At 44.4% G+C, this 72,089-nt stretch overlaps 1 protein-coding gene, 2 non-coding genes and 1 pseudogene across 3 annotated transcripts; 1 reads left to right on the forward strand and 3 right to left on the reverse strand.

The window, feature by feature from the left end:
- Positions 1-20,905: 20,905 nt before the first annotated feature.
- Positions 20,906-21,073, reverse strand: MIR166k (microRNA MIR166k). The gene has a single exon (NR_121076.1). It is a non-coding gene; the product is annotated as a microRNA MIR166k (primary transcript).
- A 103-nt stretch (positions 21,074-21,176) lies between these two features.
- MIR166m (microRNA MIR166m) lies at positions 21,177-21,332 on the reverse strand. The gene has a single exon (NR_121100.1). It is a non-coding gene; the product is annotated as a microRNA MIR166m (primary transcript).
- Positions 21,333-28,851: 7,519 nt separating this feature from the next.
- LOC103628878 (protein CPR-5-like) lies at positions 28,852-37,732 on the reverse strand (annotated as a pseudogene).
- A 28,973-nt stretch (positions 37,733-66,705) lies between these two features.
- Positions 66,706-69,831, forward strand: LOC103628879 (probable WRKY transcription factor 9). The gene is made up of 5 exons (XM_020538708.2): positions 66,706-67,522; positions 67,736-67,882; positions 68,104-68,517; positions 68,626-68,739; positions 68,923-69,831. Exons 1-5 carry the CDS (start codon positions 67,109-67,111, stop codon positions 69,571-69,573), a joined length of 1,740 nt encoding a protein of 579 aa, XP_020394297.1. The 5' UTR covers positions 66,706-67,108; the 3' UTR covers positions 69,574-69,831.
- The last annotated feature ends 2,258 nt before the right edge of the window (positions 69,832-72,089 follow it).

Consider the following 72,089-nt stretch of genomic DNA (forward strand, 5'->3'; position numbering starts at 1 on the left):
AGCTTACATAAGATTTGATAAATAAGATTTTGAATCCTATGATATAGTTTCCTCCCCCTAAATATGTGCATTTCAGAAGATACCAATTTTGTACTCAAATGCCAAAAGCACATATTTGGGTCAAAGTATGGAGACAACTTATATCATACTATTCATAGGGTGTAGTGCGTCATAAAATAAACGAGATGCTCATGACATAGTATGCACTCATCAACTTTCTACATCTTATGTTTTTCTTATGGTTCCCCCTTTTTGTTAATTATTTCTCCCCTTTTCAAAAGTCTTCTTACACTTAGTTACAGAAGACTAAAGGTAAGCTTTAATGCACAATTTCTCCCCCTTTGTCATAAATTCCAAAAAGGATACAAAGAATATAAAGGGTAGAAATTATGATTAAGCATGATGTGAACACACTATCATGAAGAGGGTCCTTAGATGGCACAAAGGTAATGGAGAAGTGTCATAAGTGATGTACCTTTGCTTTTTACCTTTTAAAAGGGGTGTTCCACACTTGTGTTGTATTTAGAGTTCATTTTGCAATCTCTTGTTGGCATAATTGTGACATAGGTCCAAGATATCAAATGAATATTGTCATACTAATTGAAAGATAAATCTTGATACCTAGAGTCTAGATGTCACCTAGCATTTTCTTATCATAACAAGAGGCATCATGAAAATTGCACAAGTATGGATTATACAACTAGTGATCATGTATGAAAAATATCAATTGAAAAACACCAATTGATACAATTTGATAGATAAGCAGATCACTAATAGCATATTACACTAAGTTCTCCTCAAGTTTTAGTGCACACATATATATGAATTCAATTGATACCTGTTGAGAGTACTTATTTGCAACTTAAAGTACCATTGGCATAAAAGGAGTATCAATTGAACATAATCATGCAACATAAGAAACATGTGCACTATTTAACCAATTAAGTTCTAGACAGGAGAATCAATAAGCTATGCTACTTCAGATATTTGTAATCCAAAAAGATGTGATACATATTTACCAATTTTAGATGACGTTGGAGTAGCATATACAAGAGAAACTCATTCTCTTATGAAATGTATATAAGATACATTTATTGGAGCAAAGAATTTTTTATACCCATCAAAATTTGCAGTGGAAGCGATTGTCTTTGCCCGAAGATTCCTTTCTAATTTGAGACTTTGTTCTACGCCACATGGTCTCCATTATAATCATGAATTTCCATCTTAGCTTTTGGTAGGCTTGACATTATTTTTTGCACAAAGCAAGATGATTTTCATTCATGCCCATCAGTCTTCATTATGACATGTATTGAGTAAATTTAGCATGCCAAGGACAAACATATCCTCTTAAAAAATCAAGAGAAACGCATCCTTTTCAAAGAACTACACAAGTTCACTAAAAGAAAATGTTAGTATTTAAGGACACATGATATAGAATGAGCTCCCCCTAAATGTGTGCATCAAGTACTCGAATTACTTGTAACATGCACTTGATTCAATTAAGATTCTTAGAGGGGTTCATCATATATCTTGGCCAGGGCATAATAAATTTGCAACAATTGAAATCATGCTAGAGAACACATATCATTCCCCAAAAAAAAACTAATCCATGGGGTGACATGTGGTAATTATTTGATCATTTCTTTGGAACCACTCATCCTCACTTGATGTTCTTCTTTCACCAAGGTGTGAGACTACACAACATGAACTTGAAAGAAATCATTAGTCTCACAAGATATAGGCTAAACTCTCCCTCAATTTGTGCATGCAAGAGTACACAAAGTACACTTATGCACATCAACAATACGAGGTTAAAGGAGATGTTTGTACTATATCTTGGTTTAACATAACATGCTTTACATAGATGATGAAAATTAAACCAATTGAAAGTTTAAGAATTGAAAGTATATCAATTGAAATTCTAAAGGGTAAAGCATGCTAATATGAACCTCAAACCTCATAATGAAGGATATCATATAAATATGTCACTACATCTTCATTATTTGGTTGACAAAAATTGTAACTCCCTTCTTGAATCACTATGATTTCTTTTCTCTTTATGATTTCATCCAACCAGGCAATCTTGAACTTCATTCATCTTGGCATGGTTCAATCATACATGATATGAGACCCATTGAAACTCAATGATTGAAATAACCAAGACTCTTATATCCGTAGATTTTGAATCCATCTTGAAAGCACTTGGAAGTACCTTGTTCAAACACTTGGCCTCTTATCAACTTCATCTTACTTTAGTTGAATAGTATCCTTTAAGCTTGTGATTTATCCAATTTAATAATAAGCACCATCTCTTAACATAGATTTTCTATTGATAAACTCAACACAAGAGATGGCATTAGTAGCACAAGCACTAGTTTCTTATTTTGCAACCCTTTATATGTGGAAGGCAAGTGTGTTGCTAAAATAAAGAAACCTCATAATATGGACTAAATTTCCCTTGAGCCCTTATGCACAATATATTTTGAATGACATGGATAATATGCATGGTTGTTCAATGAAGTCTAAAGGGCTGACTTAATCCATATTATGGTGAGTGTCTAATATGGAATAATAAAATCCAAATTAACTAGATAGAAAATACGTCACATAATTTTGGATTGTTGACCATATGATAATATTCATTCATCTTCCAATTAGACCTTTATTTCATAATCAACAACTGATGTGTATCCTCAAGTGCTTCTTCTTCCTTAGTGGCTACAAAAGTCACAAAAGATATAAGATTTGAAAATAATATGCACTTGAGATTCAGTTGTTACCACCCTTGCTACTATCTCCAAATATGATTTATACATCCATTATCGAGCACCCAACTTGATCCATTGAAGGAGTGATCCTGCAAAACAAGTTTAAGCTTCATATCTTGGTACCCAATTTGAATTGGGTCCTTTGAGATTAGTAGTAAGAGCCTTGAGTACCCACACAATCCTTATTGTGGCCTTTCTCTTTGTGTAGGCACCCACATATACTTGACAACCATCTTACATGGTTTCAAGTCAATATTTAATCACACAGATAAAAGCAAGAGTTAAGAATAGGAGCCTTTTCTCCTTTTCTTGATACATTGTTGTGTTGCCTTCTCGATGATGAACCTAGCTTGACCTTGGGTGCACCTAGCTTATCAAGGTTAGTCACACAAGCATTCATAACATGAAGACAAGTTATGCATGGAATTTACAACTTAGTGATTCAATTCAATGTGAAGCATATGGATACCGATTTAAGTAGATTTCTGAGATATGAAAATACGGGTTTCCAAATTTTAGAGAGAATGGATCACTAATTGTACCTTTTACAGTTTAAAAATCATGTCCATGTTAGTGCATATGTATGTCATGAATATCAACAAAAAGATTCTTATGCACTTTTAGATTTAACGATAAGGGAATTTTAAACTGCATCAAGAGTAGCTATTTAGAAAACAAAGATTACAATCCATATGAATGAGATACAAATTTACCATTTTGGATTGTCTTAGTATAGCTTACTCAAGGGAAACTTATTCTCTATGACACAAGATATATATAATGTGCTCCCACTAGATATGTGCATCAAGTATTTGAATGACTTATCAAATGCACTTTCAATTCAATGAAGATTCTCAAGAGGAGTACATTACATATATTGGTCAAGGCATGAAAAATTTGCAATGAATTAACTTATGCCTAAGAATACTTACCACCATATATAATGTTCCATTTGTTATATCAATTGAAAGATCTTACTATATGAGATGGTGTCATCTAAGTATTCTTCTTTTCTTCATTTGTGGAGACTTCCTTCTTTAGCTTGTTATCTCTTTTCCTTTTAAAACTAGTCGAAAAAGCACTTTGAAAGAGAGATATTAGTGGTATAAGGAAGTATTTAATGAATGATGATATCTGTATATGAATGGCAAACAAATCATCATTTATGAGGCGTAAAGGCATAAATTAAATTCCTTTTAAGTTAATGCACATGGAGCAGTGAATTCACAATATGCACTAATTTACAAATTTAAGCCAAAAGGAATTTAACCTTCATATTGGCATTCCTTTCCATAGAATATATTATTACCAATTGAAAGAATGCCACTTGGAAGGAACTACTATTGAACAACTACCAATTGAAGCAATTTGTTCCATACCTTTGCCTTGAGCATTCATAATCTTTCTTTTAGGTGAAGATTAACCTTTAAAGCTTGTGATTTTACCAATTGAAAGAGCACAATCTCTACTTATGAATTTCCATGAAATATCTTAAAAGAGATTGTATTAGTAACACAAGAAATAGTTTCCTATTTAGCAACCTCTAGTATATGAATGACAAGAAGGTTACTAAAACAAGGAAACCTCATGATATGAACTAAATTACCCTTACAAGCATCATGCATAACATCAATTGTAAAAAAAAGATGAAAGTAGCATGATTATTTAATTAAGTTTACATGGCAAGTTTAATTCATAGCATGGTGAGTGATTAATGTAGAAGACTCAAAACCAATTTAAACAAGAATGAATACATCACATAGTATTGGTTCGATCTTCTTTGAATGTTGAATGGCACACTCCATTTGGGAAACACATTCTCATGTTGTGAGACTACATAAACACTTAGATAGAAACATTAGTCTCACAACTCTAGTCATATAGAGAATTCCCCATTTGGTAAGTGCTATAAGAATTTGAATTTCTTACTTAGCACTCTATTCATTTAAGAACATGGGATAATACTCTTTATGTCTAGGTCATGGCAATAATATGATGATTAACTTGAAATATGCCATAAGATACATAAAATCAATTTAAAGCATGTAGATTGTCATAATATAAAAATATGAACTTGCAATCTACCATATAATTAGATCCTTTCCAAAGCAAGGTAAAATCTTTTAAGTTCATTCTCAAGTGCTTTATTTTTCCTATGTGGATACAAAAGACACAAAGGAATATACCAATTAAAAGCAATGTGCACTTAAAAATTAATTGTTACCATCCTTTGGATATCACTTGGTTATAGGCCTTTTGCTTGATTCCCACAAAGGTTAATCCTTATTCCCTACAACACAAGTTCTTGCTAGAGATGAATATGAAGTTAGTGATATAACAATTCAATTCATCTTTGGGTCAATCTTAAAGGATAGACAATGTAAGATTGATAGCTTGAGATAAGAATTGAGTTAAACCGCTCAAGCACCCCAAAGCTTCATATCATCTCTAGGTACCTGCAAAACTTATTAAGTACATTTTGGTACCCATTTTTGGATGGGTCCACCAAGGTTAGCTAATAAGTACTTAGGCACCCAAATGGCCTTTGTGCTAGTTTTAGGTGAACTAATTTCCTTTCTAGCACAAGTGTCATTTTTGGGTCTCCTAAGCGAGTATGAATGAATTGACATGGTAGGCTTAGGATACTTACTCATGGGACAATCCTTGCAAAGGTGTCCCTTTCTTCGGCAAGTGTAGCAAATATGATTTTTAATTTTGCAAGACTCCTTCTTGCCTTGCTTCTTGTTTGCTACATGGTTAGTGAGCCTATTTCTTTCCAAATTTAAGCCACTATCTTTTATGTAGGGACATGACTTAATCTCATGTCCCTTCTCATGACATTGATAACACTTTCTAGTGCATCTTCTCTTATTTGAAAGAGTGGCTTGTTTGTTACCTTGTGTGGAGCATGTGGAGGCGTGGTTGAGGCACTTGTCATGAGCTTTGTCTTTCTTCTCTTGATGTTTGCTCATGCCTTTCTTGGAAAGCTTGATATTCTTTTGAAGGGGTTTTGTGCATGCTACGGTTGTCCCCTTCTCAAGCTTTTTCACCATATTATCACGGTTATCTTGAGAAGGTTGAGCATGACATTTTCCCTTCAATTGAGTCAAGCTCCTTTTTAGCCTCTCATTTTCTTCCTTGAGCTCATTGTTTTCTTTTGCATAGGAAACATTACTTGTTCCTGAAAATTCTAGCTCAATGGAAGATTGGCTTTCTTGAGAGCAACATTTGTTAGCACATGATAATATAGTTTCTATATGAGTACATGTGCATATGTGAGGTTGGTATGACTTCAAATTAGTTAACACAACCTCATGAGCCATTTCTAACATGATATGTGAATCCATAAATTTATTATGAGAGCACACAAGCTTATCATGTTTTTCTTGCAAAGCTAGATTTTCAATATTTAGCTTTTCTACCGTGTTCTTGAGCATAGCATTTTTATTTTCTAATTGAGCAATATATGATGAATGATTAATAGCTTTAATTTGCTCAATTGAAATGTCTTCATACCTTTGGACCAAATCATCATGAGAGCACTTTAGATTCTCATTCTCTTTGGTCAACTTCTCCAAGTCTTTGATTTTTTGATGAGGATATCTTCTTGCTTATGAAGCATTTCCTTTTGATCTTCCGCTCTTTTCATGAGTTTGAGCAAGCTCATCCGGTTCTTCTTGCTTAGTTGAGCGAAGAATTTTTGAAGATCTTCCTCATCTTCACTATCACTTTCTTGCTCCTCCTCATCCTCACTTTCGCTTTCACTGTCACTCCCATTAGCAATAAAGCACATATGAGAAGTGGATTTGAAAGACGAACCTTGTGAAGAGGTGGATTCGTCGTTTGGTCTCCATCGATTATTTTCTTCTTCAATTTTGTTCTTTGCCTCATCTTCCTTCATTTTGAGGAACATCCTTTCGGCGATTCTCATGGCAAGATCTATTGCCCTAGGATCAACATCTGCACCAAAAGATGAAGTCGAGACAATCTCAACTTTTTCAAGCTTAGAAGCACTTTCATTTCTTAGACCCCCCGACATGATCTTTTCCTCACGCGGTTAAGCGTTAGAACGAGGATTAGGCTCTGATACCAATTGAAAGTTGCCTAGAGGGGGGGTGAATAGGCAAGTTAAAACTTTTTCAACAAAAACTAGAAGCAAACTGGGTAAAACTGAATTGATCTCGAAATTCACCCAGTTAACTTTGGAAATGAGATGTTCTAAATGATCCACAGGGTTCAAAGTAGTAGATCGGAGAAGGGCACTTCTCAAAATCCACACACCAAATATATATAAACAAATCTTCCACGCAATGGTGAGAGAACGAAGAACACAAACAAACACAATGAGCAAGAACACAAGAGACACAAGATTTATCCCGAGGTTCGGTCACACAACCAAGGTGCCCTACTTCCTCGTTGAGGCGCCCACAAAGAGCCGGGTCTCTTTCAACCCTAATCCTCCCTTGCCGACCACAAAGGTCAAGCCCACACAATAATCTTTGCTCAAACGAGCGGGTAATACAAACTTTCTTGTGGTCTTCCACAAGATTTGGAGACTCACAAGAGACACCTAGTCGTCTAGGAGCTAGAAGCTCCAAGAGTAATGAATCCACAAAGAACTCGATGTAGTACCAAAGCTCGAATGAAGAAGAGTAAGAGAGATTTGGAGATGAAGCACAAAAACCGCAGCTCTCAAACTCACTCAAAGATTTCTCTCCAAAGATTTGAAATGGGATAGGCAAGAGGTGTGTGAGAGAGAGTGGGAGGTGTTTCTCAGGTTGGGAATGAAGTTTTGTGCGTGCTCTACTGTGGGGAGAGAGGTAGGAGTGAGTATATATAGGTGGGGCTCCAAAACTAGCCGTTTTTGACTTTTCTGCCCAAAAACCGGTTGAACCGGTCCCAAAACCGGTTGAACCGGTTTTCAAAAAGCTACGTACAGCTTTTTGGCTGACATAGCAGACTGGCAGAAAAAAGTGAACAGTGCAAAAACCGGTTGAACCGGTTTTAGAACCGGTTGAACCGGTTTCCACCAGACAAAAACCGGTTGAGTGTCCGGTTGAGTGTCCGGCTGAACCAGTATTTTGAAAAAGGGTGAACAGTGCAAAAACCGGTTGAACCTGTTTTAAAACCGGTTGAACCTGTTTTTCAAAAAGCAATTTTGGCCAAGATAGACTTTAAAAGGTTGTACTATATACTTTCACTAAGGATTAACAAGGGTAAAATGGAAGTTTTGGATCAAGGATTTTTGAGCTTTTAGTACCAACACCAACCTTCTTTTTGGATCCCCCTTGATAGTACGACGATTCCTATACTCAAGTTAAATAAAATATAATTAAGTAAACTCCTTGAGAAATTGGTGTCTCATGTGTGATTTCTCCATGGCGTTGCTTCATAAGGATCACAAACATCTTTGTCTCACCGTTTGAAGCAAACACAAATCGAGCCTATTACTTGTGCCATTTCACCATATATGAGTTCAAATCATGGCTTCAAGTCACCTTACTGATGCATCAACATGTTGTAACTCTTCATAGCTGATTAGTTCATCGACTTAGTGCAAGTACTCTCTTCTTCACCTTAGCCATGGTACCTCGGTCTACAAGCCGTCGCTTGGCCTTCACCTTCGCTTAGTTCCTCGAAGCCCTTTCCTTGCTATCTTCACCCTATCAAGCCATTCTTGAGTCACATCCTATTGAGCATCCATTGAGAGAATCATTTCTTCAATATTGTGAACCTTGCTTGAATGTCATCTAGATATAACTGCTAAGATCAATCAAGCTCTAGTTTGATTCTCATATATTCATATATGGACTAATAGTAATATGGTCAAGCCAATTCACGATTCCTCATATCTTGTTCACTTTGGCTTGACCATTCCTCTTAATCACTTCAACCTCTATTATGATCATATTTATGCATAGTGATTTCTCAGGACTTGTCCATATATTCAAACCAATATAGAGATCATATTATATCCATTTGCATTGTCTCACTGGTTATTTGACCTTGTGTTGAACTTTGTTCACTGATCATTATACACTATTCAAGTATGTTCATCATACTGAATTCCCTGTTCAACACTTAGCAAACTTGTTAGACCTTTAAATGTGTTGTTATCCAAATCACCAAAACTCACAAAAGGGATGAATGCACTTTCACTTCCTTTTTTCAAAAGCGATGTCATAGGCTTGGCAATCTTAGAGAACCCTTCAATAAATCTCCGATATTATCCTGTGAGTCCCAAGAAACTCCGAATCTCAGTAACTGTAGTGGGCACTCTCCACTCCATTACCTCCTTCACTTTAGCAGGATCCACTGATATCCCTCCATTAGAAATTATATGTCCAAGGAATGACACCTCGTCAATCCAGAACTCGCATTTGCTAAACTTAGCGTAGAGTTGGTTATCTCGCAGCTTTTGTAGCACCAACCTTAGATGTTGTTCATGATCACTTTCATTCCTAGAATAGATCAGAATATCGTCGATAAACACCACGACGAATCTGTCCAAATACTCCATAAACACCTTGTTCATCAAATTCATGAAATAAGCCGGTGCATTGGTTAATCCAAATGACATAACAGTAAACTCATATAATCCATATCGGGTTGAGAAAGCCGTCTTGGGAATATCCGATGGTCTAATCCTAATCTGGTGGTAACCGGATCGGAGATCAATCTTCGAGAATACCTTTGCACCTCTCATCTAATCAAATAAATCTTCAATGCGGGGTAACGGATACTTGTTCTTCACAGTGACATCATTAAGGGTCCTATAATCCACGTACATCCCTTGTGACCCATCTTTCTTCTGTACAACTAGAACTGGCGCTCCACAAGGTGAAGAACTCGGACGAATGTACCCAGCTTCCTATAACTCAGTTAACTGCTTCCTAAGCTCCTTTAGTTCTTCTAAAGCTATCATGTATGGTCGTTTAGAAATAGGGGCAGTTCCAGGTAAAAGATCGATGACAAACTCAACTTCTTTATCTGGTGGCATTCCTGGTAACTCCTCTGAAAAGACATTCGGAAAATCCCTAACTGCATGGATGTTGCCACCCACAAACTTCTCATCTACTAAGAATGCCACTAGTCTGATGGTGGTAGTTACTGCAACTTCACTTCAAATCTTTGTCCTTTGGAACTGGTGAATTCTATGGTTCCCTTAGCACTGTGTATATACTGCCTTTGCCTTTCTTAACCATGACATACCAAGTATCACGTCTATAGTGCTCTCCTCTAACACTATAGGGGTAGCCCATCTGGGTTAGAAACACAGGGTAAGAAAATAGTAGACAAGGCGAGTAATTACGAGGAATGTTACTGCGGAGGATTTATTAGCTAAGTAGATTAGTGTGTTATCCACTAAAGCTAATACATTACCTTATGGTGGTACATGCTAAGATGTCCATATATAATATTTCACTCAATCAAAGAAGCAAATCAGGCATTGATCATCAGAACAATCAACCAACATTTTTAAATAGAGACAATAGTTTTAATTTTCGTCTTACGTTTCCTATCTCTTAAAAAGGTCATAAATGTAAGATTTCAAGGTGTGAAATCCATCTTATCTCAGAGTAGAAAAGGTAAGAATAATCAGAGCGGAACAGTAGAAGGTGAGACAAGATCAAGATAAGTATAGAGAAAATCAGAGTAAGGTAAGTATAGAATGAATCAGAGTAAGATAAGTAGATAAGGGTTTTGTCCATTTCTATATAGGTTTCGTCCTACAGTCAACATTTCCTCTAATACCACTTCTGTCACACCCGGCTTTAAGGAACAAAGCCAGGTGCATCTCATACATGCGCCAAAGAAGACAACATATATAATAACAGAGTGTATAGAGATAAATGTCATAAAACATCAGAGTATTTATTACATAGCGGAAGACTTATTACAAAATAAAAGAATAAACATAAAACGAACTAAGGATCGTTGGCGCCAATGTCAACTGAGAAACGCCACCTAGATCAGATCATACTCCTCGCCTTGTGGCTCCTCCTGAACCACCTGCTCTCCTCCTGTGGGGGGGTGTGAGACAGCAAGAGTGAGCTCACATACGTTCATAGCTCAACAAGTCGTGGGGAATAATGTGGCATGAACTCACCAAAGGTGGGAGTTCATGAAGTGTAAGGCTGATCAATGGAATAGAGGCTGAAGCTGAGCATTGCTTTTAGAAGTTGGTCAAAGTTTTATTAGCAGTTACTAAGTGTAAGTAATTACCAAACTATAGTAATAATAAATAAAAGTAATAGTAAAATAATCCCAAATGCAATGATATGACAAATTAAGTTTAAGTTCCATAAATTAATCATGTGAGTGTCCGAGCCGCTCATGACCGTGAGCACGGCTAGTATACCAGTTTTACACTCTGCAGAGTTTGCGCATCTTTACCCACAAGTCGTGTTACCCATTTGCCACAGAGTTGATCAGACTCCATACACCTCTACCTAGGAAGCGAGGCAGGGTACCACTACGAGGCCTTTACAAAGTTCCACTAGCTTCAGACTACCCGCTACAGTTTATAGGAAGCTCCAGTGCAGGGTTCTTGTCTGACCGCCATCGCAGCAAAATCAACCCAAGGACCTCCCTACACTGACCACTCCCCTACTGCCCTTGCCCCTTTCGGGTAAGGTAGCCCTCCACTAGCTTTCCTAGTTAATCAGCCAAGGGCGTCCCATTAAACCCTTGTGGTAGCACTGTTTTCCCGGGTGGTTCTCCATGTTCCCATTAACATAATGATCTTATCATGAACATAAAATAATGAACAGATAATAACAAGTGAAAAAATGAGTGATAAATATCTCTATACCCAAATCCACATAAAGCAATAGCATGAACTACCCAAAACTTTAGTAGTAAAACCAGTGCCGAAACAAGGTATAGAGATAGTCAAATCTAGGGTATCCTATTGGGTCCCATCAAAATTAACCTATGCAGATCATTATGAATAATAAGAACATGAATAGGTAAAAGAAGTGATCAAGGGCACAACTTGCCTTCAACGAGCTCCTGCTCAGCAGTCTCTACCAGCTGAACCTCGGAATCCTGTGTAGCTTGCTCGTCTACTCGCATCAACACAATACACACATAGCATAGCATAAATTAACATCACATCAAACATGCAAATAGAATATACAGTAATAGACTAGACATTAAATTAAGATCACAGGAACTGGAATCATTAAATTTGGAGGTTTAGATTTTAAGTTATGGATTTTCTAAGGTTTTATGTGCTTAATACAAGATTAAGTGCTAGATAAATTTAAATGAGTCTTTTATGCCAAAACAGTGTCACTATTTGATAGAGGGTAATATTACAAAATTATAGGAACTGGGATGGACCAATTTGGAGTTCATATGGAGTTTCTATGAATTATACAAATTCTAGGTATTGTTTTTATTTTAAAAACTCATTTTCCAATTCATTTTTCTGATTTAATAACTCTCTGGATTGGGCCTCAATTTCAGGAAAGCGCAGGGGCAATGGTGCAAGACTCCACAGACTCAGTGAATAGCGCCCCCAGGACGGCGGGTTGGTTTCCTGAAAACTGAGGGGCCTAAATGCAAAGCGCGCGCAGCGAAGGGGTATCGAGTGTTATGAGCCGTCCGATCGAAAATCTATGTCCTAGATTAGATCCATATCATTATAAACCGGTATCCGATCTGAGCCGTAGCTATCCGGATCAACGGTCACGATTTTAAATAACCCTGATCTAATCCGACGCACACGATACGGGATCGACGGCACAGATCAACGCGGCGAAGGGGTAAGTCACGTTCTAATCTTAGCCGCTAAAATCGGGATCCACGGCCACGGTACCACCACCTTCCTTCCTCAACGCGCAGGCACAGCCGCGACCCACACAGACGGCGGCGCCATGGCCGGAGTTGCCGTCCACGGTATAAGCACCCTAAACTCCAATGCTAATCGGTTCGACGCGTTACGGGAAGGAAAGTAAACATAAAGGCGCGGTTCATACCGGAAATCGCAGGGCAGAGATATCCCCACACGACGAAGCGCGAATCCACGACGGCGGCGCGCGACGCAGAGAGTTTTCCCGGTGACCGGGCCGGTGAATCCACCCCGAAACGCCACGAATTCACACGGTGAAGCAAGAACGACTTATCACCGTTCTCCTGGATGGACGAACGTGGAGGGAGTGGTGAAACCTACGCGGCGCGACGGCGATGCCCCTAATGGAGTTCTTCTTCCCGGTGGTGGGCACGCAGAGGATCAATTAGGGCGCGGCGCAGTTGGGATTGGCGATGGGTTGCTACGGGACACCGGCGCGAGCGCATATAGGGTCCCCTCCTCCAACAGCCCGAGCGAGCTTCGCGCCGAACGCGACGGCGTCCGCGCCTGAATTCGCGTAGACGGCGGATCCGACCTCCCGGTCCCACACGCCAGATACACACACCGAGAGAGGGAGCCTGCCCAGTGGGGCAGTGAGGCAGTGACTCCGCGCGCGGGAGAGTTGCGCGATCAGGGCCCACCCGTCAGTCAACGTGTGAGCGCGTTTCAGAAGAAGAGCAGTGGGCCACTCGACAGCGAGAAAGGGAATCGCGTGCGCGCATGGAGGACACTGACAGATGGACCCCAGGTGTCGGCGCCCACCTGATGACTTGGGCCGTGCGGGTGTGTTAGGGTAAATGGGTCGAATTCAGTAGATTGAGCCCACACGACCCCCCTTCTTTATTCTTTTTATTTTTCCTTTCTCCTTTTTGAATTTCAAATTCAAATTTGAATCAAACTTTAAATGTGAACTCATATTCATTTTGAATGTACAAACTTAACCCAATGATATGGATGGTTTAACTATATTATATATATATTTTATATGTATATATATATTGTATAACCTTTTTCTTTTCTATCTTTCCAAATTCAATTTGAATTCAAATTTAAATTCAAACCTTGTGCAATTTTTTTATGCTCAAATTATATTGTAAACTTAAAAGTACTAATTTTGGAAATTTATAGATTTTCTTTATAATTTGTATACTTTCTCTTTTTCAGATTCTCAAATTAGGTATTAATCCTTAAATTTGACACTAATTTATTTCTATTAATGAGATTACTCTTTTCAATAAATGCACAAACCAACAAAAGCCAGCATGATGCACAATTTAGTAGTGTGTCATTTATTAATTGTTTTCTTTTGGATATGTTTGTTTAACATGTGCCAATAAATGGTGGTCACAAAAATAGGGAGATTACTCCATTCTCTTTATTTTAAATTTGGGTATTACATCTACACTACCATCATTTTCAAAAAAAAACAATTAAGGCATGTTTTAATATACTAGAGCTAAGATTGAGTTCAACGGTTCACTCTATTTTTCTCCCCTTATATATCACTATCGTGTCGCCCCATCAACCTCTCGCCCTCTATATCTCTATTGTCTATAGCGGTTATCTCTTAATATTCCTTTTATACCCCCACTATAACTATGAAATATAATTTTCTATACCTACTTTCCATTCATTATCAAGTTTCCACTACTAACAAATATTGGTGGGCACAAAACATGAGATATAACACAGTGCTAGAAGTTCACGGCAAGAACACAGGGAGAGACCTGCTGTCGTTTAGAGTGCCGGATAGAGCCGAGCGTTGGGTGCGTTAGTGTGGCCCTGTAGGTGGCATGTAGGCGAAGAGAGAGAGAGGATGAGTGAAGCGTTGAAGACAGTCTACTAGTTAGGTGACTAAAAAGTTACTAGTAAAATTAACTCGATAATAAATAGTTGGCTAACTATTAGTTTATTTTAGTTAGGTTTAACTAGCTAATAATTAACGTGTAATTGAGGGTATAGCTAATAGCTAGATATACTACTACCTGGGGGGGGTGTTTGAATGTCGCTGGCTAAGAGTAGATAATAGCTAAGCTATTAATTGAGTCGTTTGATTATTTTCAGCTAACTTTAACATCTAATTATCAGTTCTAGTGCATTTAAATGAGGCCTAAATCGAATTGCCGTGTTGACCCACCTAACACAGCTAGACTACAAATATGATAACTGGTAACTAGTGCATTGACTTTTTTAGGAAGTCACCAGAGTGAGGCGCCACCAGAGTAGGGGTGGATAACGAGCCAGCTCGGCTCGGCTCGTCTGAGTTCGAGCTGGCTCGTTAAGCTAACGAGCCAGCTCGGCTCGGCTCGTTAAGGTAACGAGCCACAGAGTCAGCTCGGCTCGGCTCGTTTACGAGCTCGAGCTGGCTCGTTTAGCTCGCGAGCCAGAGCAGAAAAAAATTAATATATACATAATAATTATTTTTAGTTAATTTTAAACTAATTTAACAATAGAAATTAGTAATTATACTCATAGTTTCACAAACCACGTCAATGTAACACCAAATTAGCACAATTCATCACTCATTAATTCACAATTCACATACATGTTCATCAGTTTAACCCATAATTATATTTGCATAGACCAAATTAACACATAAACATAGTTCATTAATCATTAGTTTAATTCATAGGCCATAGACACCTCACATATATATAACATGTTCATCAATTATTCTGTAAATGGTATGTATATAGTTTCGTTTTGCTCGAAGATGGTAGCTCGTTTAGCTCGCGAGCTGGCTCGTTAACGAATCGAGCTGGCTCGTTAACGAACCGAGCTAGGATGTCAGCTCAGCTCGTGAAAAAATTCAAACGAGCCGATCCGAGCCGAGCCGAGCTGACCCTGAAACGAGCGAGCCAGCGAGCCACGAGCATTTTGTCCAGCCCTACACCAGAGTGAGGTGCCCTCTTCCGCCCAATGTTGCTAGGACTGACCAACTTCTTCCTCTTGATACCCATTGCAAATGAACTCATGCCCCTCCATAAATCATTTCTGACAAATGATAGAACTATCTATAGCAGAGGTGCGGATATGAATGCACATTTTGAACGGCTACAGGATGAATGCATGCACGCAAATGAGAGGGTGTTTTCAGCGAATCACACATGCATATGCGCATATTGACCCGCGAAGGAGGGAGAAATCATGGATTTGGAGTATGCATGGAGAGGTTGAGCGCTTATTTTCTTGTGTCATCATCTACCATCTACTAAAAGGGTGAATAGTTGAATGTAAACGCGAAAATGCACAAGCCAGCCCATACGGTGTTGGCTAGAGGCTGGAGAAAATCTAAATGCAAGAGCAAAATCGATATGATGGTTGGAATTTTCTAAGAACACAACTCTTTTGCTAATTAGTTAGTTACCTGGTACCCCTTTGTCTTAAATTATAGACTGTTTTCGCTTTTTTATATAAATAAGTTTTGATGTACACTTAGATATACGAGATATCTACATATGTAATAGTTGTATACATAAAAAATACTAAAACGACCTATAATTTAGAACTAATAGAGTAGTTAAATACACACACCATACGTTAGTTTCCCCTCTCTGCCTAGCTAGTAAACCAATTGAACAACTAGACTAGAGCCCATGTCAGTATGCGTCCCGGGCAACATTACTGCTTCATGGATGGCAATTGGCAAGCCGGCAAATGTCAAAAGAGCAAAAGCGGCATCGCGGCACTATGGCACGAGTAACCCGGATTCAGTGCACTGAATCGTCCGGATTGTGGAAGGACCGCAGGACTACCTCTACACCATATATTACACCTAAACCCCAGCAAAATGGATACGAGATAGTATTAGGTCTTGTTTATTTCTGTCGGATTGCACACGGAATCGTTCCAGCTAATCAAAGTTTATATAAATTAGAGAAACAATCCGATTAGGAATCGTTTCGACCCACCAATCCGGCATAAACGAACAATGTCTTATTATTTGATAGGTAGTGTTATTATTTGATAGGTAATTAGTCCGTCCCAATTTTGAGTTTTTTCCAGAGAGGTAGTGTTATTATTTGATAGGTAATTAGGTGTGTTCTTTTTATGTTGGTCATAGTATTATTCTGGAAACTAAAGAAGAAATCGATTCGAACAATTTTGACTTTTTTTTTGTTAGCACTGGCAATAGCCATCAACAATCCCGGCTAGTTAAGTCCACGGCCTTTGTAAGGAAGCCGTAATGAGGCCGGGCCAGCTCATGGCTTCTGCTCAAGTGCTCATGACACAGAACTACAGAAGGTGTGGCCTTTAATCTCCACTAATTCATCCCACTCCTGGGCTGAGGCCTGAAGAATGTTAGGGGCGTTGTGTGGAGGTATTTCATGGGCCCTATCCGTGTCCTGGGCTGCAATGGCCCATATTCCGTTTAAAAAAACACATTCATCCAATTGCAAAAGAACCTCCCAGTCCCAGTCCCAGCTAACGCCGCCCCGGCGCCCACCTCCAGTCCTCCACGATATTTACCCCCGTCTCCCTCGTTCTAACCGGCGAGCGGTGGACACATATAATGGAACCCGATCCATTCTCTTTTCTAACTTTTCCTTGCCGTTTTATATAAAAATAAAGTAAAATTATACACAATTAGGAGTTTAAATCTTGGTTGTTGTACCGACTTAAAACTTTTATATTATATGCTCAAGTATAATAAAAATACTTTTTATGAAAATCAGAAAAAATAAAACTGGTATGTACCGGACCTTACCCGTTATACCACACCTAAGGCCAAGCACGGTATGGTGATTAGGCTAAACCGTGTCGGACCACGAGACACCTTTAAAAAGGTTTGGAATGTGTTTGGACACCTATCTTACTAAAATTAAGTCTATCTATATTACATATAAAATCCGTAGATGCACGGACATGCATGTAATCAGTGTTGATTTTAAGGATTGGTTTCTAGTGTCATTGGTAAAACAATAACGATGATGTCCATATCTTTGAGATTGGAGAAGCAGATCGTCATAGGTGGGGTAGAAATCTAGCGGTCGTTGACTAGTCGGGTACGGTGTTATGGTGGCAACGGACTTCCTATCACTTTATATATGCTCTACGTTGTTTCAATACGTGTATTATTTATTTGGATAACAAGTACGACGAACATTAATTAATTCACGTGCCAAATTTTTTCTAACTTGTGCCTGGTGAAGTCACAGTCATGTAATATCGTTTGCGTCCTCCGATAACCAAGAACAAAACTCTGTTGACCAACCAAAGTCGCGCGACATGGAACAGACACAGACATCGTCTACGGCTAGACGTACGTACGGTACGACCCTGCATGCAGCGTGCAGATGGGATCCGAGATGCGGCAGACCCCTGCGGCGAAAAGACCAGACGTGAAAAAGAAGCTGGGATACGAGGACATGACATCAAATTATAGCATTTTTTTTCCTGCGCTAGATGCACGTACTATACGCTATGGCCGCGCTCAGAATGACATCGCAGTCAGTCAGGCAGAGCAACCTGCTGCTCCAGACCAGACGGCATCGAAGAAGATGCTCCAAAGTCCAAATGACGTCCTGCACTACAGAAGTACCGTATATATATATAAAACACGAGCAAGCTAGCGTAAAAACGCCAACAGTGAGAGCGAAAGAAGGTTTCGACCGGTCCCGCCCGGTCGATGCGGTCTCCGGCGTCTTTCTCGCCGCCGCAACGTCCAATTAGCACACTGCTGCGCGGCCTGTACGTCTGGGCCGGGGGTGCAGTGCAGGCAAGGTATGGCCGGCGCGCGTCAGCGCCTGCGTCTCGTCGGAGCGGCAGCATCCCAGTCAAATCACAGTCCTTGAGCTGCGCAAGAGTGATGCGGCCGGAGATATCACTGTGCCTGATGCAACGTCAGTGTTTGGATCCCTTGCTCGTGAGTCGTGACTGCTTCTTAGTAGCTAGCAAATCAATCATATTGTCATAATCACCGATATTGTATTGTAATAAGAGGTCTATTAAGTTGCATGCACGAACCAATTCAACCTAAAATCATAATATGATAGAAGGAGGTATACAGTTCATTTATATTATATTCTAACAAGGTCTACTCCGACTTTTAAGCTCTGGTTGCAATGACCATAGATATAATGAGAGAGTACAACAAAAGTTGGTTATCTACGAAATTAAAGATTGGAACACTGCATCTGTCTAATCGTGGGTATATACATGTATGTCTGAAAACACATCACAACTTTTAACACTACATATTTGACATACCAGCTCCATGAATGTCTAGCTGACGGAGCCGTTACACCAACGTGGAACATAGACTTAGGGCATGTTTGGTTCGCTAGCTAACTTGTCATACTTTGCCTCACTTTTCTGTCTAAGGTTAGTTTTTCAATTCGGACGACTAATCTTAGGCAAAATATGACAAAGTTAGCTACGAACCAAACAGCCATTTAGTTATGAAGTCACGGTTTCCGCACCAGTCAAATTAAGACATGGAAACAATTTTTACACCAACGTGGAAGATCGATTTTCCCGTTCGTTCTAAATGTGATATGATTATTGAGATTCTCCTCTCGACTCCCAATAAACCAATTTCTAGAGCTGTCTTAAACTAGATTTTAAAATTTGATCCAAATTTACAGAAAAAATATATAGATTTTAATATCACAAAAATAATGAGCATAATACCAAAAAAAAACATTCAACGACTTAAGACACTCGTGTTTTTCCCTATAAATTTGATCGGTTTTTTAAAATAAAAATAACTTAAGACAACTTTATAAATTGATTTATTTAAGAACGAAAGAGTGTGTTCTGATGATAAAAAACTAAAGAAGATTATTTTTCTAACAAACTACAACACACTATATATAGAAGACCATCAACTTCTGAGAAAAAAAAAATAAAAGAACGCTTTTAAGCATATGACAGTTTCTTTCACCGTGTGTTACCACTACCAAAGGATCCCGATCGGAAACCTACACACCGACTGTGTGTGCTTTCATGCTTACTTTGTCTCATCTGGCGGCATGCATGATGTACACCAACCCTATTGCCCAAGTTGACCACACGATGAAGAAGATGGAACCGAAGATCAATTACTGGTGCAAAAGTGAACAGTGGCAGACACAGGGGGCCGGCCCCATGATGCGTTACATCACAGCTATGCCGGTGGCCCACATGTACATCGCTGTGCCGTGTGCCATTCCCGTTTATGCCATGCGAGAGAGACCATGCTACCGAAAGCCCCTTTCTTCTGACCTCAAATGCTCAAACGCGCGCTCGCGCACTGACACACACACACACACACATGCTAGCAGTGGACAAACACGGACTAAAAATTGATGGCATACTACTACAGATCTGCTCTCGTCTTCAAGACGTACGATCACGCACATAAACGCATGTACAATTACAAAATAATAAAGACGAGCACAAGCATAGCCATATATATAGATTTTTTGAACGAATAACATTGTAATTTCGCAATGTACAGTGGAAAAGGTACAAGCATATGGAACGATCGAGTCGGTCTAAATCATCATTTTGGACGCAGCAAGAAAATAAGAACACAAACACATGAACGAACAATCTATCGACGATGAGAGCTTCATTATTTCTAGAGCACGTTCGTTTAGTTGTATCTGCCATTTCTAGCAGCAGGAGCAATGGATCGGACGGAGGAGGAGACAGAAGCAATTCCAGGCACACCCGTACACGGCACCATCTGCATGACTCCATGCATGTTTGTACGTAGTGTGCCGGGTGCGAGCGAGCACATACGAGATCGCCGTACGGGCCGAGAGGTGAGATCGATACGCTAGCTGTGCTGCTCTGGGCCTGAGCAAGTTGTCGCACGCATTGAAAGGGGTACGGCGTAGAGGCGGGCCTCAACGACGCCTCACTGTCTGTCAGTTTGGCCTCCACTCTTTTCTCTCCTGTCACACTCAAGAAGGACCCGTACTGGATGTCCAGAGCACTGTTTGCTGGAAACGACATGGGAAAAGAAGTTTGCACCTGCCAACCGCACGGCCGCGCGACGAAGCCTTTGCTGCCCCGATGGCCGCTCTGAAATGATTGCATAATCATGCAGCAACATGCATGTAAACACCACTAACCTAGTCGCTGCTACGTCGTCACTGACCGAGCCAGCAAAACGACTTCCGCGTTGCAACTTCGGCATGCAGCCTCCACATCTCATCTTATGTATCTGCATCAGGACATAAAAATAAAGCGGAATATCTGGAGCTGTGAAAGATAGGTTACCTTACCGGCCGATATGATGTGCTTCTTCGGCATGCAGCTGACACTGCCGAGATCCAATCCAAGTGCCCCTAATGCCGCATGGTCAAAGGGATTGAAGCCTGGTCCGAAATCTCCGGTCGACGACAACGACTAGCTCCGCCGGCAAGGCTAGAAGCACGTACGTATATGTTATGAATCGATCTCGACCGGAGACCCCGAGCCAGACAACAATCCCCCTGACCTAACCCGAGCATGCATGCATGAAGCACCTACGACATGAAATAATCTGGCCTCCTTCTCCCTCCCTATGTGCCACTAGCTACCTACTAGAGTCATCATGAACAAAGAGACACCGTACGTGGGGATGCACCGGTTTGCGAGGAATGAAGCCTGGTCCGACGCCTCTCGATCTGTCCGGCCGGTAGCAGGCAAAACACGATCTGCGCTGCGACTGCGAGCCAGGACGCGGATGCCTCGAGCCAGCCAACATTCCCCACAAACCCCCAGACCAAGGAGCTGAGCAGCAAGACGATGATGGAGTGGATCTGATGAGCGTATATATTATAGAGAGGAGAAACTAGGTAGAGAGAGCAAAGCTGCAGGATGCACGGCGGAAGATATATAGGAGGAGGTGCTTATGCGTGCCATGGTGGGTGGGAGGCGTGGAGATGAGGAGGAAGAAGGGGTCAGGGTTTCTGAAGAGGGGGCCGGGAGAGGAGAAAAGGGAGGGGAGGGTGCGAGGACTGGAGGGGGCACTAATGGCAATTTACAATTTGGCGCAGTGCCAGGGGTGCCCTAACGCCCATTACGACGTTGCCCGGTCCAGGCGTCAGTGGGGGCGATCTTTGCACTCCACACACCTCTCGCTTTCCCTGGTTCAGAAGAGGCCAGGGAAGCTAGAAAGGTGTGGTAAAATAAGTGACTCCGATGCAGTGGTGATTTGAATTCCCACTCCCACAGGAATGCCTCGTGAAGTGTACCGCCTCCTCTCTTCGCTCGTCAGGTAAAAGGCTGTTCGGAATGTCTTTGACATGCTTGACTTGTGGATGAGAATCGCTAGCTGGCCATACCGTAACTGAAGCCCCAAAATATAGCATTATTACAAGCTTCTAGAACTGTTTTTTAGAGAGGAAATATTCCACTCCTTCAATAAGTGTCGAAGCATACCATAACATGTGTGCTCCGCGTGATTTGCACTAAGATTTTTTTTTGCCATTTCTATATTCTTTTGTTTCTTCTAAACTACATACCAGTAGTGTATAGCACAAAATTTAATTTTGGCAATGTTTATTTACCTCTCCATGCATGTCAGTAGATTAAAGCAAATGCAAGTTCAGATCAATGTTGGAGTATATATATGTTGTTCCGCCATGACCATTCTCTTTGGAATAGCATTGAAGAATATTCTGCAGCTTGTTTTTCTTTCAAAACTTATTCCGAGGCCAGTAGTAGGGCATGCCATGGTTTGGTTTGGTCTCGTGAGATGCGCCAATGCAATGAAGACTGCGGAATGTCTGCGAAAAGCTTGCGGCGGGGAGAAAGACCTCATTAATCGCCGTGCCAAATATAATCCGAGTGACCTTCTGTTCTGGGCAAGCTTTGCGAGCTTGGGCGAGGAAAAGCAGTGGTGGTTGCATTTCGAAAATGTCAAGGTCTTCTCCAAATCCTAAAACTGCGTTGCAAAGATCATTTTATGTTTGAATTTTATTGTCCATTTTACACCTGCTGTACAGTGTACTATTATGTGTCCTTCAGTCCATGAGAGAGAGAGAGAGAGCTCACACTTGACAGTTGGATTATATTGACAAAACAGAGTAGATGACAACCTATCGAATTGAATACTCTTTCCATCCAGAAAGAACACAATTTCTAGCCTGGTATCATGTGTTTCAGTATCTTAATTTTGATCAGTTGTAGAAAAAAAAGATTTATGCTAGCAAACAAATATCACTAGATTAATTACAAAATATATCTTTATAATAAGTTAGTTTAGAACAATAGATATGAATATTGCTCACTAAAAATTGGATAAAATGAACAATAGATATGCTTATATTTTTTTAGGACGGAAATAGGAAAGAATACATGTGATATACTAAATGATGTCCTAAACGACTTGCTTTACCAGTTTTGAGGGAGTAGTACTAATAAATCGTGGATCGGTGGTACTGTACTTGCGTTGAGAATTCAAAAATTGAAAACTTGACGTACGTACGTACGTGACTAGACTAGATAGAAGATGGGGCCCTTGTCACACGCATGCATGTATGATCTGAGTTCTGAAACAAACAACAGCAGGCTACGCATTGATCCTATGCATGCTCTGAATCAGACGGTCGGGAGGGAGGGAGGGTAGTGCACGGTTGCTGCCGGTCAACCTCGCAGGATGGACCGTCCGTACCGTAGCCGTGCGCGGGTGGCGCCGCTGCGTACATGCATATACACACAGACACACTGAACTTCGGTCCCCCACGTAGGCCGACACAGGCCGCGATGATCACGCCATCATTGCCTGTTGATTTGCTCTGGCCCCGGCCTCTCCCTGGCAGAGCGTGCCACGTGAGAAGGGCCGGGGGCGGGGAGTGGGCGTAGTACCGGGCTGACTGCCCTGTGGGCGCAGCTAGCTAGCCTACTAGTGCGCTACTGCATTGCTAGCTAGCTAGGTCAGACTCTCAGGTCGTCCAGTCCAGATGAGAGGTGAGAGCTGAGCACGCTCGCTGCCTCTCCGTCTTGCCTTTCTGCCTCCTTAAATATGAGCGAGAAACACCAACGCGCGCGCGCGACGCGCCCATGCGGTGCGCGGCCATGATTTGGGAGCTACTACCTGATGGCTGATGGAGCTGTCTGTAGAGAATAACACGGAGTACTGCTAGAGAACATATCCCATCCATAGCCTCTGAATCTTAACTCTGAAACTATATATTGCGAGCCAGGGACAGTTTAGTAAAAAAAAAAGATCCAGTAGTTAACATCCCTTCAAAATCAACACACGCTAACGCACGTGGACTTTCTCTAGTTCTGTGTATTAGGCGGGAACAGCTAACGACGACGACACCTCACAGGCTAGAACCAATGCCCATCAGTCAGCGCCACTCCACTCCACCAAACCAAACTGAATGCAGTTATACGTCGTGTTGTTGCAGAAAGTGGAGGACAAGACGACGAGCTGCGGCGATACGTGCAGCGAGCGAGCGCATGCAGCTGGCGGAACCGCAGCCTTCGCATAACTCCTTTGGCATTCGGGCAGCCGGCCGGGCAGGTAGGTGTGGCACAATAAAAACAAGCCAGCGGAAGGAGCAGCATGCAGTCAGCAGACGGACGACGACGCAGCGTAAAAGCTTGGCAGCAGCGGAGTAGCCCCCGACCGGCGCTTATGTGCCAACTGCCAGGCCCGCCGGGTGGAACACGCCACCCGTGGGAAAGCCTCTCCCCTCCCGTGGAACACGCATCCTGCTGGCGGGTCCCCAACGGTCAGACGGGTGCCGCGCTGGGCGTTGCCGCCCGCCCCTCCTCCTCCTCCTCCTCCTCCGCGCGCGCGGGAAACGGACGGGCCTGCCACTGCCCACCTGCCAGCCAGTGTCGGCGAGGCCGGAGGGGTCGGGGCCCCAGGAGCTCGCGCGAGTCGCTCCCTCCCGCGTCCCGAGGAGGCGCGCGGCGTGGGCGCCCCCCCGTTCTGTGTCACCGGCACCGGCAGGAGGCCAGGAGCGCTGCTGCGCCTGCGTGGGCGCCCGCCGTAGTCCCGTACCTGCCGATCTATCTATAGCTCTATCTACGCTGTACACCCTGTGAGCTGTGAGTGAGTGGCCTGCACAGCCGCACTCGCTGCGTGCGTGCGCGTCTGCCGGTGCCGGACTCCTTGAAAACCCATTGGCCACGGCGGTGATCGTATTCGATTAGGTTTGTGTAAAATCATAAGGAAGGAATTTGCGACCATGCCAGCCTGCCTGCCTGTCTGCTCACGGTTCATGTCTGCGTGAATTTCGCTCTTGGCTCTTTGTGACGACGCCAGCTCTATCATTGTCTATATATCCAGTGAACGAGTGGTGGTCTCTGTCAAAATGTGAGCCCGGAAGTCAAAACGCACAGGCACAGAGCCTCCTCGAGATACGCGAAGGTACGTTTCGGACTGCTGCAACGCGACCTGCCGACCTCTGCTGCTTTTCGCGGCAAGAAAGCCACGCCAGCTCTTACTCTTCTGCCTACTACATACGTGGCGGCCACATGTGTAATTCACTTTTTACACGCTGCTTGCTTTTCTTTTCTAATGTGAACCCAACGACTCCCAAACTTCTCCCAAAATGCATAACTCGGCCTGGACGTTTCCTTCTTTCTGCGTCCACTGAATGAAATAGACCATGATCTGGATCCCCCCCCCCCCCTCCTGGTGAGTCCACTGTTTGCTATTCGGGAGCTCATGCCAAGGGGCGGATCAATTTGGTAGATATTCATCGACGGCTTCCGAAGCTATTTTTCCTCTTTACATACCTCAGAACATATAGCCGGAAAAAAATCTTTAGGATATAAAGAATCTCTTTTACAGCCCCTCACATACAACAGTTGTTGGTCCATATAAATAGAAGAAAAACAAATTACTAAAAAGTTATTTTGCAAATTTTAATATATTTTTGTGGGCCTCCAAGTGGTGGATGTGAGGGAATGTAAAAGATGATGTTTACATTCGGTATCTACAAAATTTTATTTCATATAGCCGCTCCTCACGTGATTCTCTGACTCTCAGAATCATTTAGCGTTCTGTGAAAACGATAAACAACAGAAAGTAAAGGAGCATGTTTAGAAATGCGAGGATAGCGAAGAGAAATCTCATTATACTTCTTGCGCTCTAGGCGCTTTGAAGATGTTGATTCGTTGTCGGAGGTTGAGGGCACGGATAAGTCGGTCTCGTAGTAGACCACATTCTCCATCTTCTTTTATCTTCTTGCTGCCCCTCTTCTTGTGTGACTTGATGGAATCGGTGGATTCTTCCTTGTCCTCTATGTGCTTGTCGTTGAATATCTTGACCTTCTTTGATAGAGTCTTGTTGTCATGCTTCTTTCCATAGGACTCAGGATTTTCACCAGTGGGCACCTCCTTTTTGGCGTATTCACCAGACATCACTCCGAGTTGTTAGACTCTAATAAGGTGATATGCTCCGATACCAATTGAAAGTCACCTAGAGTGGGGTGAATAGGCGATAACATATGTTGTATTTTAGATGACTTGGGTGTTTGGTTTTATGGACTAATTTTTAGTTACTGCATTTTATTCCATTTTAGTCCCTAAATTACCGAATATGGAAACTAAATAGAGTTTTAGTTTCCGTAGGTGTGGGCACAATAAAAACAAGCCAGTGGAAGGAGCAGCATGCAGTCAGCAGACGGACGACGACGCAGCGTAAAAGCTTGGCAGCAGCCTAGTAGGTAGTAGCCCCCGACCGGCGAGTATGTGCCAACTGCCAGGCCCGCCGGTCTGGGGACACGCCACCCGTGGGAAAGCCAACAAGCAGGCTCTCCCCTCCCGTGGAACACGCAGCCTGCAGGCGGGTCCCCAACGGTCAGACGGGTGCCGCGCTGGGCGTTGCCGCCCGCCCCTCCTCCGCGCGCGCGGGAAACGGACGGGCCTGCCACTGCCCAGCCAGCCAGTGTCGGCGTTCGGCGAGGCCGGAGGGGTCGGGGCCCCCAGGCCCCAGGAGCTCGCGCGAGTCGCTCCCCCCGCGTCCCGAGGAGGCGTGGCGTGGGTGCCCCCCGTTCTGTGTCACCGGCAGGAGGCCAGGAGCGCTGCTCCGCCTGCGCGGGCCGGTGGATTGGCTAGGCTCTCGGCGCCCGCCGTAGTCCCGTACCTGCCGATCTGTAGCTAACCCATTGGCCACGGCGGTGATCGTATTCGATTAGGTTTGTGTAAAATCATCAAGGAAGGAATTTGCGACCATGCCTGCCTGTCTGCTCTCACGGTTCATGTCTGCGTGAATTTCGCTCTTGGCTCTTTGTGACGACGCCAGCTCTATCATTGTCTATATATCCAGTGAACGAGTGGTCTCTGTCAAAATGTGAGCCAGGAAGTCAAAACGCACAGGCACAGAGCCTCCTCGAGATACGCGAAGGTACGTTTCGGACTGCTGCAACGCGACCTCTGCTGCTTTTCGCGGCAAGAAAGCCACGCCAGCTCTTACTCTTCTGCCTACTACATACGTGGCGGCCGGCCACATGTGTAATTCATTTCTTACACGGTTGCTTTTGGGCCTGGACGTTTCCTTCTTTCTGCGTCCACTGACCGGCTGATTGGTTGTTCGGCTGGGTAGAGCCTGGTTTAGACCCAGATGCAGGCTGAGCCTAGCATGCATACATGGATGCAACTAGTTAATTTGTTACGTGTTTGGTTTCCTGTACCGACTCAGCCAGGATTTAATGAGCTCGTGTTTAGTTTCCTGTACCGACTCATCCAGGATTTAATGAGCTCGTGTTTGGTTTTCCTGTACCGACTGATTAAATCTACAGAGCTACCCTACGCTGTTTTAGTGGTTTTCAGGTGTATATACTTGTATTATGCTCAAAACAGAAAAGAACAGAAAATTAAACGTCTGATAATCACTTGTAAACGTCTGGTTAAAGATCTGAGGCTGAAAACAAGTAAATTGTATTAAACAGTATATACAAGTATATACAAGCATAAAACAAGAAAAGATCTTTAAAAAGAAAAGATCTTTTCTGTTTAACAGATGTTCTTCGACAGAAGTACATACAAGCATAATCAGCTTAATAGACGTTTAATCAGATTAACAGACGTTTTTCTGTTTAATTTAAACGTCTGATAATCTGATATTTTCTGTTTTGAGCATAAAACAAGTATATACAAGCATAGAACAGATCTTTAACCAGATTAGCCTCAAAAGAACAGATCTTTAAACAAGTAAATTAAACAGACGCTGTAATAATCAGTAAACAGTAGTATGAATTAACCAGATTTACACAGATTTACACAAATTAACACAGATGCTGTAATAAACAGTAAACAGTAACCAGATTAGCCTCAAAAGAACAGATCTTTAACCAGATTTACACAGCATACAAATGTTCTTTGACAGATTATCAGCTACTATGAATTATCAGCTACACTTATTTTTACATGCATGGAGAGTTTGAGCAATCAGCTACTATGAATTATCAGCTACATTACAAGTGAATCTGAAATAGCAGATAAACTCAAATAGCAGATAAACCCATTTGGTCACACAAGACAACAAGACTTGAAACAAGTGAATTTGAAACACCAAAACCAAACAGAAGAGAAAGCATCTGAAACAGCATAGACATCCTCTTTCATCCAATTTGCTCAAACAGAAGAGAAAGTAGACACTAAATAGGACAAGTGAGTTTTTGGGACTTATGACTTGAAACAAGTGAATCTGAAACACCAAAACAAGTACTAGCTCATGAGGTCTGGCACTTAGGACTTCAATCAAGTGAATCTGAAACACCAAAACCAAACAGCAAAATAGAAATTGCGGCACTAACCCTTGTCAGTCCTTAAACCAGATCAAGTGAATCAAGATAGGACACTAGGACTTGTAAATATGAAATAGTTATTAATATTAGCCTCAGCTCAGTAAAATTGATCCTACATGACAGTGTAGCCAGCTACTAAATAGTGATAAAGGATATAGATAGGAGTATCAGTTCTCAAAAACCAAAACTAGATCAAGTGTGGCATATCTGTTCTTAAACACCAAAACAACAAAACAACATAAATGACTGTTATTAGTGGCTGGCTAACTGAGTAGGCTTAATATTCACTTTAGTTATCATCATTGGCATAAAGGACACACACATCAGATCAAGTGTAGCATATCAGTTCTCAAACAGGGAAATCCATAGGACTCAGGGAAACATCATTGTTCTCAAGTACCAAATCTGTTCTTAATCAGGATAAAGGAGAGACACATCAGATAAACTGTAGCATATCTGTTCTTAAACAGGGAAACCCATTGAACTCAGGGATACATCATTGTTCTAGACAGACATTGCTGCACTCAGGGATACATCAGTTGTGGTAGTGCTTGGCTAGGAAAGTCCTGAGCCATAGGTCACGATCATCAGGAGTCATGTCCAGGAACACCAGGGAGGTGGCCTTGTGCTCCATCATGTGGTTTAGGGCATACATGAGAGCCTCCCTAGAGAACCCAGGACAGTTGATTACAGCATTGTAGATCCTAGGTGCTGCTTCAGCATGGATGCTTTCACGGACAGCAGCAGCAACATCAGATACAGCCTCTTTCATCCCATTGAACACAGCAACATCTTCATCAGTCATGTACCTCTTCCTCTTCCCTAAGTTGGACATAGGCTTGGTATCAATGGAGTCACCAGGGGTACCCTTATCAACAGTCTTTCCCTTGCCAGTTAGATTGGAAGCATCAACAAACTCTGAGGTCACTTCAATAAATGAATCTCATCCTAAGTAAGTCAACACACTCAACATCAGTGGATTCATAAATGAATCTCAGGTTGTTTTGTCTCTCTTGGTCTCTTTGGTGCATTGGGCCATAAGTGATAGACCTCCTAGCATGCAGTCGGTGCCTCAACCATGCATCCAACCAGGCTGACATAACTGCTACAAGGACCATAACCTTTGCAATTAGCCGCTGACGTGCAATAGTAGGATCCATTGCTAGAGTAATAAAATAGAAAAGGAGATTAGAGGTCTAAGTTTGGCTTAGATGTACTGTGCTAGTTGCTAAAAGTAATTTCATAGAACATTGATCTATAGCTCAGATGCACACTAGCATCATAGAACATTGATCTATAGCTCAGAGGCACATTAGCATCATAGAACATTGATCTATAGCTCAGAAAATATATGATCAAGCATGGTAAATAGTAATGTGCCAGTTGCGAATGTATAAAACAGATTCTTACACGAGCCACGGCTGCGACATCCAAGAGATGCGCCACCCAGAGGCATTAAAGCATCATATACCATTGGTCGACAGCTCAGAGACTAATAAACAAGTATAGATATATTCAAAAGTAACCATATAACTCAGCTCAACACATAGAACATTGATCTATAGCTCAGAAAATATATGATCAAGCATGCTAAACATTAATGTGCCAGTTGCAAATATAAATAAAACAGATTCTTACACGAGCCACGGCTGCGACATCCAAGAGATGCGCCACCCAGAGGTACTGCTTGTGCCCAGCAAGAGTAACCATAGAACTCAGCTCAACATAGAACTCAGCATAGAACTCACCCAGAGGTACTGGTTGGTTGCTCAGAGACTAATAAAAAAGTAACCATAGAACTCAGCTCAACATCATTGATCCTAGGTACTGCTTGTGCCCAGCAAGAGTATGTAGATTTTGTTAATAAATATGTCATCTTGTTAATATACAGGTAACCAAACAACATGGACCATCTGATTTTTGCATCCCATGGGTCCTGCATCCTCATATACAGGTAACAAAACGGACGGATAACATCCAAGTAAATTATAGATTTTCTTGAAGAAATGCGTGTTCTAAACCAGATCAGAGCAACCAGATCAGAGCAACCAATACGAAATTGGATCCACAAATCCAGATCTGAGCAACCAATACGAAAATCATATTTGAGCAAGCACAAAATCGTATCTGAGCAACCAGATCCAGGGGGAGGGCAAGAAAAAGTGTCAAACCTCCGTACCTTTGACAGCGGAGGGAGAGCTCGACGGAGAGAGGGAGAGCTCGGCACAGACGAGTGATGGCGACGACACCGATGGAGATCTCGAGGGAGAGGGAGAGGGAGAGCTCGAGGGAGAGAGGGAGAGCTCGGCACAGACGAGTCACGGCGACGACACTGATGGAGATCTCGAGGGAGAGGGAGGGAGAGAGGGAGATCTCGAGGGAGAGAGGGAGGGCGAGTGGAGATGGCGTACCCGGCCGAGGCGGCGCCAAACCCTAGCACGCGGGATCCAGCTCGAGGGAGAGAGGGAGGGCGAGTGGAGATGGTGTACCCGGCCGAGACGACGGCAAACCCTAGCACGCGGGATCCAGCTCGAGGGAGAGCTCGGGAAACCCTAGCATGCGGGGCTGCGCGAGCGAATGCGGCTGCGAGCGAGCTGCCGCGCGTGGGGAGCCTGGCTACCGAGCGACGCCCAAAATGGCCGTATGAGCCGGGCCTGGTTGAGAGGTGGATTTTGCACCAAGCGAGACAGGCTCCGACCCCCACACAGCTAACCAAACAACATGCACCATCCGATTTTTGCATCCCATGGGTGTTGCATGCTCATATACAGGTAACCAAACAGGCGGTGAATGAAAGAGACCATGATCTGGATTTTCCCCCTCCTGGTGAGTCCACTGTTTGCTATTCGGGAGCTCATGCCAAGGGAGCAGGGAGGGATCAATTTGGTAGAGATTCATCGACGGCTTCTGAAGCTATTTTTCCTGTTTACATACCTCAGAACATATAGCCGCTCCTCACGTGAATCTCTGACTCTATGCGCTTTGAAGATGTTGATTGTGTTGTCGGAGGTTGAGGGCACGGATGGGTCAGTCTCGTAGTAGACTACATTCTTCATCTTCTTTTTTCTTTTTGTTGCCCTCTTCTTGTATGACTTGATGGAACCGATGTATTCGTCCTTCCTCTATGTGCTTGTCATCGAATATTTTGACCTTCTTTGATAGTCTTGTTGTCATGCTTCTTTCCAAAGGACTCGGGCTTTTCCCCAATGGGCACCTCCTTTTTGGCGTATTCACCTGACATCACTTCGAGTTGTTAGACTCTAAAAAGGTGACATGCTCTGATACCAATTGAAAATCACTTAGAGGGGGTGAATAGGCGATAAAGAATGTTATATTTTAGATTATTTGAGTGTTTTGTTTCTAGGGACTAATTTTTAGTTTCTGCATTTTATTCCATTTTAATCTTCAAATTAGCAAATATGAAAACTAAATAGGGTTTTAGTTTCCGTATTTAGTGACTAAAATGAAATAAAATGGAGGGACTAAAACTTAGTCCCTAGAAAACCAAACAACCCCTAAATTTCAACCCCTTAGGCATTATATGGAAATTTTATATGTGAGCACATAATATTTTAACCAAATATTTGAGTGAAAGAACTATAAAACTTATTGTTTTTGTATATCATGTCAATGTATTTTATCATATTGATTTGGTAGGAATGCACGGAGGTATACCTAGTAATTAAAAAAAATGACGAACTAACTTAAAGCTAGATCATTAAAGACGCTCTCAAATATGTTTTATACAAATTCAGTTAAATTATTATTTTTTACTGAATCCAAACTCAAAATTATTTTTTATTTTTGAACGGACGTAGTATTTGTCTTGTATGGAATCTTCAGTACTGGCTTCTGACGGGGAAATAAGAGCGGGAGCCGCATGCAGTAATCAGTCATCACTTGGCTGCTGGCTCACTTCAATTCTGAGTAAATGTGTGATCGAATGGGTCTGCGATCGCTGTATATCGTTAGTACGTCGCAGCTGTGCTTTTAGTGTATGTTGCAAAGGAGCTGCTGGTCACTAACAAAAACAAGACCCATTCTAGTGTATCGCTAGTAAATATCCAGCCGTCCGGCGTGCCCTAGCCTAAAAGCTAATTGCTCAATGTATTTTAAATTTGATCCTCGGAACATGAAAGCTGACGAACCGAGGATTACAGTAGCCAGAAGGCCAGCAACAGCCTTCAGGCGACTAGTGGCCTAGAGTAGGCACATACTAGCAGTTGACGCCGTGATCACTGCCCTCGCCATATAGGCAGATTCCCGGTCGTGATTCGTGAATACAAAGCGCTGCGTCGGAGGAAGGGAACGGGTGGACTGCCGCCGCGAACATTCCTAACAAAAGGTCATATGTTATGCTGTGCCTGGCCGGCTGCCAGCCCATACTAATACGTAGACTCATAGGACACAAGGACATGGCCCGAGTAACGAATGATTCGTTGAGGCGCTAATCTTCTTTCTTGCGTCTAGTGTCCGTGGCTAATGAAGCGAACTTGCGTCCAGCGTCCATACGGTGATTCTGGCAGCGATCAGCAGTGGAATCAAGGTATGGCGACTGTCCTAACTTGTCCTACATCCTCCGCACCTGTGCATATATTATATTTCCTTCCGGTAGCACTAAATTACATAAGCGATATTAATAGGGTGTTTGGTTTGACGAATGAGTTAGTCCATCATCTTCTCACTCCTCATTTTTTTTGTTTGGTTCGTGAAATGGAATGAATTAATTTATCATCATCTCATTTCTTATAGTTAATTATAGTTAATTAGTTAGTACTAATATAAGAAATGATATCATCCTATCAAATTTGAGGAATAGATCAATGATGCAACACCTTATTTTGAATGGATTGATTCCTTAAACCAAACACTCCCTAAGTGTCATAGTACAAGAAACGAAGAGACGATGTTGTCATCACAATAACTTTGTTTACATATCTTCGGTCCGAGGGCGAAAGGAAGCCAAACAACAAAACAGCTTTCCTCCTAACGGACAGCATTGGCTAAAGCTGTAACGATCTTTACACCTTCGCAATGTGTTTGAGCTTACACCGATAACGACAACCGATCTCTCAATATTACTTCCACTGGATCTGGACTTCAAGTATTGAACTGCGAGCTCCTTCCAGTCTGACGGAGACGCAAACGGCAGCAAACCAGCCAGGCATGGCAGAACAAGTAGTGACACCAAAACATAAAACATGTATCGGCGGGCCCAGTATGGTAAACTAACAGCCTTGGTCTTGTGAGTCACAGAAACAGTGGCCATAGAGCATGCGGTGCAAAAGAGATGGCCAAATGTTTCCGAGTAAATGGATGGAGGAGAGGGCCTCCCAGCATACAAGCCATGCATTTCCATCCCCGCCCAGTGTGTCGACGCAATGGCTTCCGAAATAGCCACAGAGAACTCCCAATACCATAACATTGAATGTTACTGTCATGTTTGGTCCGGTCATCGTAGAACGCTGGAATATCAACAAACCAATTAATAGGCGAGCATCAAAACTCCAAAGAATATCCCTGTTGCTGATATCACGTGGCATTTGAAAAGCACCAGACCAGAGTTGAATGCTGACACTGAACTTGGCATCCACCAAGCTGTATACTCCTGCAAGAAAAGGGAGCACATGATATGAGCTTCTCCACGATGGCACTGGGAACAGCTAATTTGCATCGAGAAAATGTGGCACATACCCTTGAAATTGCTGCGCAAGCTGAAGTAGCAGCGGTTATCCGCTGGTGCGAGTAAACATATGTTTCATATCCAAAACAGACAGACATGAGTACCACTGCAGTAAGAGAAGCATATCTATAGGTTTTTTAGACGTTGTGCATGTTTTATATCCTCCATTTCAGTCTTGAATTTCTTCTCTTTCAAAGAGGCTTTCTGAAATCCCATACAAACTTTGATCTTCTCTAAGGGCTTGTTCGTTTTGGTGATAATCCACATGTATTGGGTGGGATTGAGCCGGTTTAAATCCATAACAAGTCAAAATCCATCCCAATCCCACCCAATACACTCCAATACACATGTAATATCAATAACCGAACAAGCCCTAACGTGTGTGAGTCGGAGCTCAGAGCTAACTGAGATCGGCTCATTTGCAATTTTCTCATAGTAAGTCCTATTTCAAGCCCCTTGAGTTCATTTGAACAAGCTTGCTCATTCAGAGATCTCTCAAATACACCAAGGATATGCTGATCAATTTCTGGATTAGATCTGTTACGAGTAAAGTGAACCAACTGATGGTTGATGCCCGCACGAAGAACAATCTGAGTATCTGACTATTCATGGAACTCGAGGGTATGTCAGTTTGGACATCATGTACCTGACTTTGTGAATCAGCACCACCCAACTTTATTTCAGGTACAGAATTACCAACCTTGCAAGAACATTGTGATTCATAGACATGTGTATCATTGATAAGGTGAAAGGTTCTCAATGTACTACCAAAAGCTTTGTCAAAGTTATTCACGAAACACTGAAATCTGACACCATAAATCAACATCGCAAAAAAAGAAGATATAATAAGTTTATGGGAAGCGGAAACATAGTAGTGAAAAAGAAACTGGTCTACTCATACATTTGTTAAGGACTCCTTCACTGCCGAGGTACACATCTGCATCCAGAATTCGTGTGAGGACATCCATGGTTCTGTTCCAAACAGCAATCATTTACGAGAAGACTTAAGACAGCGTATGTACCTTCGAGAGGACATCATGTCATAATCTTCCTTCAGAACCACTGCATCTATTTAGAACCTGTAGGAGAAGGAGGTGTTAGTTTTCTAAGCTGATTGGTGTTGCTCCAAGTGGATCCACCTAAATCATTTCGCTAGTTGCACAATTTGAGTTACTGAAAGAATGCACTTCCTCCTATTAGGCCAAAAAAATATAAGTAGCAAACATTCCAGTGCGCACTATAAATTAGAATATTAGGATGAGATGCCCATACCATTACACCATGATACAGACAAGCATGCAATGTTTAGGATTCGAACTCATGGAATTTATTTTAAAAACAAAAATACCAATGAACAACAGAACACAAGACAAACAGAACTACAATCAAGATAATCATTAAAAATCAAAGTATCTCCCCCCAGCCCTTTAACTATGTGGTTCATTCATATGGCAAGTTCTGAACTGAACAACGAAAAAAAATCTTTCATGAGCCAAGCAAGAACAAGCGTGGGTTGAGACAAGGTGATCCTCTGTCTCCCCTTTTATTCATCTTAGTCATGAATGTTCTTAATAGTCTATTCATCAGGGCATATGAATGTGGATTATTACACCCCCTTGCTGGCAGAAGCATTAGCCAAAGGGTTTCAATGTTCACAGATGATGTTGCTGTTTTTGTAAAACCAGTTTCTGGAGACTTAGTGGTGGTCAGAGAAATTTTGAGGTGTTTTGGTGTTGCCTTAGGTCTTCAAACTAACTTGCAAAAAAGTTCCTCCTACCCAATTCAGTGCAATAATGAGAGAACCGCGTTGCCTGTTCAGACCTTGGGGTGTGTCTCAAAAAACTTTCCCACAACCTATCTTGGTCTCCCTCTAAGCAGCAAAAAACTTAGTGCTGGAGACCTCGCTCACCGGATAGAGAAAATTGCAGCCAAGCTTCTAGGATGGAAGGCTGAACTTTTAAATCTTGCGGGGAGAATCACTCTTATCAAATATGTACTCTCTGCCATCCCAGTTTACTTATTTATTGCTCTTAATGCTCCTAAATGGGTTATAAAAGCCATTGATAAAATTCAATGGGACTTCTTGTGGAAAGGAAGAAAGGAGGCTAGACGAGGTAATTGCCTTGTATCTTGGGATAAAATCTCTCGGCCTCTTGATTTGGGGGGCCTTGGAATTCCTAATCTCCAAAAGATGAACTGGGCCCTACAATTGCGATGGCTTTGGCTATAAAAAACTGCTCCTTCTAAGCCTTGGAGTGGCCTGGATCTTAAAATATCATCCCAGGCCCGAGCTTTATTTCAGGTTGCAGTGTCTACCACTATTGGTAATGGTATTTCAACTTTCTTTTGGAAAGATAAGTGGATTCATGGGTATTCTATTATGGATATAGCTCCCCTTATTGCTGCTGCAGTTCCGAAGAAAATAAAAAAATGTAAGGACTATGCAACAGGCTCTTACCTCTCACTTCTGGGTTCATGATATCTAGAGGAATCTCTCTAGCTGAGATTGAGCAATATCTACAATTATGGGAGGTAATTGAATCTTTTCAGCTTCAAAATTCAAATGATCAATATGTGTGGATTTTTAGCAGCAATGGACTGTATACCTCCAAATCTGCCTATAGAGCTTTTTTATTGGAGCGGAATCCTTTGAGCCCTGAAAAAGAATTTGGAAGAGCTGGGCAGCCCTAAGTGTAAGGTCTTTGTTTGGCTGGCCATAAACAATAAATGTTGGACAGCTGACAGACTCAACAAAGGAGGCTTGATCATCCTGAAAATTGTGTTCTATGTGACCAAGAGAACGAAACTGTGCATCATATTTTATCTAATTGCGTCTTCACAAGACAGTTTTGGCATAGTATCTTAACTCCAATTGGTCTCTCTTTTGTGGGTCCTAAAAGAAGAGATTCATACTTTGCAGAATGGTGGAGAAAGGCTTCATCCAAGATTCCCAAGAGCAAAAGAAAGTGGTTTAATAGTATGGTAATCTTTGGGGCTTGGAGTAATTGGAAGCAGCGAAACATGTGTGTTTTTGATGGTGCGCGATCCTGCCTTTCTACCTTAGAGGACAGATTTAAAGATAAGATGAGATTGTGGGTTTCTGATGGAGCCAGAAACTTGCGCTCTCTTTTCTACCCTGGATAGAGAAAGGAAAGTCTTGAAGCCTATTGAAAGACTAAAGTGTTGGTGTGTCGTATGTGTCTGTGCTGTGTGTTTTGTGGGTGTGAGTGTGTGTTTTGTTTTGTGTGTGTTCTGTTTGTCCTGGACCTCAGACCTTTTTTCATCTACTTTAATTCAATGATACGTAGTCTTCCTGCGTATTCGAGAAAAAAGAATAGTTGGATCTGATTTGTCCAAAGTTCCTTTACTTTCTTTTTAACAGAGGTAACCTGGTTTCTATAGAAAGTATATGGAAGTATACAGTTCCTATATTTTCCCCGCAATCAGAACTGAATAGTTCAAAATTCTTACACATTCTGTCCATTTGAATGGAGGCCTTCTTTCCCCAGGTAAGGCTTTAACATCAAACAGCATTATCCCAAGTTCGACAGAACTCATCTATAAGTTTTTTTTTTAAAAAAAGTTGTGCATGTTTTATATCCTCCATTTCAGTCTTGAATTTCTTCTCTTTGAAAGATGCTTTCTGAAATCCCATACAAACTTTGATCTTCTCTAACATGTGTGAGTCGGAGCTCAGAGCTAACTGAGATCGGCTCAACTGCAATTTTCTCATAGTAAATCCTATTATCTCAAGCTCCTTGAGCTCATTTGGACGAGCTTGCTCATCCCGAGATCTCTCAAATACACTAAGGATATGATGATCAATTTTCTGGACTAGATCTGCTACGAGTTAAGTGAATCAGCTGATGGTTGATGCCCGAATGAAGAAGAATCTGACTATTCATGGAACTCGAGGGCATGTCCGTCTCGACATCGTGTATCTGACTTTGTGAATCAGCACCGAGGTAGCCGTTGAAGCAACCGCGGAAGGGAACTCCGGTGATCACATTCACACCTGCTGTCATGAAAGTTCGTTTGGATGTGGATCCGTCGTTGCTTTCCTTGTATCAAATTCTTTTTTTTCGATTAAAAACAGTGAACAAATATTTTAACCGGCGAAAGGTTTTAGGGCTAGCTTGTCAACTCCATTTTTATAAAAGTTTTTTTTGTTTTTTCAAGAAAAAAATGAAGTTTTTTTTTTTTTGAAAAAAATGAAAATTCATTAGAAAAATATGGTTGTCAAATTATAGGGTCAATTTTGAAGCTTATCAGGTTAAATAAATCAGATGACATTGAAGTTGCAGAAACTGCTCTGCAACCCCTAGTACTCGTAAATTGGGCCGACCTCACTGGCACACTGGTGGGCCTTGTGAACAATTTTATGGGCCGCCACGTTTCACATCAACCGGACAGGGACACTATCTATGGATGGCATGGCACACTATCTACTACTACTCGAACGGAGTGCAAGCGTGGCTACGACTACGAGGCAGGCGGACGCACGGCACATGGCGCTGTTCTTCGGATTTCGGAAGCATCGGCCGTGTCTCTTGTCTTGGGCTGGGTTAACTAATCTGCGTAGGCTAAACAAGGGTCAAACCCCACCGTACCCCCAGCTGCTCGCTCCTCGATCGGATCGAGCCTGCTGTACGTTTACCTCGCACGTCTACAGATGCTGCATCCATCTCGTCCGGTCGTCCCTTCCCCGATCCATCAGCTCGCGGACCCCACGACCATTACTAGCCAATGCAATGCGCTCGCCATTCTTTGATCGCGGATCGGAGCCAAGAAGCAAGCCATGCAGATCCCAAATCCATGCGTCGGCGCTCAATGCAAGCTCGTACGATTCATGGCGTCAACCGACGTCATATATTATCTCTCTCTCTATCGCTCTGCACAACTGCACGTGAGTGTTCGATCGTGAGGGCCGCTGCTCCATATATAGAGTATTCTATTCTATTCGGCGATGACCGTGCATGTAGCGAGCAGCAGCAGCAGCCAGCATGACCAGCAGGGCACGCAGCTAGGCACCAGCACCAGCAGAGTTCAAGTTGAACCTTGTTTTGTTTACACGCACGCGCATCGGGTGCCGTGCTCCGTTATAACTCCTTTTGCTGATCATCTCTGCCCATGTCAAGATCCACGCGCCATGGAACAGTCGAGGGGGTGATACGTGTCGCGTTACCAACACGTTACGTACTGTAGTAGGAATCCATATATGGTGTGGTGTTGCCATCACCAGAGCTTATTTGTTTACTATTATTATTACTACGACTCTCACTGTGTGTCACTAGCTAGTGTGATCATGAACGCCGCTACTAGGTTACGTGCAGTCTTGACACACGACGGATCTGGAGACGTGCGTGACTTGCATTTGCAGCTATATAGCCTTCATCTTAGCTTGACGACGTACGTACGCTATATATATATGCTGAAGATTGTTACTCCCTTATCTCTTCAATTCCATGCATGGAAAATTCTGTACCTGCAGGATCGGAAATGGTCAGAGTCAATTATTCCCCCTCTCCTATATCCTCGTGGCAAATTTCGCGATCCAGCACGACCAACGACTGGACAAAAGCAGCAGATCGATGGCGACCAGAGGTTAATATTCCATCTCCGTATCTGCTGATTTTTTTTACCACACGCATTGCATTCTCACTGTCAAAAACCTGAAATAATGAAAACGGCCATATATATAAGACCTGTGTGTATACGCACGGATGGTCGCGCGCTTTTTACTTAAAAGAAGCCGCAATAGCTAAGTAGTTCTCCAAATTAATAGTAATGTTATTTTAATGGGATATAAACTAAATTTAAATATTCAAATATTTACACATAGCCATGCGGGGCCTGTTACAATGGGCCGAATTCACCGTGGCCTTCCGGGTTGAACGAGGGCGCGTGACGAGGCGACTTCGTTGTAGGCCTTCGTCTTGCAGTGTAGTGGACGAAGGGTGGAAACCGCCGGTCACTTCGCCTCCTTGGTGCAGCGAGTTTGGTGAAGGCATCGAGCGAAGGGTAGCGTCTGCGTCTTCGCCCCCAACATTATTTTAATGGGATATGAATTAAATTTAAATATTCAAATATTTAATGGGATATGAACTAAATTTTAGTTAGGGGAACTAAACATCCTACCAGGATTTTATGTGTACGGAGAATCGGAGATAAACACAATTAAGTATTATAGATATTGTTGTTTTTAAAGGTGTCTTCCTTATAATCGTCTATATAGACAAGTTTACCAAGAAAACATCTCTGAAAATAATTTCTGAACTGTCTTGCATATATCTCCAAAAATGACTTCTGATTTACCTGTTTTTTAGAGAAAGATGGCGAGAGAAAACCCAATGGCCTTTAAAAAATATCTTCTTATTATTAATTATTAGAGGCAAGGCTCAGAAGCACAATCACATATATATAAAAATTGGCCAGACCGAAAGCGAAGCACTGAGGGTCTGTTTGGTTGGGCTGTGGCTGTGAAAAAAGTTGCTGTGGGCTGTGAGCTGTTGAAAAAGCTGCTGTAGGCTGTAAGCTGTTAAAAAGCTAAAAACCGTTTGGTAGAAACCACTAAAAGTCGTTAAAAATTCTTCGATATATGTTTTCACAGTTTCATCCGAAAAGCCACTAAAAGCAGGTCTATGGGTGCTTTCAGATTTGCACTACGAGAAAGTCGGCTTTTAGAAAAAGCTGCTTTCTAGATCCAGCCTTTTGGTTGGCTTTTGGCTTTTAGGGGGGCAAAAGCCAAAGCCAAAAGTCAAACCAAACACACCCTGAGCAAAGTATATGGACTTTTGTACTGCACGGCCGGCGTAACTGACCCAGAGCCTCACGTGGCGAACGCCAATGGCGGCATCGTCGTCGATCCTGAGCTCCAATATCTCTGAGAGGTAGGCTTCCACGGAGGACCAGAAGGTTGTTTACGAACTCCCGTACCTTCTCAAAGGGCACCGTCGTGTTCTATCGACGTCGAGGATGCGCAAGACAGTGGCAGACTAGGCGGAGCCAATCTGAGCATGCAGGTCTACACTACATGTGGCCTCTTGCGCGGGTTGGAAGGAGAGGACCTAGTGCAGAAGCTCATCCAGGAGGGTGCTAACGGCGACCGACGAGAAAGCCTAACCACCTATAGAAATATTTTTCTTATTTTTTGAGGATCAAATTGATCTAGGTCCATAGAGGACAACGTTTATATCGTACTTAAACTTGATTTTGTATTTGAAAACAGTAGGTCACACCAGGCATCAACGATAGCTTTGTCTCTCTTCGGCATTCGGACCTTCCATAGTTTGGCGTCATTGTGGATTAGACGAAACTTAGGTTGGTGAGTGAGTGCCTCATTTCTAAGGTCATATTTAAAACCTCTAAAACTAATAGTTATCTGTTAAAATTAAACCACCAACTAATATCCTATCTAATTTGTAGCTAACTCACGAGTAATAATTAGTTTATTAGGTGGTCCAATCTAACTAATAATTTGTTATTAGCTGTGTAACTATTAGCTCTAGTGGTTCCACACATGACCTAAATATGACCCATATTGTCATCGCTGAAGAAAACTATACACTTGAATAATTCCAAGACCCATTTAAGGATTGATCCTGATAGGAAACCACCATGGAGCCTAGCTACTGATGGACCTCATTACTTAGGCTCTATGCCTCGGGGACCTACCATTGCTCCTATAAGCAAAGGCGTCCACCACTCTATAGGTGGCCAAACGGGCCGGGCTATATGGGCCAGCACGAAACACGACTATTTTGACACGACACGAGCACGGCACGACACGATATATTCGTGCCTGGGTCGGCACGAGGCCCATCATGGGCCGTGCTTGGGCTTAGAGGCAAGCCCGTTGGGCAGCACGAGCACGACACGATTAGCGACGGCCCATTTAGCTCGCTGATTGGCCCGTTCGGCCCAAAAAGCCCACCACGACCCGGCCCGGTCCATTTATGGCCCGACTAACAGGCATCCCAGCCGGCCAAACCAACCCAGTCAGCAGCGACGACAGGTCAGTCGGACACTCGGACTCGGCAGCGCCAAACGGCCCAGACGGTCCAGCTTCCGCACTCCGCACGTCCGCAGGCTAACTGCCTAACCCTAAAATCTAAATCCCTAATACATATACCGCCGCAGTCCGCAGCAGTGCTCGCGTCCGCGGTCCGTAGGAGGCAGCGCCGCAACGGCCGCCGTCCAAAACCTAACCCTAACTCGCTACTAGTCTCTCCGTCCCTTGCTTCCCTTCCCTCGCCAGCCGCCAGCCGGCAGCCGCTCCGCCAGCCGCCAGCGCCGCAACGACCACTCTAAGGAACTTAATCTCAGAGCTCTCCGAAAATAAAGCTATTCCTAGCCAAGTGTCCCGACTAGAACAAACTAAGGCCCTAGCGTCTGACATCAGGGCGCTCCGAGGTTTTGGGGCACTCCCACAATTGGATTCTTATGGAAATCGATGTGAATGGTCTACGACCTAGAGCATCTCCAATAGTTTCTAAAAGAATTCCCCGAATCTAATTTAAGGTGTTATTAACCAAAAGTTATTCTCCAACAGTTTCTTAAATAAGGACCCTAAATATACTAACTTCTTAAATATCTATATACATTCCCCAGACTTAGGGAGTTGTTTCACACTCCCAATAATAGTCTATTTCGTGTGTGAATCACACCATAAAATTACTTACCCGCCATCGAGTTCGTGCTCATGTACAAGTGTTGCACTTTAATTGATTTAAACTGCAACAATGTTGAATTCATTATCCTTGTTTGACAAGCCTGATGATGATCCATTCAAAAAATAATTTAAAAACGACTGACCACGATTCATACATAATACAAATATTTATCAAAAAAAGAACGATAATTATTTAACTTTATCATATAAATGAAAACAAATTTGAAGTTACAAGTAATAACTAGAAAAGCTAAGTTGGTATAATATAAAAACATTTAACAACCTAAAAATTGGAACGGTTAGAGCTAAGGTTATTTTTATTCCCAATACCTATTTGGTTACTTCCTAAATCTAAGTTTAGGGAGCTTTTTCTTAGGAAACTACGGGAGATGCTCTTAGGCTAACTCCAACCACTCTCCCTCCTAAATCCTTCATTCGTACTTTTTATTGAAATTTAAATACGTCTCTCTCAACTATTCTATCCCCTTTTTTCTTCCTCTCCAAACATCCCCTATTTAGCTCATTTTACCCTTTAACTGAGTTATTTACCTTTTATACATCATTTTTGGAGTTTTAAAATACTACCGTATTCGTAGTACTCTAATACACATTATTATCTAGTAATTATATTATAAATGGATTAATTTTCTAGTTAAATGGACTAATTTAAAGTTCCCTTTGCCCGCGAACATGATTTGGATGTCGTCTAGAGGGGATGAATAAGCGAATAAAATTTATCAACTGAAAACTAGAAATCTTACTCTACTCGAAGTTTGATTGCAGTGAAAAGAATATCATGTCGAGTAGGTTGCAACGGAAATGAAGTTCCCGTCTCAAATATCCTGCACTTAAAAGACAACTTATACAACAGATAAATATTAAAGTGCAAGTAGAAAAGTAATCAAGACGAAGAGACGAAACACAATACAGAGCAGAGCACATAGGCGCAGGGATTTATCCCATGGTTCGACCAACCTGAAATGCTTGCCTAATCCACGTCAAAGTTAGCCACACCTTGGCTTGGAGTATCTTACTCCGTGCTCCGTTTGCTCAGATCTGTCAATTCGACACACGAAGCCTTCCAATATGTCGATGTTGGTTACAACGATGTTGCGGCTGTTTACAATCTCCTCGACAACATTCTGGCAGGGTAATAATGTGCTCAAGATCTTGTTCTAGCTCTTAGCAGCACCTCCTCTCTCTAATGGCTATAACTTTGCCACTACACAAACTAGAGAGATACACAAGAGAGTGAGAGAGAGAATCGCTTCACACGATGTATGCACTTGTTGGCTGCACTTGTGTACTGAATATGGGTGCCCAGGGGTTCCTTTCATAATCCTAAGAGAGCCCCTAGCCATTACCCCTTCCATTTAGAAGCTGCTGAAAAAGTTGCCCTGGACATGGGGGCACCGGACTATCCGGTGCACCATCGGACCGTCCGGTGTGTTGGTTAGCCGTTGCCGCCAGGTAGCCGTTAGAGGGCTTCGGACTGTCCGGTGACTCAGCCTAGGACATCCGAGATTTATAGCAAAAATCCTAAGGTCGAGGCTTTCGGTCGTACGCACCACCGGACTGTCCGGCGTGCGCACCAGACTGTCCGGCGTATACCAGACTCTGCGGTGAGGGGCACCAGACTGTCCGGTGTAGCCCAGACAACTGCACACTTAAGTGCTATTTCCTCCTTTTATTCTCCATTTAATTTCAACTTTTGGGAGGACCTTCCTGTGACTTAGACAAACACATTTAGAGTATAAACCAATTTACTAAGTCTCAGAAGGTTACCTCTTTCCATTCTTCTCTAGTTTTTCTGTTTTACCTCAAACAGAGCTCCAAATAACACTTTAAACATGGTTAGAGAGCAAAACCAAAGTACCATATGCATGGTAGAAGGTGTATGCAACATATTTGAACACTCAAACCTGCATACTTAACCTTTTTTATGGTTTTGCTCTTTTTGGCCTGTTTGAGGTCGATGTTGGACTCCAAAACTTCAAGTCTCCAAGACTTTATCTAGATTGCCATCTATGTTCTCCAACACCTTGCAAAGGTCACATAACATATCCAAACACAGGAACAACCCAAACTAAAGGTCAAAGTAAACTTAGTTCTTTTGGGTTGCTTCCAGGTTCTGGCTTTGACACTCATTCTAGTGACCTTGTTGTACATTATGAGCTTGATCTTGAGCCTTATGACTTACAACACATAACCATAGATGTTACCTCATTGGTTGTAATTCACGTCCTTAGATAGTTATCCTCGATGCACCATAGCTCTTCTCAATTCTATCAACCTTGACTTAGGAAGTCTTCTTCTTCACCCCTGGCTTTGGGTTCCTTGGCCTCCTTGACCTTCTCATGTGCACTCGGTACCTCGAAGATCTTCTTGCCTCCATCCTTGGCTTGATTAGTTGTCTCCAAGATATGCACATCAAGTCTCACATAAGCAATGTTCTTATTTACTTGTGATGTCCACAACCATGATCAACTCAGCCTTTTGGACCACCACACTTGAGCACTTGTGTTGAACTCTACAAGCTTGCACTACACACCTGTTCAACACTTAGCACACATGTTAGTCCTTTAATTGGGTTATCATCCAAACCACCAAAACCCACAAGAAAGATTTCATTAATTAGCGAAAGGGGGAGATTAGAGCTCCCCCTTTCGCGGGGGGAAATTCTCCTCCCCCTCAACTGTAGGGTCCTTGAGGGGGGACTGTTGGACGCATCCAGGGCGTCTGCCTTCACCAGCAACTGATAGGGGAAGCAGGTCAAGGACCCATTGGAGCTGGCCTTAGGGCCATCTAACACTTTTAATTAGCAAGAATGATCAAAGACTCGAAGGCCCATAGGGCCCTAGGGTGCTCCTGACATCAAAAGAACATTCTTAGCCATCGAGTGCCCTCTACCGCCCCCGAGCCCCTAAGAAACTTGGCCTTAGATAACTTGAATGGTCAAGCACTAAGCCCATGTGTCTCAAGGCCCCTCGAGAGGACAAAAGGACTCCTACAACAACTAAGTATAATTGGATGTATCTAAGAGTGAACCTTTCAAATCATGGATGTATCTTAGTTAGGATGTGTTAGGCTGGCCACAGAGGAAGGTGATGTGCTACTCAATATATGAAACATAGAACACCTTTATAAGTTTTATCCTCAGGAGCATCCTAGGCCAACATAATTGGGGCCCTATGCCCCTGATATGTTGTCCAAGGGCCACCATTATGTATATATCTTCATGTTAAATACAATCTATACTTTTTGCAGTTTGATCCCTTGAGAGCCCTACTCTTGCACCTAAAAATATCTCCCATTTTCTACTCCTGTCTAAATAAAATTGATGTGCCAAATTGATGTACCAAGTAGTGTAGTTCAAGGTCTAGAGGTAGGGCCCTAGGAATGGCCAAGCCATGGTACAAATTAGCTTTACTATGGTGGGCGACCACTACCCTTTGTTTATCAAACCCTCTCCTTCGTGTTGTATCTTGGTACGATCCTTTGAAAGGGAAATGTGCCCTTGGGCCATTTCTAAGTATTTTGGTGATTGAGTGCCAACACAAGTGGTCATGTGTTAATCTATGCCAAATGATGGACAAAGTGAAAATCAACATAAAGGTATGTTTCTAAGACTTAGTACTTTGTTTTAAGGACTAATGTATTGTGTCTAAGTACTGGAAACAGGAGAAATCGATTTGGAAAAGAGATGGCTTTGTTCAGCCAAAGACAGTTCAGTCTGGGAGCACCGGACTGTCCGGTGGTGCACCGGACAGTGTCCGGTGCGCCAGGCTGGCTCTGGTGAAAAGGCCGCTCTCGGGATTTCGTCGGCGGCGTACGGCTAAAATTCATCGGACTGTCCGGTGAGCCAACGGTCGGCCGGGGCAACGGTCTGAAGGGGGCACCGGGCTGTCTGGTGTGCACCGAATAGTGTCTGGTGCGCCAACGGCTCCAAAACGCCAACGGTCGGCTGCACCAAAACAGGAAAGAAATCCGCACCAGACAGTGTCCGGTGGTGCACCGGACTGTTGTAACATCCCAAAATCCCACCCAAGGTTTGAAACCCTAACCTCCTAATTCCCCCCCTTATTTTACCTTTCCCCCTTAACCCTACCCTTAGAACCCCTTCTCATGTGCATACACTTGAAATAATTAGAGCACCTCACATAGACTATGTTTCTCACTCAAGATCACTTAGAAAATATTTTTGGTCTCCAAAGAAAAAGAATCAAAAAGAAACAAAAATAGAAAAAGGAGAAGAAAGGGATTAGAATTAGAAAAAGAAAAGGAAAAAGAAAAGCTCCCCCCTCCCTCGGCTGGGCCGAATTCCAGCCCAACCCGCGCGCGCCCGCACTTCCTCCCCCTCTCTCCCCGGCCTAGGCAGCCCAACCCCCGCGCGGCTCCCTCCCGCTGACACCCAGGCCCTGCCCGTCAGCGCCTTACCCCCTCCCTCTCGCGCAGCTTCCTCTCGCTGGCAGCCAGGGCCCACTCGTCAGTTCCATCCCCCTCGCCCATCCCTCACCGGCGCGTCCGCCGCCGAGCGCCCCCTCGCCTCGTCGCCTTGCCATTAATGCTCGCTAGCCTCCGCGACAACCCCGCCACTATGCTTGAGCCGACCCCTCACACCCCAGCCTGCCTGAGCCATCGCATCGGCGTTAGCACCATTCCACACATCATGGCGAGCTCGCCGGTGCTCGCCGTCTCCCCCATCCCCTCCCTCCCCCGAGTGCCTATAAAAGGACCCGCCCGAGCCCCGTATTCGCCACACAGCTCCGGCCACCCCCACTGCCCTCCTCCCCGAGCCGTTCAAGCTAGCGCCGCCGTGCTCCCTTCACCGCTCCGGTGAGCTCCCCTCTACCTCTCTAGCGATCTTCTGTTCAATTAAGTTATGCCAAGAGCTCCGCCACACTCTCACGGTCACGACACGCCACTTCCCCCACCCTATTGTGGCCGGAAACCTCACCGGCGGCATCACCGCCGCGGGCACCCGCCACCGTGCCGCGGACCGGCCGCCATAGGCCCCCGCAGGCGAAATTCGCCCCACCCCCGTGACCCCCATCAACCGCCCATGCTCCACCACCGCTTCCCCACCGCAAAACCGGACCGACGACGGAGAACCGCCGCGGGGCTCGCCGCCGACCGGCCCCGGTCGAGCCCTCACCCCCCTCCGTGCCGTTAACGCCGTTCCCTTCCCCCCTCTCTCTGGCGTGTGGGCCCGCGCCGCAGCACCGTTCCCCCGTCGTCGCCCCGCGCGGCTGGGCCAAGTGGGCCGAAAGCACGCCCGCCCGCTCGCGCTGGCGCCTTTTGGGCCAAAATCCCCCCTGGCCCAGTTGGCTGTAAAATTCTTTCTCTTTTTCTTTTCCCTTTTCTTTTTCCCATTTTCACATATATATTTAGATGCTAATATTTTATGCACCAAAAATTGTCTAAATAAATTATTAGGGCACAAAAATAATAAAGTATAAAAATTTGCACACCCCACAAAGGTCACTATGTTTGATGTATAGTTATTATCTGTGTTTAATTAGCGGAAGAGGGATCCGATCCTCCGGAACTCTTAGCTCCGGAAGAAGGGCAAGAACCCGACCCCTCCGAGATTAACCTCTTGTGCCAGGAAAGCTTCGACGAAGGCAAGTCCATCCTTCCCTTGATGCATTATTTACCTATTTCTCTCTACCACTGCCTAAGCCTGGATTATGGGATGGGAATCGAATTGCATGGTGAGCATGAGAGAGCCCGCATTAACTACTACTTTGATTAAAATATACGGGGCAAGTGAAAAGGGTACAAGTGGAATGTTTTCCAAAAGTGTGTGATGAAGGGTACTCACCCTCATCACCTGGTGAGTAGGATGATCAGGGACTCCCTGGTTTAGGGGAGGGCCTAAGGTGTTGGCTCAACTGGTTTAGGCGTGAGCAGAAGGATCGTCCTCTCGTATAAGGACCGGTTTGTCATCTTTCATTACCTGTACTCACAAAAAGTACAACCACTCGAGGCTGTGTGGGCAGCTACTCGATCTAAACTCGTACGGTCCAACCTCAGGGTTATGAAGGCTGGGGTAGCACCGGGAGGATAAGGAGGGGGAATGTTTTGTCCGGTTTGGACATGGCGGTGGCCTGACTCCTTCCGGTATAACCGTTAAGGTTCGGACGTACAAGGAAGGAAAGAGTTTCGAATTCGGGTCTCATTGGCCATGAGATCGTAGAGCTGGACTAGTGGGTAAAGTGTACCCCTCTGCGTAGAGTCTAAACCTATTCGAATAGTCCGTGTCCACTGGTATGGACGAGTCTGGAATGGTATGACAATTAGTGTTTCTACTACAACCGGGAACAGGGAAATGTGTGTGTATGTCTGAAAAGAAAGTGGTACCACGGGAGCGGGAAGCTCAGTGGTGGTCAAGCAAGTGTTACTCCTATTGTCTTGGGAAAACCATAAACAACGAATACTGCCTTTCTCTGAAAAAGTATGAGTGACTTCAACTCCACCATGATAAGCATGTACCATATAGGTCACTTTCTCTTTACGGGAGCCGAGTGGGCTTGCGGAATACCTAGTGTATTCACCCAGATTTATTTATGTTTTTCAGCAGCTGAAGACTTCTTTTCTGCTATGCTTGATTGATGGGGCTATGTCTTCACCCAGTTCTGCCTGTGGCCTGGGCTATTTTATCTTCCACTGCGCTTTATGTTTTTCGGCTCACTTTCGAGCTTGTATCCCCCGATATTGTAATAACATTATTCAGAGTCTGTAACTATTTGAAGTAAGGAATGTGGTTACTAGCCTCCTGGGACTAGTAATTGTATCACATTTGAGTCCCAAAGGATCGGGACGCTTCAGGTGGTATCAGAGCCTATAGGACTGGCCGTAGACCACAACCCTGACCTTAAAAGTTGCCTTAACAAGAAAACACCTCTTACCCCCCAAGAAACACTCTTTCCCTTTTTCCTCGATATTAATAGACCTTTCTTTTTGTCTACCAGATGGAAAACCCCTGGGTGATTAGGACATCCTATTGCTCAGAGGAGGAAGGCTTTCCTCACCTTCTTCGGAGTTGCGCGCTACGCATGGGGATCCGCAAGAAGCCCGAATATGTCTGGAAGGAGTACCGTGAAAATGGAATAGAAAAGTGCTCTATGGCGGTCTACTTGGGAGAAAGCCGGAACTACCCAAACCACCCTCCCTTCCAAATTACCTTCATCGGGCACCGCTTCCGAGACACTTACCAGAGCGTTGCTCGAAAAGCCCTCAAACAACTATGCCAAAACTATAGCCGAGAGATCTCTGAGACCCCCCTCCGATATTTCCCACCTAGCAACAAAAACACCCCCACCTGGAGGAAAAGACTCCAGGCTCTGTCAGGAGGAGATCCCACAAAAGATGACCCCACTATCGTCTACATGGTCGGATACCTCCACACCCTCGACAACCACTACGATGAGCTCTCCTCCCACTGCACCCACCTAAACTCCCGAGTGGAAAGCCTAGAGCAGCAAGTCAAAGAGCTTAAGCAAGAGAAGGCATCCCTCCAGGAGAGTCTCGACATAGCAGAAGGCAAGGAAGCCAACACCCGTGAGGCCTATCGAACCTTAAAGATGGACTATGACAAGAAGCTAAAGAAGCTCGCCCCCAAAAAGAAAATCCAGAAGAAGACCACCAACCAAGGATGCCAAACAGAGAAGAAGAAGGCCCCTCTAGCCCTACCTCCCCCCAGAATAGATGATTGGTCCGACGACGAGGATATATCCCTAGCGAGCCTTGATGATCTTCTCAAGGCATTTGGGGACACCTTAGAGAAGGAGTTCGTTAGTACCTCGGGGAACGCTCTCGTGTAGTCCCACCTGTAGTAGTCTTATGCTTGTAATGTGATGGTGTGATGAATAAAATAACTTGGTTGAAAACAATTTGCATGTGCATAATAGTGACTCTCTTCCCTGGCAGATGGCTTCGGATAAAACCACGCCTACCGCCTCCGGGATTGGAGCAGGGTTTCCCCTGAGAGCTGAAGGGGAAGCCGTTAGAGAGGAAAGTGAAACCCACCTCCCCGCACCTCCACCACTACCCTTAGACCTAGCCCAAGTTCTAGCCAATCAAACTCGACTCATCGAGGTCCTCACTCGAAATCTGGAAAATCAACGGTCGAATGGTGGAAGACCACAAGACAGAATGGGGGATTTCCTGAGACTCAAACCTCCCACGTTCGCCGGATCAAGCAACCCCCTCGATACAGACGATTGGATGCGCACTATCAAAAGAAAACTGGAAGCCATTGGTTGCCCAGAAAATCAGCGTGTTCAGCTGGCTGCCCACCAACTTTCCGGGATGGCCTTAGCCTGGTGGGACACCTTCAACGTCACCATCAGAGATGCTACCTGGGCGGAATTTGAAGCGGCTTTCCGGGAGCACCATGTGCCCCAAGGACTTGTACAGCTTAAGGAGGACGAGTTCCGAGAATTGACTCAAGACGGAAGATCTGTCAGCGAATATGTGCACAAGTTCACAGAGTTAGCCCGCTACGCACCAGATGATGTCAGTACCGAGGGCAAAAAGATGGCCCGTTTCCTGAAGGGACTCAGGCCAGAACTCAAGACAATTCTGGCTAGCCAAGACTTCCTCAATTTGTCTCACCTTTCCAACAAGGCCATGCAAGTTGAAAGGGCAAAGGAGGAAGAAAAGGGGCATCTCAAAAGGAAGTTCCAGGTTCTCCGGGCACAGCAGCAGGACCGGCACCAGAAGACTCGATCATTTGGGTTTCCACCCAAGGGACCAAACTTCAGTAGACTAGCTGGACCCACTCCGTCACGATTCAGCCAGCAGAGTCAGAGCTCTTTCCATTCCCCCTCAGTGGCAAGCAACCAACCCCCGGAAAATGCATGTTGGCACTGTGGTGATCCCAGTCACTTCAAGAACAACTGTCCGTAGCTGAAGCCACCAGGACCCGCCTACTCCAACTCGGTGAATGGCCCCAAGAGTACCTCGGCATCCGCCACCAAGGCGCCCTCCGCCGTCAGCCAGCAGAACAAGGCTCCGTACCAAGGAAGGGCACGAGTAAATCACGTCGATGCCCAGGAAGCTCAGCAGGCTCCGGGAGTAGTACTCGGTGAGTTCCTTGTTGAATTTACTCCCGCTACCGTACTTTTCAATTCTGGAGCATCCCACTCCTTCATAGCCACTAGCTTTGTGGAAAAGTATGGCATTCCCTCTACTCCTCTAGAGATTCCCTTGGTCACCCGAACCCCAGGGTCCGACCTTCTATGCCAGCTCAAATGCTCCCAAGTCAGAATCCTTTTAAGTGGGGTAGTATTCCTAGCAGACTTAACCGTCTTGCCATCCAAAGGAATTGATGTGATCCTAGGGATGGATTGGCTAACTAAACACAAAGGCATCATCAGTTGCGCAGACAAGACAGTCCTCCTCACCGACCAGCAGGGAAAGTCAGTCTCTTATCAGGCACAACCACCCGCCAGTGACCCAATGATGTTCAATCTAGCAACGAAAAGTATATCAGCAGTAGAAGAATTCATGGACGTGTTTCCAGAAGAATTGCTAGGAATGCCACCAGAAAGAGAAGTGGAGTTCTACATAGATCTGATCCCTGGAACGACACCCATCGCGAAGAGACCATACCGCATGGCTCCGACCGAGTTAGCAGAACTAAAGCTTCAAATCGCAGATCTTCAGCAAAAGGGATACATTCGTCCCAGCTCATCACCTTGGGGAGCACCAGTCCTGTTCGTCTCTAAGAAAGATGGAGCATGAGAATGTGTATTGATTACCGATCGTTAAATGAAGTTACCATCAAGAACAAGTATCCACTTCCTCGGATTGACGACCTCTTCGATCAGCTTCAAGGAGCCAAGTACTTCTCCAAGATAGACCTAAGGTCTGGTTACCACCAATTGAGGATCAAGGAAGCAGACATCCAAAAGACTGCATTTGTCACCCGGTACGGGCAATATGAATTCACAATGATGTCGTTCGGACTGACAAACACACCCGCCTTTTTCATGAACCTCATGAATAAAGTGTTTATGGAAGAGCTAGATAAGTTTGTCGTAGTCTTCATTGACGACATCCTTATCTACTCCAAGAACCGCGAAGACCATAAGCGTCACCTTCGGATCGTCCTCGGAAAACTTAGAGCACACCAACTTTATGCTAAACTCAGTAAATGTGAATTTTGGTTGGAAAAGATAGCCTTCCTTGGGCATATCTTAACCGCAGAAGGGATAGAAGTGGACCCTTCCAAGGTGGAAGCAGTATCAAAATGGAGGCAGCCAACCAACGTCAGTGAAGTTCGAAGCTTCCTAGGAATGGCAGGGTATTACCGCCGCTTCATCAAAGGATTCTCCAGCATAGCAAGACCGATGACAGAACTTCTCAAGAAAGACCATAAATTTGTGTGGACCCCAAAATGTGAAGGGAGTTTCCAGGTCATAAAGGAGAAACTCACAACAGCACCCGTTCTATCACTGCCAGATATTCATCAAGATTTTGTCGTCTTCTGTGATGCCTCGAGGCAAGGCTTAGGGTGTGTGCTAATGCAAAACGAGAAAGTCATTGCTTACGCATCACGCCTACTCAAGCCGCACGAACAGAATTACCCCACCCATGATTTGGAATTGGCAGCCATAGTGCATGCCTTGAAGATATGGAGGCATTACCTAATCGGAAACAAATGCCACATTTTCACCGATCACAAGAGTCTGAAGTATATATTCACTCAACCAGATCTCAACCTCCGTCAGCGAAGATGGTTAGAGCTGATCAAGGATTACGACCTAGAAATTCACTATCACCCCGGGAAGGCCAACGTGGTAGCCGACACCCTCAGTCGAAAACCATACGGAATAAAAGGAACCAACTTTTTAGAAGATTGGAAGAAAGAATCAGCGCAACTAAATGCATGTCTGGGAAACAACGACAGTCTTGAAGTCAAACCAATGCTGGAAGACCTCATATGCAAAGCTCAACGTCTAGACTCAGAGACAACAAGACTTGTGGAGAAAGCCCGCAAGGAATAACTCCCGGACCTCAGGGCAGATGACCAAGGAGTCCTTTGGTTCAAACATCGTCTGTGTGTACCAAAAGGGGAGGCCCGAGAAGTCCTACTCAAGGAAGCTCACGACTCGGCCTACTCCATCCACCCAGGAACTACCAAGATGTACCTGGACCTCAAAACCAGATACTGGTGGAAAGGGATGAAGAAAGAAATAGCTCAGTATGTGGCCCGATGTGACATCTGCCAACGGACGAAGGCCAAACACCAAAAACCTGCAGGCCTATTACAACCCCTTCCGATACCTGAATGGAAGTGGGAAGAAATAGGCATGGACTTCGTAACCGGACTGCCCCGGACGCAAAAAGGGAATGATTCCATCTGGGTAATAATAGATCGCCTCACCAAGGTAGCCCATTTCATCCCAGTGAAAACTACCTTTGGAGGAGCCACCCTTGCCCGGATTTATCTCAAGGAGATAGTCAGACTCCATGGCATCCCAAGGAAGATAGTGTCAGACAGGGGAACCCAGTTCACATCCAAATTCTGGACAAGCCTTCAGAAAGCTATGGGCACCAAGCTAGATTTCAGTACCGTTTATCACCCTCAGACAGATGGGCAGACAGAAAGAGTCAACAAAGTCCTTGAAGATCTGTTAAGAGCATGTGTGCTAGCTTTTGATATAAGTTGGGAATCCAGTCTACCCTACGCAGAGTTCTCATACAACAATAGCTATCAGGCCAGCATCAAGATGTCGCCATTCGAAGCACTGTATGGACGGAAATGCCAGACCCCTCTCATGTGGTCCAACGTGGGGGGAAAAGCACTAGAAGGACCTGCCTTTGTCAAAGAGGCGGAAGAGAAAGTTGCACTGATCCGCAGAAGGTTACTCGAAGCTCAGAGTCGACAGAAGAGTCATGCAGACAACAGGCGGAGGGAACTCTGATTTGAGGAAGGAGACTTCGTCTACCTCAAGGTTTCTCCAATGCGTGGTGTCAGGAGGTTCCAAGTAAAAGGGAAGCTAGCCCCACGTTTCGTAGGTCCCTATCCCATCATTGGCAGGGTAGGACCCGCATCATACCGTCTGGAATTACCGGAATCCATGTCTGACATCCACAATGTGTTTCACGTATCCCAGTTCCGCAAATGCCTGCAAGCACCAGAAAGTCACCTCGAAGAAGAGACAGTACAGATTCAGAAAGACCTTCAGTACTGTGAAAAACCAGTGAAGATTCTTGATTCAGCAGTCAGAAAGACCCGCACCTCAGAAGTAAAGCTCTGTAAAGTTCAGTGGAGCAGAGAAGGAGAAGAGGAAGCTACCTGGGAGAGTGAGGACTCCTTGAGGAGGGAATACCCTTATCTTTTCTCAAATTCAGTCTAAATCTCGAGGGCGAGATTCCTTTAAGTGGGGTAGGTTTGTAACATCCCAAAATCCCACCCAAGGTTTGAAACCCTAACCTCCTAATTCCCCCCCTATTTTACCTTTCCCCCTTAACCCTACCCTTAGAACCCCTTCTCATGTGCATACACTTGAAATAATTAGAGCACCTCACATAGACTATGTTTCTCACTCAAGATCACTTAGAAAATATTTTTGGTCTCCAAAGAAAAAGAATCAAAAAGAAACAAAATAGAAAAAGGAGAAGAAAGGGATTAGAATTAGAAAAAGAAAAAGAAAAAGAAAAGCTTCCCCCCCTCCCTCGGCTGGGCCGAATTCCAGCCCAACCCGCGCGCGCCCGCACTTCCTCCCCCTCTCTCCCCGGCCCAGGCGGCCCAACCCGCGCGTGGCTCCCTCCCGCTGACACCCGGGCCCCGCCCGTTAGCGCCTCACCCCCTCCCTCTCGCGCAGCTTCCTCTCGCTGGCAGCCAGGGCCCACTCGTCAGTTCCATCCCCCTCGCCCATCCCTCACCGACGCGTCCGCCGCCGAGCGCCCCCTCGCCTCATCGCCTCGCCATTAATGCTCGCCAGCCTCCGCGACAACCCCGCCATTGTGCTTGAGCCGACCCCTCACCCCCCAGCCTGCCCGAGCCATCGCATCGGCGTTAGCACCATTCCCGCCATCATGGCGAGCTCGCCGGTGCTCGCCGTCTCCCCCATCCCCCTCCCTCCCCCGAGCGCCTATAAAAGGACCCGCCCGAGCCCCGTATTCGCCACACAGCTCCGGCCACCCCCACTGCCCTCCTCCTCGAGCCGTTCAAGCTAGCGTTGTCGTGCTCCCTTCACCGCTCCGGTGAGCTCCCCTCTCCCTCTCTAGCGATCTTCCGTTCAATTAAGTTATGCCAAGAGCTCCGCCACACTCTCACGGTCACGACACGCCACTTCCCCCACTCTATTGTGGCCGGAAACCTCACCGGCGGCATCACCGCCGCGGGCACCCGCCACCGTGCCGTGGACCGGCCGCCATAGGCCCCCGTAGGCGAAATTCGTCCCACCCCCGTGACCCCCATCAACCGCCCATGCTCCGCCACCGCTTCCCCACCGCAAAACCGGACCGACGGCAGAGAACCGCCGCGGGGCTCGCCGCCGACCGGCCCCGGTCGAGCCCTCACCCCCCCTCCGTGCCGTTAACGCCGTTCCCTTCCCCCCCTCTCTCTGGCGTGCGGGCCCGCGCCGTAGCGCCGTTCCCCCGCCGTCGCCCCGCGCGGCTGGGCCAAGTGGGCCGAAAGCACGCCCGCCCGCTCGCGCTGGCGCCTTTTGGGCCAAAATCCCCCCCGGCCCAGTTGGCTGTAAAATTCTTTCTCTTTTTCTTTTCCCTTTTCTTTTTCCCATTTTCACATATATATATTTAGATGCTAATATTTTATGCACCAAAAATTGTCTAAAAAAATTATTAGGGCACAAAAATAATAAAGTATAAAAATTTGCACACCCCACAAAGGTCACTATGTTTGATGTATTGTTATTATCTGTGTTTAATTAGCGGAAGAGGGATCCGATCCTCCGGAACTCTTAGCTCCGGAAGAAGGGCAAGAACCCGACCCCTCCGAGATTAACCTCTTGTGCCAGGAAAGCTTCGACGAAGGCAAGTCCATCCTTCCCTTGATGCATTATTTACCTATTTCTCTCTACCACTGCCTAAGCCTGGATTATGGGATGGGAATCGAATTGCATGGTGAGCATGAGAGAGCCCGCATTAACTACTACTTTGATTAAAAGATATGGGGCAAGTGAAAAGGGTACAAGTAGAATGTTTTCCAAAAGTGTGCGATGAAGGGTACTCACCCTCATCACCTGGTGAGTAGGATGATCAGGGACTCCCTGGTTTAGGGGAGGGCCTAAGGTGTTGGCTCAGCTGGTTTAGGCGTGAGCAGAAGGATCGTCCTCTCGTATAAGGACCAGTTTGTCATCTTTCATTACCTGTACTCACAAAAAGTACAACCACTCGAGGCTGTGTGGGCAGCCACTCGATCTAAACTCGTACGGTCCAACCCCAGGGTTATGAAGGCTGGGGTAGCACTGGGAGGATAAGGAGGGGGAATGTTTTGTCTGGTTTGGACATGGCGGTGGCCTGACTCCTTCCGGTATAACCGTTAAGGTTCGGACGTACAAGGAAGGAAAGAGTTTCGGATTCGGGTCTCATTGGCCATGAGATCGCAGAGCCGGACTAGTGGGTAAAGTGTACCCCTCTGCGCAGAGTCTAAACCTATTCGAATAGTCTGTGTCCACTGGTATGGACGAGTCTGGAATGGTATGACAATTAGTGTTGCTACTACAACCGGGAACAGGGAAATGTGTGTGTATGTCTGAAAAGAAAGTGGTACCACGGGAGCGGGAAGCTCAGTGGTGGTCAAGCAAGTGTTACTCCTATTGTCTTGGGAAAACCATAAACAACGAATACTGCCTTTCTCTGAAAAAGTATGAGTGACTTCAACTCCACCATGATAAGCATGTACCATATAGGTCACTTTCTCTTTACGGGAGCCGGGTGGGCTTGCGGAATACCTAGTGTATTCACCCAGATTTATTTATGTTTTTCAGCAGCTGAAGACTTCTTTTCTGCTATGCTTGATTGATGGGGCTGTGTCTTCACCCAGTTCTGCCTGTGGCCTAGGCTATTTTATCTTCCACTGTGCTTTATGTTTTTCGGCTCACTTTCGAGCTTGTATCCCCGGTATTGTAATAACATTATTCAGACTCTGTAACTATTTGAAGTAAGGAATGTGGTTACTAGCCTCCTGGGACTAGTAATTGTATCACATTTGAGTCCCAATCCACGAGCCTCAAACCCTTGCTCTCAAAGCAACGAGGAGCAAGGAAGTGCTACCTAGCAAGGTGGCGCAAGTGGAGGCAGCCGTGCTTAATAAGGAAGAAATGGCCCTCATCATCAAGCGTTTCAAGACGGCGCTAAAGGGTCGCAAGGAGCATCCCAACAAGAACAAGACGAAGGGGAAGCGCTCATGCTTCAAATGTTGTAAGATTGGTCATTTTATCGCTAATTGTCCCGATAATGATAGTGACCAGGAACAAGAGAACAAGAGGGAAAAGAAGAAGGCTTACAAGAAGGCTAAGGGCGAGGCACACTTTGGCAAGGAGTGGGACTCGGATTGTTCGTCGTCCGACTCCGACAACGAAGGACTCGCCGCCTCGGCCTTCAACAAATCGTCCCTCTTCCCCAACGAGCATCACACCTGCCTCATGGCAAAGGAGAAGAAGGTAAACACTCAAAAGTCTACTTATGCTTCTTCTAGTGATGACGAATCTAGCGATGATGAAATAGACTACGCTACTTTGTTCAAGGGCTTAGATAGACCTAAGATTGATAAGATTAATGAATTAATTGATGCTTTGAATGATAATAATAGATTGTTAGAAAAGCAAGAGGATCTTTTGTATGAAGAACATGATAAATTTGTAGAGGCACAAAAATCTCTTGCTTTAGAAGTTAAAAGGAATGAAATGCTTTCTTGTGAACTATCTACTTGCCATGAGACCATTTCTAGTTTAAAAAGTGTTAATGATGATTTAAATGCTAAACTAGAAGTAGCAAATAGATCTAACTCTTGTGTAGAACATGTTGTGATTTGTAATAGGTGTAAAGATTTTAATGTTGATGCTTGTAGTGAACACCTAGTTTCTATTGCAAAGTTAAATGATGAAGTGTCTAGTCTTAATGCCCAACTTAAGACTAGCAAAAATGAATTTGATAAACTAAAATTTGCAAGGGATGCCTACACTATTGGTAGACACCCCTCAATTAAGGATGGGCTTGGCTTTAAGAGAGAAGCCAAGAACTTAACAAGTCATAAGGCTCCCATCTCCGCAAAGGAGAAAGGGAAGGCCCCTATGGCTAATAGTGCTCAAAAGAACCTTGCTTTCATGTACCATGATAGGAGATATTCTAGGAATGTTCATTATGATAGAAGTTACAATGATGTTGTTTCACATGCCATGATTGCTTCAAGTTCTTCTATTATGCATGATAGAAGTTTGGCTAGGAAAAATGTCATTCATCATGTGCCTAGGAGAAATGTTCATGTACCTAGGAAAATTAATGAACCTTCTACAATTTATCATGCTTGCAATGCTTCCTTTGCAATTTGTAGAAAGGATAAGAAGGTGATTGCTAGGAAATTAGGGGCAAAATGCAAGGGAGATAAAACTTGCATTTGGGTCCCTAAGACCATTGTTACTAACCTTGTAGGACCCAACACGAGTTGGGTACCTAAGACCTAAGCCTAAATTGCCTTGCAGGTTTATGCATCCGGAGGATCAAGCTGGATTATCGATAGCGGATGCACAAACCACATGACGGGGGAGAAGAAGATGTTCACCTCCTACGTCAAGAACAAAGATTCCCAAGACTCCATCATATTCGGTAACGGGAATCAAGGCAAGGTTAAAGGGTTAGGAAAGATTGCTATTTCATCCGAGCACTCGATTTCTAATGTGTTTTTAGTTGAGTCGCTTGGGTATAATTTGTTGTCCGTTAGTCAATTATGCAATATGAGATATAATTGCTTATTCACAAATGTAGATGTGTTTGTCTTTAGAAGGAGTGATGGTTCATTAGCTTTTAAGGGTGTATTAGACGACAAACTTTATTTAGTTGATTTTGCAAAAGAGGAGGCCGGTCTAGATGCATGCTTAATTGCTAAGACTAGCATGGGCTGGCTGTGGCATCGCCGTTTAGCACATGTGGGGATGAAGAACCTTCACAAACTTCTAAAGGGAGAACATGTGATAGGTCTAACAAATGTAACCTTCGAAAAAGATAGACCTTGTGCAGCTTGTCAAGCAGGTAAACAGGTGGGAAGCTCTCATCATACCAAAAATGTGATGACCACATCAAGACCTTTGGAGTTGCTTCATATGGATCTCTTCGGACCCGTCGCCTATCTAAGCATAGGTGGAAGTAAGTATGGTCTTGTTATAGTTGATGATTTTTCCTGCTTCACTTGGGTATTCTTTTTGCAGGATAAATCTGAAACCCAAGGGACCCTCAAGCACTTCCTAAGGAGAGCTCAAAATGAGTTTGAGCTCAAGGTGAAGAAGATAAGGAGTGACAATGGGTCGGAGTTCAAGAACCTTCAAGTGGAGGAGTATCTCGAGGAGGAAGGAATCAAGCACGAGTTCTCCGCTCCCTACACACCACATCAAAACAGTGTGGTAGAGAGGAAGAACAGGACGCTCGTCGACATGGCGAGGACGATGCTTGGAGAATTCAAGACCCCCGAGCGATTTTGGTCGGAAGCCGTGAACACGGCTTGCCACGCCATAAACCGGGTCTACCTTCATCGCCTCCTCAAGAAGACTTCGTATGAGCTTCTAACCGGTAACAAACCCAATGTTTCATACTTTCGTGTATTTGGGAGTAAATGCTACATTCTAGTGAAGAAAGGTAGGAATTCTAAATTTGCTCCCAAAGCTGTAGAAGGGTTTTTGTTAGGTTATGACTCAAATACAAAGGCGTATAGGGTGTTCAACAAATCATCGGGTTTGGTTGAAGTCTCTAGCGATGTTGTATTTGATGAGACTAATGGCTCTCCAAGAGAGCAAGTTGTTGATCTTGATGATGTAGATGAAGAAGACGTTCCAACGGCCGCAATATGCACCATGGCGATTGGAGATGTGCGGCCACAGGAACAAAAGGAGCAAGATCAACCTTCTTCCTCAACAATGGTGCATCCCCCAACTCAAGACGATGAACAGGTTCATCAAGAGGAGGCATGTGATCAAGGGGGAGCACAAGATGATCATGTAATGGAGGAAGAAGCACAATAGGCCCCTCCAACCCAAGTTCGAGCGACGATTCAAATGAATCATCCCGTCGACCAAATATTGGGTGACATTAGCAAGGGAGTAACTACTCGTTCTAGATTAGTTAATTTTTGTGAGCATTACTCTTTTGTCTCTTCTGTTGAGCCTTTCAGGGTAGAAGAGGCCTTGCTAGATCCGGACTGGGTGTTGGCCATGCAGGAAGAGCTCAACAACTTCAAGAGAAATAAAGTTTGGACACTGGTGCCTTGTCCCAATCAAAACGTTGTGGGAACCAAGTGGGTGTTCCGCAACAAACAAGACGAGCACAGAGTGGTGACGAGGAACAAGGCTAGACTTGTGGCAAAAGGTTATGCCCAAGTCGCAGGTTTGGACTTTGAGGAGAACTTTGCTCCTGTGGCTAGGCTCGAGTCAATTCGCATATTGTTAGCCTATGCCGCTCACCATTCTTTCAGGTTGTTCCAAATGGACGTGAAGAGCGCTTTCCTCAACGGGCCAATCAAGGAGGAGATGTACGTGGAGCAACCCCTGGCTTTGAGGATGAACGGTACCCCGACCATGTGTGTAAGCTTTCTAAGGCGCTCTATGGACTTAAGCAAGCCCCAAGAGCATGGTATGAATGCCTTAGAGACTTTTTAATTGTTAATGCTTTCAAGGTTGGGAAAGCCGATCCAACTCTTTTTACTAAGACATGTGATGGTGACTTATTTGTGTGCCAAATTTATGTCGATGACATAATATTTGGTTCTACTAAACAAAAGTCTTGTGAAGAGTTTAGCAGGGTGATGACGCATAAATTCGAGATGTCGATGATGGGCGAGTTGAGCTACTTCCTTGGGTTCCAAGTGAAGCAACTCAAGGACGACACCTTCATCTCCCAAACAAAGTACACGCAAGACTTGATCAAGCGGTTTGGGATGAAGGATGTCAAGCCCGCAAAGACTCCAATGGGAACTGACAGACACGTCGACCTCAACAAATGAGGTAAGTCCGTTGATCAAAAAACATATCGGTCTATGATTGGTTCCTTGCTTTACTTATGTGCTAGTAGACCGGATATTATGCTTAGTGCCCGCATCTCCGAGTCTCTTATTGCCTCTTGCTCTTAATTGACAATTTTGGTGAGGCAATGAGGTTTAAGGGCCAAGATTGATCCCGTTTTGGTGCTTGATGCCAAAGGGGGAGAAAATAAGGCTAAAGCAAGAAATGGATCAGCTACCACTTGAGAATTTTGAAAATAGTAGAATAGAGCTTTTTGTTTTGTCAAAACTCTCTTATTGTTTCTCTTGTCAAAAGTTGGCCTCTTGTGGGGAGAATGGTTGATTATGGGAAAGGGGGGAGTTTTTGATCAATTTCTCTTGAAATATCTTTCTCTATGACTCAACAAGTGAATTTGATCTAGAGATAGGAAATTGAGTTTGATTTGCAAAAACAAACCAAGTGGTGGCAAAGAATGATCCAAATATGCCAAATTTGATTCAAAACAAACCTGTGTTCTTATTTGCATTGATGTTGCACATCTTTGTATTGCTTTTTGTTATGTTGGCATAAATCACCAAAAAGGGGGAGATTGAAAGGGAAATGTGCCCTTGGGCCATTTCTAAGTATTTTGGTGATTGAGTGCCAACACAAGTGGTCATGTGTTAATCTATGCCAAATGATGGACAAAGTGAAAATCAACATAAAGGTATGTTTCTAAGACTTAGTACTTTGTTTTAAGGACTAATGTATTGTGTCTAAGTACTGGAAACAGGAGAAATCGATTTGGAAAAAAGATGACTTTGTTCAGCCAAAGACAGTTCAGTCTGGGAGCACCGGATTGTCCGGTGGTGCACCGGACAGTGTCCGGTGCGCCAGGCTGGTTCTGGTGAAAAGGCCGCTCTCGGGATTTCGTCGTCGGCGTACGGCTAAAATTCATCGGACTGTTCGGTGTGCACCGGACTGTCCGGTGAGCCAACGGTCGGCCGCACAATCCGTGCGTGACGCGTGGCCGGCCCAACGGGCTGAAGGGGGCACCGGACAGTGTCCGGTGCGCCAACGGCTGCAAAACGCCAACGGTCGGCTGTGCCAAAACAGGAAAGAAATCTGCACCGGATAGTGTCCGGTGGTGCACCGGACTGTCCGGTGCGCTAGTCGACAGAAGGCAAGAATTGCCTTCCTGGAATGCTCTCAACGGCTCCTAGCTGCCTTGGGGCTATAAAAGGGACCCCCTAGGCGCATGGAGGAGAACACCAAGCATTCTCTAAGCATTCCTAAGCACCAAGACTCCAATTCCGCGCATTTGATTCTTTGTGATAGCAACTAGAGCTCCATTTGAGTAGAGAACTCTCCGGGTTGTGTTGTGAGCTCGAGTTGTGACTTGTGTGCGTGGTTGTGCTCTGATTTTGTGTCTTGTGTGCGTTGCTTATCCCATCCTTACTTCCGTGCTTCTTTATGAACATCAAATTGTAAGGGCGAGAGGCTCCAAGTTGTGGAGATTCCTCGCAAGCGGGATATAGTGAAACAAAGCAAAACATCGTGGTATTCAAGTGGGTCTTTGGACCGCTTGAGAGGGGTTGAGTGCAACTCTCGTCCGTTGGGACGCCACAACGTGTGGAGTAGGCAAGTGTTGGACTTGGCCGAACCACATGATAAACCACTGTGCCTATCTGTATTGATCCTCTTGTGGTTATTGTGTTTTGCAAGAACTCCTCTCTAGCCACTTGGCTTTATTGTGCTAACTCCTAATCAAGTTTTGTGGCATTAAGTTTCAAGTTTTTACAGGATCACCTATTCACCCCTCTCTAGGTGCTCTCATCCTTGTATACCAATCACAATGTTTCTCTATGTTGTTGTTAGGGCCCCGAGATAGTTCCAAGGGTGGCCTTAAGTGACTAGGTTCGACTATGGTATACGAGTAGCCTCCCACAACGAGAATTTTATACTCTTTATTGAGCTATTATAGGACTATAAACATGTCTTACCAAGACCCCCTCATTCATCTAGACCTCTTATTAGTTCTAAATATAATTATCAGGTCATAATAAATATGTCTCTACATGTGTGCAGTGTGTCCAACTATCGAGCGTGTGTACCATTGTCCATGTTATATAAAAACTTTAGATTTTATCATGTTGTATCATATTGGAAAGTTAGATTATGGATGAATATTAGACCTAACAGGAAGATATTTTTTTACATTTTTTCTATTGCTTCCTATAGAAGGTGATATACGACAATTGACATCTAAATCAAAGCTATAGTTATTTGAGAATATATTAACAAATCTCACATCAAGAATAGAAAATATGGGTATAACATTAGATATTTACTATATAGCACATGCAGGAAGCGTTGAAGCAACAAGCTGAGTATCAGAGGCAGCAAGATGAGCACCGAGCGCAGCAGAACCAGTACTATGCGAACCTCTGAGCCCAACAGTAGGCTTTCCTCTCGATAAGTTGAAGTAATATGTTATTTGTATCAATTACAAACTTGTTTAGTTTCATACTTTCTCAATAGTTACTTGTACCTAATTTGTAGCAAGTGGCACAACAAACAGGCATTCCAGCTCCAACCTTTGGGATGCCATATTTTTCTTCGATTCGTCTAGATTAGGTATTAATTCTTATGCACTTAAGTGTGTGTTACAAATGAAGAACTTGGTGTTTGATATCCAAATACATGTTACAGGACTTCTAGACATCTCCCCTTCGTTTGCAGCACCTGGAGATGGATCTGGGAAAGAGACGACGTCGCGGCTTCGTGGGCGAACAATCTCTTCGCCGATAATGATCTAGACGGACCAAGTGGATACAACTCGAATCAACCAAGCGACAACTAGTAGGCTTAGTTATTTAGTCTTCCATTGCACTTTGGAACCTTAGTAGTTTGATGCCGACATTTGAATGATTTGAAACTATGTGAATGTGGACCGACTAAGTTAAATATGTGGAACTTTGTGATATGTGAATGAGATATATGTAATATATGTTTGTGGTTGTGATTGACGCTTTATCAATGAAAATGTGTGTTGTAAATGTATGTGGTTGTGAAATATGGATGTATGTGTTTGTGGTTGTGGATGTATGTGATTATGATAATGTATGTGGTTGTGAAATCTGGATATTTGTGGCTATGGAAATGTATGTTGTGAGAATAAACAAAATACAGGGAGGATTTTGACCTTTCTACAATTTGTATTCTGATGGCTAACTTAATTCCGACGGTCTCCACAAAAATCGTCGGACATAATGTTGTGGGGCTCACTCGACGTCGTCACAACTGTTAAGCGGTTTAAATGCTGACGGTCCCTGCAGCAGTCAGATATGCCATTCTTTTCAAACTTTTAGAACGGATGTACGCTTGCCGTCCAACATAGGCTATAAGCCGTCGAAAATAAATAATGTCTAAATTTCCATGTTTGCTGCTGTGATGAGTTAGTGTAACTTCGGATTTCTCTTTCGGCTACCAAGGAATTACTGAAATTTTGAACATGTGTGCAAATGGTCCAACTAAAAGGGTGAAGAATTCAAGCAGAAAATGTTCCGCATACCTATTTTCTTGAAATATAATTCATCCTACACAAGTCTTTGATGATTTCGTACGGGGCTCCTTCGTTCTCTGCTGAAGAGCTGGCGTTTTTTTCCTAACTAGCTAAAAAACTAAAGGTTATATATTTGTAAAAGTCAGAGATGTTGCAGTAAGCCTTTTATTCTAATTAGCTGCGTGATTGTGTATACATTACTAGATGGGTAATATATTTATGCTTCTGGGGCTAACAATATAAGCGCCTTGAGATCTATTCCAAGTCCAAGGTCCACAAGGAACAAGGGTTAGCCAGTTTTGGTTCCAACAACCAGTTGACCTGAATCATCAATTCATCATGAGGAAGCATATAACTATGTATATATAACTACACATATATAAAAAGCGCATAAAAGAAAACATAAACATGATCAGATCGAAGGAGTAGTATATTAAGAAAGAGAGCACAGTTGAGCACACAACTAGAGCACAAAAAACACCCCCTGAAATTCTGTGTGGCCCAAGCAAGTTGACTCGAGATTCTGTATGTACGGCGCCAACTTGGCCTGCCTTGTGTTCAGTTGGTACTGAGATCAGAAGAACAGGCACTGAAATGGCTACTGCATTATTAGGATGCAGACGATGGCATTGCCATGGGTCAACGCATCGCAGAGGTCTGAGTAACAGAGACATCGAAGCAAGAGTATAAAATCTGTGGATCACAAAGCCTTAGGAAAACAAAATGGGCACGCCTTAATCAGCTACTTTTCTTTCCCTAAACCATCATCTGTGGACTTTGCTAGGTTTACATAGACGCAACACAGTCGTGGGCATTTTCTTAATACAGAAGGCCTGCAATCGCAATATTATCTTAGTTCTGAAGACAGAAGGGCACCCAAGTATTTGAATGCTTGCATGTTGCATTTCTTTGTCCTGTTGATGAAGTCTCTACAGCTATATATATCTTCTCCATCAGATCATTACTTTACTGTTGTGGCATTATTATGTAAGTCAATATATAGTTCGAATATAGCAGATATACTACAACACACTGAAAGTTGACATATGTGGATGCAAGCTTTTTTTTTTATAAAATCTATGCTACATACATATACTAGCCCACAATGTGATATGTTCTTTCCTAAGATCAACGGGGGGAAATTAAGGTGGGTAATGATAGCAACGTCAGCCCTGATCAGAGAAACTCCAAAGAGTTGACCTGGGCTCCAAACAATACCAATCCTTGGCGTTGGGAGCGCTCCTCGCATCACATGACGGAGCACCCCACTTGACTGGGTATCCTTGTCATTTGGATCACACCACCGTGCGCTACACACCCTTCAAATTAATCGTCCATCGCCATTGCTGATACATCGTCTCATTGACTTGTGAAAACCAGATAGCTAGCCTCTGTGTCTCTGACATGTGTGCCCCCGAAAAATAAATAAATATCGCTTGGTAGGTTGTGTATGCAGCCATGCATGTACCCAAGGGCGAGGGCTAGCTGTTTGTTGAATAGGAAATGACATGAGATAATAGGATGGATGAGAGAGGAGTCTCCCCTTCTCATTGCCTCTTTATTACGTCTTAGCTTAGACACCCGGACATTGACTTAGATGCCTCGGGAGAAGCAGCAGTGGGATTTAAGACCGTTCCTCCCTTTAATTAGCTGTACAGACCGCAGAGAGACAAAGGTACACAAGCTAACTAGATAGAGGTCAAGAGCATGTCATCCAAGAAGAAGAGGGCCGCCATAGATCTCTCCCTGGAGGCGGAGAGGAGTGGTGAAGGCCACAGCGGCGGCGGAGGCAAGGGCGATCGGCACCGGGGCAAGGATAATGGTGAGGTGGACAAGAAAGAAGAGCAGTTCAAAGAGCAAAGAGAGGCACCGGAAGAGGGAACTGGAGAGGAGAAGGTGGTAGTTGAAGTGGTTGTAGACCAAGGAAGGGACGACACCAGGGAGATCAAATATAGGACTCAACAAGAAGAGGAGATGGGGAACGACAAGCAACCGGCAGAGGACGCGCACGGTGACGATGAGAGCGATGGCGGCGAAACCCGTGCCCAAGACAAGCACGTGGTAGAGGCCGCCGGCAACGGTGACGGGGACGATAGCTACACCACCATGGTGCAAGACGAGGTAATTAAGCACATACTAGCTTACAATTAGTCTGCAAAAAGGGTTGTGCTGGCGAGGCTGCTAGCTATATATCTGCTATGTATAGTAGTAATTATTTTCCGGTGGTGTAAGTGTTGCTAATTAATCAACCTTTAATTGCAGCTAAGCAGAGAGTGTTCAGCTCGTTTAATTTCTTCTGTAAACATAATGACATGCGTATGTATGTCTCTTCAGGTGAGCGCGATGCAGGAGGAGATGGAGAAGATGAAGGAGGAGAACCGGATGCTCCGGCGAGTCGTCGACCGGACCATGCGTGACTACGACGAACTGAAGAAGAAAGTAGAAGCCTGCTATCAGCAGCAACAGGCAGATGAGCCTAAGGTAATAATAGAGGAGTAGCTAGCTAATGATCCTACGCTAATCGATTAATCTTATCTAGCTTAGCTAGTAGGGTGCGTGTTATCCAATTATAGCCTACGATTCTACCCCATGTTCCACCATCTAGGTAGCGCTAATCTCGTGCCGCTTTTAAAATTCTTCCACGTGACACCATAATTACCATGCCAATTTGATTCTCTAATTCGATCGATGCGTGCGCGCAGGAGCCCGAGGTGTTCCTTTCCCTCGGCGCCACCGCCGCCGGGACTGGCGGCGGATTCGCGGAGCCGAAGCGCAAGGAGCGGCAAACAGTGCGTCGGCCATCTGCGGGGAGCGATGACACCGACGACGACACCAAGGAGGACCGTCTTGGGCTGTCCCTGAGCCTGGCAGCATCGTCGTACGAGGAAGAGAAGCTGGGAGCCGGGCCAGCCGGCCACGACTTGGAAGAAGCCTCCGTGGCCGGCGCCGACCGCAAGGCGAAGGGCTACGCGCTGCTGGAGAGTAGCAAGCTCGAGGCACCGGCACCGCCGGCCGCCGCCGGAGACCTTGCCGCGGCCGGGATCACGAGCCAGAGCGTCAACCCGGCCAACCGCAAAACTAGGGTTTCCGTGCGCGTCCGATGCCAAGGCCCCACTGTAAGACGCATGCTGCTGCACACTGCACGTCTGCACCTCGCTTTGCAGCGCGTGATTTCACGGCCAATTGATGACGAGTGATCCGGTTCGTGTGCATGCATGCTGCAGATGAACGACGGGTGCCAGTGGAGAAAGTATGGGCAGAAGGTCGCCAAGGGCAACCCGTGCCCGAGAGCCTACTACCGGTGCACCGTCGCGCCGGGCTGCCCGGTGCGCAAGCAGGTAACCGAAATATTTATTTACATTGCCACTTCAGCGCGCGCATGCATTGCAGTCTCTACCACTAAATCTCGTCGCACCCGCCGGCTGCTTGGCCGGAATTTATGCGTGTGCATGCATCAGTCACCCATCAGTGCATTGTGTGAGTGGTCGTTAAGGTTAAGTGATGGCGTGCGCGATTTGCAGGTGCAGCGATGTCTAGAGGACATGTCGATCCTGGTGACGACGTACGAGGGTACGCACAACCACCCGCTCCCCATCGGCGCCACCGCCATGGCCTCCACCACCTCCGCCGCGGCCACATTCATGCTGCTCTCCAGCACGAGCTCCTCCTCCGCCACCTCCGAGGTCCGCGGCGGCTCAGCGGCACCTTCCTACCTCAGCCCCCCGTACCTGCTCAACTCCACCTCCCACCACCCCGCCGCTTCGCCGCTGCTCGGCGCACAACCGTCGTCGTCAATGCCCAGCGCCCCTGCTGGCGTGGCCAATGGCGTGCAGCATCTCAACATGTTCGGGCATTCGTCCATGCTCGCTCAGCAGGCGCCACATTTCAGCAGCAAGTACCCGTGGTCATCGGACCCTTCGCAGTCGCAGGGCATCGGTGGTGGTCTGCCAGCAGGAAGCAAGAGGCCGTTTTGGAGCACCGGCGGTGACGAGAAGACGGCAACATTGCCGGACAATGTCGGCGCAGTCATGGCAGACCCAAGTAAGTTCTCCGTAGCGATCGCGGCCGCGCTCAACAGCTATATTGGGAAAGACGGGCAGGTGGTCGGCGGCAAGGACGGAGAGAGTAGCAGCAACAAATGGGGGGTGGTCGAATCACTCCCACCTCCATGACTAGCAATTAATGTGGAAAAAGTTAAGGGGTGTGTTTCTTCATAATTTGTTGCGTGTAAACAAGCTAGTCAACATAGGGAGCAGTCAAACACAAATTGGAGGGAATTTTGGGGCCATTGCTTGTAATCATTTTTCCAGGTTTGCATGCTCCATTAAAACAGATCGACTGCAATTGTTGATGTTAACCGTAAACGGCAATATCTACGTGCTGTTTTATCACGAAAGCAACAATAAATGAAATTTTACAATGTGCACATAGAACTCGGTTTCTTAAATCAAGATAAGAGGTATGCATAGATAATGTATAGTCTAAACTAGAGCTCTCTTAGAAACAACAATAATTAATAATGCTGGACTGGTTTAATTTGCTTATTTTGATCCAAAAAGCAAATAAGTCATGATATAAAAAAATATATGTAAGAGTTGACACAGCTAGAGGATAAGGATTAATTACATAAATGTTCTTGGTCGGGTCCTTCAAAAAATTAGAGTATTTCAGTTTGAACATAGTTTTATTCACTACGTATACCTTGAATCAATTAAGGTTAACTAAAAAAACTACCTTACGCTCCAACAGCATAAGCCTTATTTTTTAGGAAAAAATCTTTGAAAACAAAACTCCCACACCTTTAGTTTGTATAAGGCCATTTGGATCCTTTTATATATTTTGGATGATTATAATCTACTTAGAGCATCTTCAACAACGTGACCTATAAAAATGCCTTATAATTTAAAAATAAGTAAATTTTATAGAATTTAGGGCACAAACAAAAACACCCCGCTCCAACAGTAAAGCCCCAAATCTAGATTATAGGGCAGCCCACTACGGTGTAGTATATTTGAGGCACTTGAAAGGGTGCCCTATAGTTTTTTGACAAAATTTGTTGAATTGAGGCACTGTTGGAGTGATTTTTCCTGTGTAGAGCCCTATATTTCGATTTGAGGCATTAGTTTGAGGCATTGTTGGAGATGTGAAAGGGAATAAGGCTTACACCTAGTTCCTATATAATTTTGGTGGTTGAATTGCCCAACACAAATCTTTGGACTAACTAGTTTGCCCAAGTGTATAGATTATACAGGTGTAAAAGGTTCACACTCAGCCAATAAAAAGACCAAGTTTTGGATTCAACAAAGGAGCAAAGGGGCAACCGAAGGCACCCCTGGCCTGGCGCACCGGACTGTCCGGTGTGGCACCGGACATGTCCGGTGCACCAGGGGGACTCAGACTCAAACTCTCCACCTTCGGGAATTCCAGGGGCGACTCGGCTATAATTCACCGGACTGTCCGGTGTACACCGGACAGTGTCCGGTGCGCCAAGGAAGGTCGGCCTCAGGAACTCGCCAGCTTCGGGAAACTCCAACGGCTAGTCCACTATAATTCACCGGACTGTCCGGTGTGCACCGGACTGTCCGGTGCGACTCCAGAGCAACGGCTACTTCGCGCCAACGGCTACCTGCTGCGGCATTTAATGCGCGCACAGCGCGCGCAGGAGTCAGAATCGCCCATGCTGGCACACCGGACAGCCAACAGTACCTGTCCGGTGTGCACCGGACACCAGGGCGGGCCCACAAGTCAGAAGCTCCAACGGTCTGAATCCAACGGCATTGATGACGTGGCAGGGTGCACCGGACTGTCCGGTGCGCCATCGAGCAGACAGCCCAGCCAACGGTCAAGTTTGGTGGTTGGGGCTATAAATACCCCAACCACCCCACCATTCATTGCATCCAAGTTTTCCCACTTCTCAACCACTTACAAGAGCTAGGCATTCAATTCTAGACACATTCAAAGAGATCAAATCCTCTCCAATTCCACACAAGGCTTTAGTGATTAGCGAGAGAGATTTGCCGTGTTCTTTTGAGCTCTTGCGCTTGGATTGCTTCTTTTCTTTCTCACTTGTTCTTGTGATCAAAACCCCATTGTAATCAAGGCAAGAGGCACCAATTGTGTGGTGGCCCTTGCGGGGAAGTTTTGTTCCGGCTTTGATTTGAGAAGAGAAGCTCACTCGGTCCGAGGGACCGTTTGAGAGAGGGAAGGGTTGAAAGAGACCCAGCCTTTGTGGCCTCCTCAACGGGGAGTAGGTTTGAGAGAACCGAACCTCGGTAAAACAAATCCGTGTGTCACATTTCATTATTTGCTCGCGATTTGTTTTGTGCCCTCTCTCTCGCGGACTCGTTTATATTTCTAACGCTAACCCGGCTTGTAGTTGTGTTTATATTTGTAAATTTCAGTTTCGCCCTATTCACCCCCCCTCTAGGCGACTATCAATTGGTATCGGAGCCCGGTGCTTCATTAGAGCCTAACCGCTCGAAGTGATGTCGGGAGATCACGCCAAGAAGGAGATGGAGACCGGCGAAAAGCCCACTACAAGCCACGGGAGCACTTCATCGGAAGAGTCCCGCACCAAAAGGAGGGAGAAGAAGAAGAGCTCCTCCAACAAAGGGAAGGAGAAGAAATCTTCTTCTCACCACAAAGAGAAGAAGGAAAAATCTTCTTCCCACAAGCCGCATCGGAAAGG

The sequence above is a fragment of the Zea mays genome, chromosome 5 (genome assembly GCF_902167145.1).
Source record: "Zea mays cultivar B73 chromosome 5, Zm-B73-REFERENCE-NAM-5.0, whole genome shotgun sequence".
NCBI lineage: Eukaryota > Viridiplantae > Streptophyta > Magnoliopsida > Poales > Poaceae > Zea > Zea mays.

What these genes read in the sequence shown, in the direction of transcription:
- LOC103628879 (XM_020538708.2), top strand. Translation starts at nt 67,109, where the DNA reads ATGTCATCCAAGAAGAAGAGGGCCGCCATAGATCTCTCCCTGGAGGCG. An exon ending in TCCGATGCCAAGGCCCCACT is followed by an intron (nt 68,518 to 68,625) that starts GTAAGACGCATG and finishes TGCATGCTGCAG; the next exon opens with ATGAACGACGGGTGCCAGTG. An exon ending in GCTGCCCGGTGCGCAAGCAG is followed by an intron (nt 68,740 to 68,922) that starts GTAACCGAAATA and finishes CGCGATTTGCAG; the next exon opens with GTGCAGCGATGTCTAGAGGA.